Source organism: Miniopterus natalensis, chromosome 7 (genome assembly GCF_054644295.1).
Source record: "Miniopterus natalensis isolate mMinNat1 chromosome 7, mMinNat1.hap1, whole genome shotgun sequence".
Taxonomy (NCBI): domain Eukaryota; kingdom Metazoa; phylum Chordata; class Mammalia; order Chiroptera; family Miniopteridae; genus Miniopterus; species Miniopterus natalensis.
The window spans coordinates 15,450,791-15,522,513 of NC_142087.1; the positions used below are offsets into that span (position 1 = coordinate 15,450,791).

Consider the following 71,723-nt stretch of genomic DNA (forward strand, 5'->3'; position numbering starts at 1 on the left):
GAGCGAGCAGAGGCCAGGGTGGATCACAAGCCAGGCTTCAGACTCCCGGTGCAGTGCTCAGGTTGGGCAGGGAGCGCTGTGAGTGGAGGGTGGGGGGGGGCAGCCCATCGCTCCCTCCCCAGGCTCCAGGCTGCACTGTGGGGATGATAACGGAAGGTTTCATGCTTGACTGGCGCCTGGCCCATTGTAAGCACTCGATAAATCCCCCGAAGACTTAGGCCTCAGACTCCCACTGTCCCCTCGTCTCGGCTTTCCTATCCCTCTCCTGCCACCTCCATGAAACTGCTCTCAATTAGGCACTTGCCACACTCTGGGGAAGGGCCGCCTGGCTGCCCCCTTCAGAGCTCTACCCTGGCACCAAGCAGTCACCGGGGGCTCAAAGCGCCTTCATCAGTTTTGGGTGAGCCCCCTCCATGTGCTGGGCACAGTGCTGCATGCTGTTCGCTCTTTTCTTATTCTAGTAAAACAATGAGAGAAGATCTAGATGGATATAAAGCAAAGATTTAAAATTGTGTCTGGGTCCCCTCCACGCCCCTCCCCAGCTCTTTACGCACAGAAAGCTCTAGAGGGACGCGCCCTGCACACCCAGCCGTGCAGCTCCCTTTGTCCTCTGCACAATGGGGTCTGGCCGGCACGTCAGCTCCCGAGCCCTGCGTCAGGCTTTTTCATCACTGCATAGTTTGCCACCAAGTGGCGGGGCCACCCTGTCAGTGGAGTCAGAGCCCCGATGGACCTCTGGGCTGTGGTTCCTTCTGTTTCTAAGAGGGCCACAGGGAAAGCCCTCATTCACGCCTCCCGGTCCACATGGACACTGGCTCTCTAAGGCAGATCCCTGGACGTGAGGCTGATGGACAGCTCATGCTCTTTCTGGTGGGGGGTACCTTCAAGCTCCACCTCCCCAGGCTGTTCTGGGCCTGCCGAGTGGCTGCCCCAGCCTGTGAATGAGGCCGCTGGCAGCCCCGCTCTTCCTCCCGGCAGTCTCCTTGCCTCTGCTGTGTTCTTGTTCCATTCAAGGTGGCTAGAGGGTTGAGCATTGATTCATGGCCATGCTGTTGGTGCTCGCCTCTCGGTCGAACAACACTGGTTGAGAGCAGTGTTCATCTCTGTCGCAGGGGACACTGTCACACGCTCTGGCAGGAATCAGGGATCAGTGAGGAAGAGGTCTGGATCCACGAAGGCAGTGCAGGGAGAGCTTTGGAGTCGGGGTTCTGGAGCAAGGTGGAGGGGTTTGGATCCTGACTATGCCCTTGCTGGCTGTGTGACCTTGGACAAGTTACTCAACACTGCTGAGCCTCAGCTGGGTCATCAGAAAAGCCAATCTACTGGGAGCATCTAGCTGTTGTGAAGTTTGAAAGAGTGAAGGCTTCAAACAGTGCTGGGCACTTTCCCCGTTGGCATTATTTGGGCACCTACAGTACAGTAATGAGAGTGGGAGGATATCAGGGCAGAGACGCTAACAGCTATTGTTCACATTGAATGCTGACTGTGCTGGGTGCTTTGCATGAACTGGCTTATTTAATCCTTACAACTAGGGGAACCTGAAGCTCGAGAGGTAAAGGGGCGTGCTGGCCCGGGTCTCAGGGCTGCTCCCCATCTATGTGCATTGTTCAGGTCCCAGTGGGGAAGGTGACTGGCGTGAGGGCTGGAGCCTGGTCCAGAGCATGAGTGTTGATGAGGAACAGATGTACATAGAGTTGGGGCTCCCACCCATCTCTCCTCCGCAGCCTGGGGTGGGGGCTGGCAATAGCTTCCAGATGCTCTCGTCTCTGAGCTGTACCTTAAGTGACTGTCTGGGTCCCCACAGGGTGGGACTGCAGGCCTCTTCCCTGGCTTTTAACCCCGCTGGCCCTGGTAGATACCTGACGGTACCTGGGTTTGGGCCAGGAGCCCTCAGGAATGCCGGCCTTTCTTAGAGCCTCAGTTGCTCCATCTGAGACAGGCATTCTCCATCAAGCTGGCCTGGCAGAACTGCTGTGTGCCAGGAAACCTGAGGAACAAGAGAGAATCTCCCAAACTGTGGAGGACTGTGCACACTGGGCAGATTCTCCCTGACCAGGTGCCCTTGCAGAAGTAGAGTGTTTTTGTTTGGTTTTAATTTTCTCTTTGTATTTGTTTTCTGAATGTATACTACATATCCACAGCACAAAATCTCAAAGGTAAGAAAAGGTGCTTAGTGAAAGTGAGTGTCTCTCCCACTTCTGGCCTCCGGTCACCCAGCACCCCTTCCCCCAGGCAGCCCCTGTCACCCATTTCTTGTGAATCTTCCCAGAGATATTTTATGAACATGCAAGGAAATCCACATAGGAGTGTTTTACCCATGATGGCCAACTTCACCCACTATTTTGCTCTGTCCTTTTGTTATTTAACCGCACACTGGATAGAGACCTCTCTCCATCACTCCATAAAGAGGTCTGGTCCTTTCTGAGGCCTGAATAAGACGACATTCAAAGCATCATGTAACTGTTCAGCATGGACACTGACCCGTCTGAATGGATCCCGGCAGCGCACAGCCCTCCGGCTGCTTGGTGCTGGTGGCCGGCGCCAGCTCTGCGTCTGCGCAGTGTTTTCATGGCAGGATGTGCCAATGTGACTGAACCGGTCTTCAAGTGGGGCCACAAAGGCTGTTGTCAATGTTCCTCTTTTTCAATCAAGGTTGCAATGATCATTTTGTACATTTGTGGGAGGACATAAGTAGGGTTATTTTCTAGGGTTCAATTTGCATTCTACATTAACATGTAAAAAAAAAATTATTTCAACTTATACCTCGTACCACATACAAAGATTAACTTGAAATGGACCACAAATCTAAATGTCAAACCTAAACCTGTAAAACATCCAGACAAAAACATAGGAGAAAAATCTTTGTGATCTTGGGTCAGGCAAAGATTTTTTTTTTTTAGACAAGATACAAAAGCATGAACCATAAAAGAAAAAGAAAGAGGATTATGCTAAGTGAAATAAGCCCAGCGGACAAAGACAAGTATCACATGATCTCACTCATATGTGGAATCTAATGGACAAAATAAACTGATGAACAAAATAGATTCAGAGACATAGAAGCATGGAGCAGACTGAGGGATCTCAGAGGGAAGGTGGGGATGGGGGTGGGGATGGGGAGAGATTAACCTAAGAACTTCTATGCTTATATGCAAAACCCATGGACACTGACAATAGTGCGGTGAAGGCCTGGGGAGTGTGGGTGCAGGGTGGAGGGGGTCATTGAGGGGGAAAAAGGGGGGGATACCTGTAATACTTTCAACAATAAAGATAAATTTTAAAAAAAGAAAAAAAGATGAATTTGACTTAATCAAAATTAAAAACTTCTCTTCTAATGTCGCAGTTAAGAAAATGAAAACCACAGATTGGAAAAAATATTTGCAAAAGTAATATATGATTTTAAAAACTTGTATCCAGAATATACTTAAAGAGAAATATAATTCAATAATAAGAAAACAAATAATCCAATAAAAATGGGCGAAAGATTTAAAGACACTTCTCTACAACATAGATATTGATAGCAAATAAACACATGGAAAGCTACTCAACATTATCTGCAAATGCAAATTAAAGCCGCCGTGAGATACCACTGCACTTACTAGAATGGCTGAAATGAAAAATAACGGATAATACCAAGTACTGGTGAGAGGACATAGCAGCCGGAACTGGAAAAAACAATTTGGCAATTTTTATAAAATTAAATATATGATTACCATAGGACCTAGCAATCCTACTCCTAGGTATTTACCTCAGAGAAGTGAAAATTGTGATAAAACTGTACACAAATGTTTATAGCAGCTTTTCTCACAATCATCAAAAACAATCGCCCTCCAACAGGTGATTGGATAAACAATAAACTACTATTCAGCAATAAAAAGGCATGAACTATTGATTTATACACCCAAAAATGTAGAGGAATCTCAAAGGCATGATGTGGAGAAAAGAGACCAGACTCAAAAGGTACCTACTGTGTGATCCCATTGACACGACCTCTGGGAGAGGCAAAGCCACATGGCAGGCAGCAGTCCGGTTAGTGTTTGTCAGAGGTGGGGAGGGGCGGGGAGACGAGATTAACTACCAAGCAGCCTGTAAACTTCTGGGGCGTTGCAACCATTCCAGATCATGGCTGCGGTGGTAGTTATATGACTGTACATGTTTGTCAAAATGGAATGAACTTTACCCCTCAAAGGGATGGATTTTATTTACTGCAGTTAATATATTGCAATAAACCTGATATTTAAGAAAACCATACACATGTTGATAAATTTGATAACTATTTCCAAATGCCCGCAGAGACAGAGGCTGCATCGATTTATTTGTTCATGCTCATATTGCAAGAGTGAGGGCAGGGCTTCGAAGGGTGAGTAGGGAGTAGGGAGTGGAGGTTCAATGACCAGCTTGGAGGCTGTTTGCTGGGGCCTTAGGGTGGAAGCTGGATGCTTACCCGCTGCAGCATGTGGATGTCACGAGCAGTGGCTGCTGCTTGACAGGTTAACACCAGATCTCACTCCTGCCCAGAGCCACTTTGGTGTCATTCATTCATTCATTCATTCATTCATCCATGTAGCTATGTCCCACCCTTGTGCCAGATTGGGACTGGGCACTGGGATGCAGAGATGAGTAAGGTCCAGGTCTTACCCTCATGGGGCTCCCAGTCTAGGGGCAAGACAGACACAGATTCGGGACAACATAGGCATATCAGTGCAGAGCTAATGAGAGAGGCACCTGGGTTGTCAGGGAAGGCTTCCAGGAGGAAGCAGAGTTAGAGCTGAAACCTGTAAGATGATCGCGGTAACCACATCTCCTATAGACATTTAGGGTGTTTTCAGATGTTCGTGATCATGTGTAGGCTGCAGAGAACAGCTGTGTACAATGCACACCGGTCATTTTGCATGTGGGTGAGACTAATTAGATGATAAATCCCGAGAATGGATTGCTGGGTTAGGGGACACGTGCAATCTTGATAGATGTTGTCAATTTACCTTCCATAGAGGTTGGACCCTGTCCGTTCCCCTAGGAAGGTAGGAGAGAGCACCAGCTCACCTACAGCGGGCCCAAGGCCCCGTGGTTTCAAATTTTGGTTCCTTGCCAATCAGATAGGTAAAAAAATGGTACTTCTGTGTGACTTTATTGTCATTTAACTTGAATGAGGCTGACAATCTTTCCAGTGTGTGAGTCATTTGGAGTTTCTTTTCCAGATGCTGAGTTGAAGACAACAGTGGAGCTGTGGATGCCTTTCCTCCACGCCATGCACATCTCCCTGGGCTGAGTGGGATGCGCCCCCTGGGAGCCTGTGCATGGAGCGCCCCCTGGTGGAGGGTAAGGTTTTGAGTTCTCACTTCACTACTTACTACTTTCTGAGCCTCAGGTTCTTCACCTGCAAAAAGTAGGAATAATAATAAAATCCTCTTCAGAGGGCTCTGGGGAGGATGGATTTAAGTTTCCAATGTTAAGTGCCTGGCACAGTTCCTGGTCACACTTAGTGCTTAAGAAATGTTTGTTAAATGAATAAATGAAATATATGTAATAATAAAAACTTTTATTATTTAAACCTCACAGTGACACCATGAGGGACACTCTTACTTTCTCCTTTCACAGATGAGGAAACTGAGATTGTCCTTACAATCAGGATCCAAGTGCAGGACCTTACCTAAGAGCTCATAGCTGGTGAGTGGTGGAGATGGGGTTTGTGGCCTTGCTGTCTGGCTCTTACCTGCCCCAGTTCCCTGCCCCTCCACCCTAGGAGAGCAGTGCTGTTCTTAACCCCTATTAAACTCTGTTTCAGTTGTCTACGGCTGTGAAACAAACCTCTCCAACCTTAGAGGCATGAAACAACCACCATTTTATTATGCTCATGAGTTCTGGGGATCAGGAGTTCAGACACGACAGAGTGGGGCCAGTGTCTCTCTGCTGGGGCCTTAGTCGAGAAGACTACACCTGGGGGCTGGAACAGCCGGGACTGGAGGACCCCCTTCCGAGATGGCTTCTTCAGTCGCAGGTCTGGCTGGATGACCTATTGCACATTGTGGATGAATTTTGCGTGACGCTAGCCTGAGCCTCACTGTCCTCTCCTGTGAGCTAGCTTGCAGGGTTTCTGTGCGGGTGGCACGAATAAGAATGTGAAAACACCTGCACAGTAAAGCAGGTCCGCCAGTGGGAGTTGTGATCATTATTGAGGAGAGGAAAGCAAAGGAAAGGAAATACTGCCCGAAAGCACTTCACATAGTAGGTGCTCAATACATATAAGGCATTGCTATTCTTAAACATTATCATGGTTACTATTTTTTTCAAGTATTTTAAATTGATTTTTAGAGAGAGTAAGGGAAAGGGAAGGAGAAACATCTATCGACTGCCTCCAGGGGCCGGGCCTGCAACCCGGGCATGTGCCCTGACCAGGAATTGAACCAGCAGCCTTTGGCTATATGAGACGATGCTCAACCAACTGAGCCACACCGACCAGGGCATCGTGATTACTATTATTTTTGTAATTATAAGAGTGTATATTTCCTGAGTCAGAATGACCACATAGGATAGTTTGAAATTTTCCTCTAGTAGTAGAAAATGGAGAAATATCATGCTGTTCCCCATCCCTGGATGTCTTAGCCGGCGGTCAGGAACTGCCACAGTCATGGTTACTGGCTGTTGAGATGTCAGGCTTGGGTCCTCCTCTGAATGCCACTCAGCCTGGTCACCGCTGCCACTCTAGATGTTCAGCCTGAGGCGGGTGGCAGCCTGCCCGCCCCTTCCCTGGTCTTGCAAGGAGAGAAAAGCAACACATCCTCCCTATTTCAGCAAAATGTCTTTACAATCAGGGCTGATGCCCTGTTTCTGGTTGGGCGGCGCCCTCTAGTGACAGGAGGTGGAACGAGAGGCAGGGCCGTGGTGCGGCGTCCGCGGGCGTGGGGACCGAGTGAGCGCGGCAGGGTGCGGAGTCGGTGCGGAGAGGGCCCAGGTGCGCCCGCTGGAGCCGGGCGATCCCTATCTCCTAAGTTGAAATGTAAAAAATAACCTTGGCCCTTTGGGGACGGAAAACCAGTTCCCCTGAGGGAAAGAATATGGCCAGGGGGCTGCAGGAAGGGAAACTTCCACTCCTACCTTGGTCTCTTAAAATTGTGGATTTTAGAAATTCAGCATCTTAGCATTTGAATCTTATCAGAAAACTCTGTATTTAGACCCCAGCACTCTGGGGCTGGAGGTCACCTAAGAGCTGCCCTCCCCACTGAGCTGGTCCTGGAACACTCGTTCCAGAGCTTGCTCTCGCTTCTGCTCCTAAACTCGTTCACATAGTGAGTCTGGGCGGGACCCTGAAATTGGTGGTTCTGAAAAGCACACAGAGGATGCCTTTGGGACACCTAGATTTGGGCACTGGATTAAATCCAGTCATACCTTTCCTTCATCTATCTCATGCTTGAAACAGGTCCAGAAAGAGGGAAATGATTTGGTCTTGAACCCATAGGCTGCTGATGACAGGCTGGGACTTGAACCCATGTCTCCAGATGCTGAGGCCACCGTTATCAGAAGTGTAGGTGTTTTGGTGGCTCTGTGGGATTGTCACACCTCCTAGGTGTTCCTGGCCCCTCAGGTCATACAGAGAACAGATTGTTTCCTGGGGCTACTTCTGTGACCATGGGGCTAAAAGGCACTGTGTGTGTGTGTGTGGGGGGGGGGTGCACAGTGTTGCTCTCTTCTGTCTCAGGCAAAGCCCCCTTCTTGGGAGGGGCCTGGAGGGTCTGAGGGCCAACGCCCAACCCCAGGCACTGACACACCCTGGCTCCCTCAGCCCTGAGCATTCCAGTGCAATCAACACAGATGGTTTCCATTCAGCTACTCCAAACTCATCAGCAGGAAGCCCAAGAAGCATTTGCAAGGTCCTTTTTTGTTTTCCCTTTATTAAAAAAAATGTTGGGATCTTGAAACAACAACAGAGCATTTCAGAGGCATGAACTTTTTCAGAATAGAAGCTGGTTGTTTGGCCAGGTGAGGAGTGGAGGGCTCTAGCTGTCCTTAGGGAGGTGAGAGAGGGAAGTGAGAGTGAGGGTGGGCCTTGGGGGCCAGGAGTTCCCCTTGTGCCAAGTGGAGGGAGGCCTGAGGCTGGGCACTCTTGGGCTGGTGGAGTGATGATATTTCCTCACCTGCAGACTGCCCCAGCCTGCTGGCACTCCCTTTCCTGGGTTCCCCATCCCACCCCGACTCCTGGGGTCTCAGATTCTTCTTTTAGCTGCTGAACCCTCTGAGTTCAGACCAGCCAGTAATGTGAATGCAAATCAGGAGTGCCCCTTCCTGGGGATTCAGGGAACAAAGGAGAAAGGACTACTATGGTGGTGGAGTGACAAGCAGTGAGAAAAAACCTACTTCTAAGCTGGGTCTAGCCTGAGACTCCTCCCACTGCGCTTCCTGCCCGGAGTAGGGGGTATCACAGTGAAACAAAATGCTCAGTGGTGGGGTGGGTGGTGGGGAGTCTTCTCTCGCTCTCACCCAACAATGTCTTTTATCGTCCCCACCGAAGGTCCCCTAAGTCCTCTCAGCTGTGGACGTGCTGAGCAGGGCAACCAACAGGTGGAAGGAAGGCACAGCACCTGGGTTCCCTGTGTGAGCTTAGGCAAGTCCCTGCCTTCTCAGGCCTCAGTTTCCCCATGGGTACAATGGGTAGAGGCTCCAGGGTGGGGAACAGAGTGGCCTGGATATGCTCCAAGTTCCTTTCAGCTTCGATGGCCTCCTGTGGGCCGAGCCGGTACCTCAGGCAGGGCGGCTCACCTGAGGCAGAGCTTGGATCCCTGAAGGACGTGGGACAGCAGCCCCGTGGGAAGAGGGAGGGCACTGAAGGAGCCCTGGGGGGGCGCAGCAGGCAGCTTCCAGGAGGGCGGGCTGTGTTGCCACAGCTGGGCACAGGGCTGGCTGTCCGGCCAGAGGCCCTATCCTGGCTCCTCCAGGCCAGCTGGGCGTTGGGAGGCCCCGAGCCTCTTCCGGAGGCTTCCAGGGGGAGCTGTGGCCCAAAAGGCCTCCAGGGATTGGCCAGAGCAGGAGGCGCAGGCAGCCCTGGGGCCTGGGGTCCCTGCTGGAGCAGAAGCAGGGCTCTCAGGACTCAAGGAGCCTGCCTGTGCTGTGGCCCTGGCCCCACCCTTGGAAACCCCTTCTCTGCAAAGGTGAGGTCAGGACAGGGTCAGGGAAAGGCCTAGAAGAAGAGATTCACTTTCTTTAAGGAGCAGATAGAAAGAGTGGGGGGCGGGAGGGGCGCACAGGCAGGGCACAGGCATTTGGTCTCTCAAAGTGGGGGCGGGGGAGGGAGAGAGGGAGAGGAGACAGTAAAGACAGAGAACTGGAAGGAAACCGGGAGGAAAGGAAGAGACGGCCGGCAGGGAAGGACCGGGAGGGAGGGAGGCCAGGAAGGAGGGCGGAGAGGGAGAGGCAGGAAGCAGAAAGGAAATGACGGCGAGAGGGGACCCGGGGCCGACTGACCGAGGGGAGGTGGGGCAGAAAGGAGAGAGAAGAAGGAATAAAAGCAGCAGCGGTGGCTGGTGGGGACTCCGACGAGCCGGCTTGGAGGAGGCGGTGGCCGCGCCCTCAGGCCTGGTGCCGGCGGGGCCTCACGTCCAGCCTGCGGCCCATCTTCCTGTCCTTGCGCGGGCGCCGGTCTCTCCGGCCCTTCTTCTGGCCGGCGTTTCTCTCTGCAGCGGGAGCACAGGGCGTTGTTTCTGAGGCCAGCTGGGCCCTGGAAGGCCCCTCAATCCTGGGAGAGGAGGGTGCCCCCCTCACCTCCCAGCAGGGCCCAGAGTAACACTTGGGGGCTGGCCTGACAACCACTCCTTTTTGGAGTCTGGACGGTAGGATAACTTACCCCAAACTGAACACTTCTCTCAGTTCCTTAAGGAGCCCGGGGGGTGCTAACTTGCGGAGCTCCCCCAGGCCTAGAGATTCACACGGCCCCCCAGGACTAAAGGTGGCCTCATGGGGGCACCCGTGACCCTCCCACATACATTCACGTCATGGTTTGCAAGGATCTTTGCTGGGGACAACACATTTCACTCAGGTCCCGCAGCAGCTTCCCCACTCACCTCTGGGCCCCAGGTCTGCCCCTCGATATAACAACAACAGTCAAAACAGCGACAATACAGGAGCATTTAGCTAGCGGTCCCACATGGCAGCCACGTTCCAAATGTCTGTCTGTCAAACTCCTGAGAGCTGTGGGAGGCGGGCACTGTGGCAGGCATCGCGGGGTCTGTCCTCACTCTGTACTGCGGGAGGGGTGGGCTGCAGAGCAAACCCAGACCTAACTCAGAATCTTGACCCCACTGTGCCCTGACTGCGGAGCTGGAGTGAGTTTCCGATACAAACATCTGATTAGTCCCGTATCTCAGATGAGATGACTGAGACCCAGCGAGGGGCCTCGCTTGCTCAGTGGCACAGCCTGGGCTGCCGTTCCTGGTGTCACTTTCAAATGGCTCCCAGCTCATGTGGAGCAAAAGACCACACCCCCTCCCTGGCCTGCCTGCCGGCCCCTCTCACCCTCCTCCTTGCTCACTTGGCCCCAGTCACTGGCCTCCACACATTTGCACCTGCTGTGCCCTCCACCTGAATGCTCTTCTTATTGGTTATTATATGACCATTATTATGATCAACAGGTGAGGAGACGGAGGGGCGTGGGTGGGAGAGCAAGGCCAGCCCTACATTCGTGGTTTACAAAGTGTCTACATCCAGACTATTTTCATATATTGTTTGACTCATATACTATTCTCTGAAGGGAGCTGTGTGCCCACTTAAACATAAAGAAACTGGGGCTCAGGGAGTCACTTCCCATGGTCACACAGCAAGGAATGAAAGCGCTGGGAGAGGCAAGAGGAAGGCCATTTAATTTCTTGAGTGTCAACTGTGTGCCTGTCTCCCCAGGGGTTGGGGCTCCTCCCTTCTCAGGGCAGATTCAGGGTCATCACCTCAGACCAGGCTGCCAACTTCTGGGGCTCCCTATCCCCACTCCTGAGCCCTCAGGAGTCTGAAGATAGACACCCACACAGCTCCAGGGCCAACTGTGCCAGTCCGCAGGTGAGGGCAGCACCAGGGGGACAGGGTAAAGGGCTGCCCGAGTGGCCTTTGTCGCTTTGAAGGTGAGAGGATGGGGTGAGTGGCTTTGGGTCCCCATCTCTTTCCTATGCCTGCCTGGTGCCTGCCCATCTACCCACCCACCTACCTACCCTCCCATCCACCCACCCACCCACTCATACAACAAAAAGTTAACTGAGCACCTACTGTGTGCCAGGGCCTGTCCTAGGCACTAGAGAAGCATCTGTGAACAAGGCAGATGAAGAGTCTGCTCTCACAGGAGATCACAGACAATGAACCAACGCAAGAATGAGCGCCATCGCTGCAGGAAGGTAGAAGTGCTATGATGTGATGTCATGAAAAGGGACTCTTGGTAGGGGAAGCTCATGGAAGGCCTCTCTGAGAAAGACATTTGAACTGAGACCTAGATGATGCAAGGAGCCCATAGTAGGGTTGTTGTGAGAATTAAAGGAGTCATATTTACAAAGCACTTAGCATAATACCCAGGACACGGTAAGTGCTTCATGAATGTTTGCAGCTGGGGTTGTTGTTATCATCATCATCACCACCACCACCACCACCACCACCATCACCATCACCATCACCATCATCATCATCTGGGGGAAGAGCTTTCTTCCTTTGAGCCCTCCAATCAGCCACCAGCACTCAGATGCCATGAGAGGTGTGATTACAGTAACAAGTGCTATGGACTGTCTGTGGTGCTTCTCTGGGCCGAGTCTCTTAGTTTCTCTGGTCTCAGTTGCCCACCATGACTCCTCAAGACCCCATTTCTGTTATCTACACTCCCAATCCAGATACCACAAGTTCTTCTGAAAACAGGGGTGTCCCTGGGTTCGAGTCCTGGCTCCACCATGTCCCAGCTGTGTGCCCAGGTAGCCTGGCTCCGGGTCCCTCACCTTTAAGCATGACTTTAAATTCCTCTTTGCACGTATGAATTCCAGGTCCACACTTCCCTAGCTGTGTGAGCCTTAGGCAAATGACTTAACCTCTCTGGGCCTTAGCCTTCTCACCTGTAAAATGGGAATAATAGCAATACCTACCTCGTAACACAATTGTGCAGATTAAATGACTTAATGAGTATAGAGAATTAGCATAGTGCCCGGCATATGAGTAGGTGCACAGTTAACATTAGCTAGCTAATTCCATGTTATTACTACTCACCATTCACATCTTATCTACCATACTCCGCAGCCCCTCTTTTTTACATCAGTGGTACTTAAGAGCCCCCAGGGGGTAATTTGGATATCTGTGTGGTGATCTTGATTGTCACATAGAAGGGGGTCTCAGAGGCATTCAGTGGACAGGGATCAGAGATGCTGTGTGCAACAGTCCCTCACAAAGAAGAGTTTTCCCCATCCCACCCAGCTCTCTCGCAGCTGAGAAATTTGCTTGCTCAGAGCCTAGCTCCATCTTGCATGTGAATGCCAAGGGTGTTTGAACATTTGCCCCACTCACTGACTAGTCTAAGGAGGCCAGTATGGTGTCAATCAAGAGGTAAGAGAGTTTTGTTGATTTTATTAAGAGCTGGTCACCATTAGGGAAATTGCATCTCTAATGGCAACACAAATGTGCACTTGAGCCCTGACCTCGGCTGTCACCTTTGCCATGATTCTGCTCCACTGAGCATTCTCGTGCTTTGGGTCCAAGCACAGCCATAATGACACTTTTTTTGTTTTTCTTTTATATTGCAATTTGGGCACTATGCTGTTGTTTTTTTTAATGACCTGTGCAAGTGGGTTACAGTATCCATGAATTTCATTTCAGAATAGTAAAAAGAGTGTTCCCAAACCCTGTGTTTTAAAGGGAGGTGGTCAGTCTGAAAGTGTTGAGAACCCTTGATGTAAAGGACAAGCTGGATCTTCCTAACGATCTGGGACTGACCCCCAGCAAGGAAGACCCTCCTTTGAAAGGACACCAGGAAGGCAATGCTTAACCCACATGAAGTCATGGCTAATGGTAGCCTTCCAGGAAGCCTTACATGTACTCACTGTGAGACCAGTGTCCCAAGGCCACTCAGCATAATCCATGGGCCCTTCCCATGGTAGCCCTGAGTGCCTGGCCTGGTGCTCACCTCCTGGGCAGGGCCTCTGGATAGGACATTTCCTCGACTCGGACAGCACCTGGCAGGTTGCTTCTTCCTCTTGCCCAAGACGCCCCGCCTCTCGTACCCGGGTCTCCAGGCCCCAAGATGAGCCGCAGGTCTTCCCGTGGTGTGTGCAGGGGCTCCAGCTGCCCCAGGGGCTCAGCTCACATTCCTCTGTGGGGTGGAGGGAAAGACAGACAGATAACCAGATGGAGTCAGCTGGCAGGGAGTGTCCTTCAGATCCAAGGTCAGGATCTGAGGGGTTCAGTTGCCTAAAGGCCCCATCTCTACATGCAAGGGACTCAGGCTGTACAAGGAGAAGAGGGGAGACATTTGAATTGCTACTTATGAGAGCCTGGGATGAGGCTGCTGTGGGCCAGCAGCCAGAGTGACCAACTGTCTGGCTTTAAAGGGGAAGGCTTCCCTGAGGAGGCGACACAGAGCTAAGGGGATAGAGAGTAGTTCATTGGGTAGAGATGGACGGGAGCACATTCCAAGCATGCATAGTCCTGGGGCCTGGAAAACCTTGTTTGAGGGACAGAGCAGCTAGAGTAGGGGAGGAGTGAGAGCCTGGGAGGAAAGGGGCAGGCGAAGGGACCAGAAGGTTGACTGAATGGCCCTCAGGGCCAGGACATGGGTTTTAAACTTGATCATGTGTCTTTGATAGCTATAGAAAGCAGAAGCTATGCAGTGCCGTTATGAGGAAAAATGAGGTCATGGGCATAAAAGTTCTCAGTAGGGAGTAATTTTAAAATATATATAAGGAGATATAGTCTTTCCCATTTGATGTTTTTATGAGTCCCTGAGAGGTAAAAGAGAATGGGAGAGCTATTAACATCCCATTTTGCAGATTAGGACACTGAGGCTTAGTGTAGGGAAGGAGCTGGCTAAGGGAACAGAGAAGGGGCTCGCACAACACAATGCAGCAGGTTTAAGATCCTGTTGGGTCCAGAACCTATTCCCCAGACCTTAAAACAATGTCCTTCTGCTAGATGTATTCATTTGACAAGCAAAGACTGAGCACCTACTGCATGCCAGGTGCTGTGCTGGGTACTGAGGTGCAGCAGGAACGAGGCGCACCTGTGTCTGCCTCTCGGGGTTCACTGTCTGGAGAAGTCAGGGTGCTCGCGCAGTACTGGGAGGAGCCCAGGCAGCTGTGGGAGCACAGAGGAGGCTCCAGCCCCAGCCTGGGGGACTGGGGAGGCTTCCTGGAGGAGGAGGTTCCTGACCTGAGTGGGGGTGGGGAGGTTAGCCAGGCTCAGGGAGGGGCAGGAAAAGGAAGCGCTCCAGGTGGAAGGAATATCCCCCCCCCCCCCCGAAGTCTTCTGGAGGACTCAGGCTTGACACTGGCCTACAGCTGGGGAGGCTGGAGTATAAGCCCCAATAGAGAGAAAAAGAATGGTAGGGCAGAGAGGCTGGCAGACGGGGGCCACACTGCACGGGGCCCGGAGGGCTCTCCCTGGGGACAGTGGGAGCCACCGAGCAGAGGAGAGACCTGATCACGTTGTCATTTTGAAATAATGACTCTGGCTGCTCCCATGAGAGGCAGCAGCGGCCGGAGGGAGTGAGACCCGAGGCAGGTAGGCGGGCGGGAGGCTGTTGCAGTCAGCGATCCTGGTGATGGGCAGAGTGTGGGGAGAAAGAGATGTGCGGGGTGGAGTGGGGAGAAGGGGGGGAGGGTGTTGAGAGCTTTATTCTGCTTCATTTCCCCCCAAAGTCCTGTGTGCTTTTGCCACCTGACATCTGTATTTATTCTTATGTGACTCTTCTGTCTCCCCAGCAAAATGTTACATTCGTAAGGGCAGAGGCTCTCCCTGTTTGGTTCACTAATGTGTCCCCAGCACCTCGGAAAGTGCCGGCACATAGCAGATGCCCTAGTAAACACCCCTTGGAGAATTAAAGAGCAGATTGGATTGGATGTAGGAGGAGAGAGGAGTCACCAGTGATGCTCGTACCTCCAGCATGGCCAGCATGGGGCTGGCTATTGACAGAGGAGGCACCAGGTTGGGGATGCAGGCGGGGGGGGGGGGGGGGGACATCCAGAGGGCAGGTGCGGATGTGGTCCGATGCTCAGGGAGATGTGTGACCCAAGGCAGTGCGTTAGGAGCCACCAACTTTTGGAATGACCGTGAACACGAGCCTAGAGGGAATGTGTGATTCAGGTGAGAACACTGGGGAACAGCCAGCCTCACGTGAGGACAGATTACAGAAGAGCTCACACAGGAGTCTGAAAAGGAGCAGTGGGGAAAAGAGAGCAGTGATAATAATGACATGTGTTGAGCACTTACTGTATACTAGTCACTGTATTAAGTACTTCAAATTTCATTAAATAATTTAATCCTTATAAACCGTCTCCAATGAAGTAGGCTCTATGTTCTATGGTAATTTTTTTTAATGTTTGAAGAAATTGAAGGACAGAGGGCTTGGGTAGCTGGCTCGAGATCACAACTGGGTAAATTTTAGAGCCAGGATTTAAACCCAGACCTGCCTTATTCCAAAATCAGGGCTCTAGCTTCAGCTGACACTCAGCCACCTCCCTTGGTACTAATGATGTCGTCGTTGGTAGTAATAGTGATCATAATGACAGTTTTAGCACACTGAAGGATTCCTATGTATACCTGACATGGTGGTGTTGGGCCTGCCATCCATGTGATATTCTACTATGATTTCTTCTAGGCCTCCTGACACCCTCAACAGCCCTGCCCCAGGGAGGAGGGGGAATGAGCAACATGAGGAGGCCCCCACTCACCCTGGCACTCCCGTGTGCTCTGCTGGGCCGCAGTGCCCAGTGGGCAGGTGGGCAGACACTTTCCCTTGTACAGGTAAAACCGCCTTTTGCACTGGATGCAGAAGTCCTGGCTGAAGCAGCTCTCGCATGTGGCCCCACATTCTGTAATAGAGCCAGGGCCACCCCTGGTGAGGGCGGCTGCCCAGGAAGAGGGCTTTCTGGGACTGCTTGAGGTGGGAGAACCTCTGAGCAGCGCCAGGCCCTGTAGCACTGGGGTCAGGATTCAGTGTCTCCTTTGAAGCCCAGACTTGTCTGAGGTCAAACTGGGTTGCATTCAAGGAGAACTCCCTTTCTCATTTGAACTGAGGCTCTGCAGGGGCAGGTTACATGTCCAAGGTAACATGGTTATTTGTATTTAAAGCTCAAGGTTCCCTTTCTCATTTGAGCTGAGGTTCAGAAAGGGCAAGTGACTTGACTAAAGTCACACAACAAATCTGGGCTAGGAGTGAGGACTCCCTGCTCCATTTCCATTAAGGCTCAGAGATGGTCATGATTGTCCCAGGTCACAGCAAAAATAGTTAGGAGCTAGGACTCCTTTTCTCACTTGAGCTAGGCTCAGAAGGGTGAGTAACATGCCCAAGGCCACACAGCAAACCAGGGTAAAGGTGAAGGTTCCCTGCTTACACCAGAGAAAGCACTGACTTGCCTAGGGCTTTAGAGCCAGCCTGAAACCCAGCAAGTATCCGAGTCTGGGTTCAGGCATATACCCACTTCCCCTGTGGCTGCGTTGAGGTCAGAGATGGGATGTGGGCCAGAGGTGCCCAGGAGCCCAACACTAGCACAGGACAAGGGAGGAGCCACGTACTTTTGCACCTGTTGACTTCCTGGCCGCGGACGCCGAAATAGCCGGGGGGACAGTCGTGCACACACTTGCCATACTGGCGGATACCTTCGCGGCGGATGAACAGGAAGAGCCTCTGCTGGCAGGTGGAGCAGCCGTTCTCCTCCGAGCAGGTGACACAGCCTGTGCAGTTGCCCCCCAGACCAGTGCCCACTGCCAGCCAGGCCAGGGTTGGAGGGTGGGCGAAAGGGAGAGAGAGATGGTCAAACCATATGTGTGAGCAAGTCAGATGGTCTCACTGGGGTAGTAACTAAGCACCACCGCCATAAACCACACTATGAGCCAGCCGTGCTGAGCGACGGAGGCAGAGGTCCAGTTGTCTTCGTGGCTGCATCCCAAACACAGTGCTGAGAGCAAAAAAGCAAATTGCACAACGAATCATTCAGTAAGAAGCTATTTATGTCAAGTTCAAAAACCTGCAAAACAATATTTTGTAACATTTATTACACATCAGTTTGTTTTAAGAGTAAAAGACATGTAAGGGGCTGATAAACACTGAATTCAGGATCTAATAGCCCTGAGGAAAGAAGTGAGTAAAGAGATTGGGGAAGAAAACTGGGGACTTCACTTGTATCTGTGATATTTAATATCTTAAAATCTAAAGCAAATATGAAAATGGCAAGATTTGATAAAAGTGGCTGCCCGGGACACAAATCTTCATTATATTGTTTTTTATTCTTGATTGTAAGTTGTAAATATTTTATCATGAAGTGTATATTTTTAAAAAGGGTTTAGCCTCTCTTGCGTCCTGGGAGTGGGGAAGGGGCAGAGAACAACGTTCTTTTTACTCCTTCCACCTCCCTTCCCCAAGCACTGGCCCATTCTCAAGCTGAGATATAGAGCAGGGAGGTGACAGAAATTCTGAGAGCACTGGAGGCCTGCACCTCTGAGCACTATGTCACCTGTCCCATGTCCATTCTCCGCCTCCTTCTCAGTGATGGAACCCTGATTTTTAGTGGAATTTATGTCTTCCAAGAATAAAGACTACATTTCCCTGGCTTCTTTGCAGATGTGTGTGGTCATGTGTCTAAGTTCTGCCCAGTGGGCTTTAAGTGTCCTGTGCCACAGCCAGGAAATGCCCTTCAAATGAGGACAGAGCTCTTCTTCCCTTCCTCCTTCCTCCTGCGAGACTGAGACCTAGGTAGCTGGAACCATGGCAGCTGCAGGTGGCAGAGGGACCTGACAGAGAGACAGCTTGGCACAGCCATACCAACCAAGGACTATCTGCCTCAGGTTCTTTTAGAGGAGAGGAAGGAAAGTGTTGTCCCTCCAGTTTGGGTCATTGGCCTTTCTGACCGATCTTGAGGACCACATGGTAATGAGTGATGACGCTGGGTTGCCAGCCACACAGGTGGGCACAGAGCGATGTCCATGGAAACCAGGGTGCCTCTCCTCAGTGCCTCAGCGCTGTGCAAGCCCCCTGGACCTGAGATGCCACCCCACCAACAAAGGGCAAAGGGACCCTCAAACTCGCTTGAGGTTATCTCTGCCATTTGTCAGGAAGGGAGTTCAAATTAGAAATTATGTTCAATTACAGAAAAACAAAATGGTATTTCCCGCAAACTGAGTGTGTGGACTGAGCTCGTACCACAACAGGGGTGTTGTTACCCATTTTGCAGCTGAGAAAACAGGGACAAAGAAGTGCAACGACGTGCTAGGGTCCCGCAGAATCAGTTGGGGCAGGGACCATGTCAGCAGGCCCTACTCTGCCCTCTTGGAGTGTTCGTTCAGGGCCTCCTCTGCGTCAGGCAGAGCCTGGGACCTCAGGGATGAACCGCACACACTTGGCCCTCCCATCGCAGGACCTCAGGGCAGAACTGAAGCCTGCAGGAGGGACTGGCAGCAACACCAATGGGGACAAAGCAAAACTCTGAATAACCACTGCCCCTCAGGAGAGGGTAGGGATCACTCAGCCCAACCTCTGCAGTTTCACTGAGGACCCTGAGGCCAGAGGGATGGAATCTTCCCCAAAGTCAGGCGGCCAGCAGCAAAGAAGCCCCAATTAGAGCTACAGCACTAATATTTGTAGACTGATTATTTTCTGAAGACAAAAGACCCTGACAAGGACACTCCCCTTGACCTCAGACAGTGTCAGGGGGTGTGTGTGTGTGAGTGCGTGTGTGTGCGTGTGTGTAAGAGTGCATAGTGGATCTCAACTAGTACCTCTCAACCCCAGGCGTTTGAACAGAGGTGGCTCCGCCTTGGCCCTGGCAGTTGGCTCGGGTGCCCTCTAGTGCCTCTATATTGTAACGGCACCTCTGAGTTTGAATTCTTAGAGTCTCACTTTGGGTTTTCATCGCATCTCCATAGCTAAAAACAGCAGTGCTATTTTCCTCCATCTCTGAGGTCTCAGGTGTAGAGAGTTGAACACCAATTTTATGAATAATAAGTGATGACAACTAGAATTTGTATAATGCTGTTTCAGAAAGATCCAAATTTGATGGTTCTTAAATTTGTGCATAAGAATTCCCGGGGAGGCTTGTAAAGTGTTTGGTGTGGATCCAGGAATGTATATTTAACAAGTCCACAATAAGTGTCATAGGCATCCCTGGCGGATGACTGAACTAGGGACAAACAGCTCGTGTAGGCTGGGCTGTATCTCTTGAGAATTTTGACTGTGGGTTGACAGACAATGGTCTGGGCTGGCATCTTAGCCTAAACATTTGCAGGAGGGCAGGGTGGCCCATTCTGGTGCACATGCGTGACAAGCTTTGGTGGGCATTAGCATCTGTGGCCCTTCTCTGTGCTAACAGAGGCCCCATCCCTCTGCACTCTGAGTCTGAGCTTCACATGGAAACATTGTCACCCCGATGCACTTAACCTGGGCTTTGCCAGTCAGAGCCTCAGGTCTCCTTGACCACACGGTGGGTTCAGACATAGGCAGAGGGGGGGAGGGCTCTTTTCTACTCTATCTGGATCTGGGAAGATGTAGATCAGAGCTGGCAGGCACCACATGAGGGCAGTGTCCCAAGAACAGGGGCCACACAGCAGCAGCAGAGCCATGAGATGGGCTGTGCACTTGGATTCACCCCTGGGGGTGAGGGTCATAAATTCTCTTCTTTTCTCAAGCCACTTTGATTCAGGTTTTCTGTCACTTTCAACCCAAATACTCCTGACCAATACAGAAGCAGAGAGAGAAATAAACAAATCAGATGCAGAGAGAGAACAGCCACCAGAAACTTCATGGGCTCTGAGTGTCTGACCATCTTCCATGCCCAGCTTCCAGTCCCCCTGAGGCTTGGTTCGCCCCATAGATTAAAAATGGTCACTTTTTCACTTGAGTTAGCTCCCTTCCTGTCAACTTACAATCAAAATGATGTAGCTTGCCAGATAGGAAACAGATATGACGGAGCAGCTGTGTTTCAGCAAGGACAGGGGCCTGGAGCACCACCACCATGGCATCCCAAGGGGCTCTGGGGTTCTAGGGAGCACACTTTGAAAACCCCTAGGTCCTTCTACACCTATTCTGGATCTGGCCTTCATCGCTGCCCTCTCCCAGCTCAGATGCAGGTTTCTAAATGAAGGCATTATAGTTCTAATTGCAAACTCCCCAACTTTTCTTGGGCACTAGAAGGGATGGCACAGCTTGTGATTTCCCTTAACAACTGTTTCCCATAAGCAAGACCATCCTTCCCCAGTCAAAATGCCAGTTGGACCAAAAAGTATGGCCCTGTGTTACTCTAGCAGCTGGGGAGGGGGGGGGGGTGGCATGGTCTTGGAATGACATCTGAGTCACTTTGCCTTTCTGGCTACCCAGGGGCTGCACTGAGATTTGGATGTCCACTTTAGGGACAATGAAAATGGAACTCATCATGTCAGACTTGGCAGTTTACAAAGGGATGCAGGCTTAAAATAACTCTGAATGCATGCATTAGCCCAGGATTGAGCCATCCATCCATCCATCCATCCATCCATCCATCCATCCATCCATCCAACAGTAGTTACTGAGCCCCTACTCTGTGTCAGGTCCAGGGGGTAGCTGTGTGAGCATGGGCAAAATACTTTAACTTTTTGAGCCTCAGTTATTCTAGCTGTTAAAAAGGGGTAATAATGCTTATCTTGCAGGGTTGTTGTGATTGAAAGATGATGCATGGAAAACTTTCAGCATATAGCCCTGCACACAGCAGGCCCTTGATAAACTGGAGCTATTGCTATTTTATTAAAGCAGATGACATGTTTTCCTGCCCTCAGAAATCTAAAGATATGTGTTATGTGCAGGTGCCCAGATTCAAATCTAGGCTCCACCACTCACTGAGTGACCTTGGACAACTACCCTATTCTACCCTCATGGGCCTTGTTATAAACTGTGTGCAGACAAACCAGCAAGTGCCTGGCACATAATTGGTGCTTCTCTGTAAATGTAAGTTCCTTTCCTGTTCCCACATTATCACAACACATGGTGGGATTGTAAACCCACATTTGGACCCTCCTCCCCTTTCATAGGAAAGCAAACAGAGGCCAGAGGCATTGGTGGACAGCAACTACCAGCTACCATCTGCAGGAAGATGGTCTTTCATCCTTGGGATAGTGAAGAGCTCAGGGCAGAGACATGAGGAGGTAACTTTGGGCTTGGGTGAAAGGCAGTTTATTCTTTCTGCTGGGATCTAGGAATGATCTGTGCTTTTCAAATGAGGGTTCCCAACCTCAGGGGTACCCACGTCCTGAGTAAAGGAGTCAGTGGCTCAATGTTTGCAAGTGATTTCTATATTTTCCATTTAGAGATTTGGAGTGGATTCAGGATCATCTCTGCAGTACCATGCCTCCCACCCACCTTTATTGGAGAGCTTTCCTGGGAGGGGTGGGTGGATAGAATCAAAAGGCACAGGGTGACAGCCAAGACCTTGAAAAGTATAAGTTCTCCCAGACAGGTTCATCTCCTCAGCAGCTCACAGCGAGTCTGAAAAAAGCCTCAGTACCCAGTGAAGAACTGCAGCCCCACACTTCAAAACAAAACAAAACAAGAAACAACCCCCACCCAACAATTTGGATAAATTCCCAACACTTAAAAATCAAGTTTCATACAAAAAGCTGGAATTTGGGCTTCTCTGAAAAAAGTCAGAATATCTGCCAATGCTGGGCCTGCTTTCCTGCAAGGCAGTAGTTGGTTGGAGTTACGTAGATGGGGCGTATGCTCTCCAGTTTGCTGCAGTCCCCACCACTCCCTATTATCCCTGACACTGAGGGTGGAGGTCAGCTGCTATGTATTATCATCCCTGAGCTGCTGTTTCTCTTACATCCACTTCACTCCCTCACATTAGAAGACCAGGAAAGCAGGGGCTCTCACACTAGGGCATGCGTGAGACTCACCTGGAGGGCTTGTTAACACAGATGGCTGGGCCTCCCTGGAGAGCTGTTGATTCAGTAAGTCTGGGCTGGGTGTGAGAACGTCTACTGCTAACAGATTTCCAGGTGATGCTGCTGCTGCTGGTCCTGGGACCACACTTTAAGAGCGGAGTAGGGTTAAGAGCCAGACTTCTTGGGTTTAAACCTCAGTGCTGCCCCTCATCTTTGCCCATGTGACCTTGAACTAGTACCTTAACCTCTTGTGCTTCAGTTTTCCCATCTATAAAACAGGAACCCTACTGGCTGACCTATGTAGGGTTCCTGTTTTGGGGACCTGTGCAGGCCTGGCACTTACGAGGGTCTCAGTAGTATTACCATCTGCACCTGCCGTGCCTCCATGAGTGTTTGCAGCCCTGGGCTTGCTTTGGCAGTCAGTGCAGAGCTTGTTATTTTGATGTCAACATTTTTGGGGATAGTTTCTTCATAATTGGGGTGTGCCCAGGGAAGTGTGTCTTGCATGAGAACATCATGTGTCATGGTGGACTGAGGATTTAACACAGCTGTCTCGAAGGACCCCCTGGGGGGTGAGAAGGATGGAGAAGGAGAGAGAGACCACTGCCCCCTGCCCCAAGGCCATGCAACCTGGGGAGGGACAGGCCCTGCTCTGGGTCCTGCTCTGTCCTTGGGAAGGATCCAGAACCATGTAGGGGGGCCATACGCAGGGAGTGCTGGGCAGTGCATCCTCTAATCCCTGCCTGGCACTGTGGGATGCTGTCATTGATGGACCAGAGGAAATAAACAACATCTGGGCTCCCTCCTGCCTACTCAGCTGCCACATATGGAAGGCAGTCACTGCCACTGGAGGATGGTGCTTTCCTGCCTGGGGGGCAGATTGCATCATCCCCAGCAAGGGATGGGTCCTGGAGATGACTCCTGGCTTTGGGACTCCCAGGGGATGTGGGGCTAGAGGTGTAGCCCACCGGACTCTTCTGAATACTTAGGAGGGAACCTAGAGGGTCTCATGTTCAGCAGAATGTTTAGGTGGTCTTGACTTTGGGGCCTGAAAAAACAGCACTTCCACGCTGCGTGATCCAAGGCAAGTGCCTTCACTACTCTGAACCTTAGTCTTCTCTTCTGCAGAATGGGGATAATAGTAGCAGTCACCTCCCAGGCACTTGTGAAGATGATGTGGACTCATCCATGCAGAGAGACAGCTCATGGCAGATGAATAGCACTATTTTATTTTATTTCATTCATAGGAGATAAATGGGAGGCTCCCCAAGGTGCTCCCTCGAGGGCTGGGGCCCAGCTTGGCTTGCTCTCCTTCAGATATCCATAGCCTTGCACATTGTAGGTACCTACTATTTCTTAAATGAATGAATGAATGACGGCTTAATAAATGTTCTCAAAAACTGTTCTCAGGGAGCCTGCGGTGCAGTTGGGAGGGCCAAGATCATACAGTGCAAAGAAAGCTGATGATGTCTGCCCAGCGGAGCTCCGGGCCGAGTGAGGGAGCCAGGGTTGGGCTCAGAGACGGGAGTAGCAGGGATGGTTTTCCGGGGAGGCAGACGTGGAGACGGAAGCAGACTTGCTCGTGTAGGAGGAGGAAAGGTTTTTAAGAGAGGTGAGTACAAGACGGTATGTGCGTTGGTGGCAGGGAGGGCGCTTGGGCAAGAAGCAGATAGGAAATGCCCGCTAAGGTGACAGTACATGACCCCGAAGGGGTGAACGGGTAAGGCCTGGGAATATAATAGTAACAGGCGCACATCCAAGAGGCAGACCTTTCGTCCCTCGCCCTCCACACTTGTATGTCCTGCCTATCCCAGTCAACGGCGACTCTGCTCAGCCAAAAACCTTGGAGTCATCTCGCCTCTTCTCTTCCCCTCATATCCTACATGCAATCTGTCAGAAATCAGTCAGTTCCACCTCTGACATACGTCCAGGGTCTGACCAATTCTCTCCACTTCCGCTGCCGTCACCTCCCCCTGCCCATGCCACCATCACCTGCAAAGACCCGGAGGCCCGAGGCCCCCAGCCCTGCTCCTGCACTGACACGCTCTCCCCCTCCGTCCCGATCACTGTCCCCGCTCCAGCCATGCTGGCCTTGCCCTTGCTGTTCCTCGAACACGCCAAGGCCGCGCTTAGCAAGGGCCTTTGCACTTGCTCTTCCCTCGGCTTGGAATGCCCTTCCCACATTCATCCCCAAGGCTCGTCCCCTCAGGTCTCTGCTGGAATGTCCCCATCGCTGTGCGACCTCCCTGACCACTGTACCTGAGGTAGCACCCTCCCAGCCCCCGATCCTTCCCTCAACCTGCTTTGTTCTCCATTTATCCCACCTGACGCGTGATGTGTTTGTTTGGGCTTTTGGTGTCCCTTTCCCGCCACTGAATGGTGAAGTCCGGGAGGGATGACCCAAGCACCCTGCACAGACTCTGCAGCACCTGGTTTTGCTCCTTCAGCTGTCCAGGCAAACCCTGCCTATCGCTCTCGTTAATTCTTGTAGGTGCTTGCCATTCCATACAGAGGCGTGGCAAAATTTATGGCAATTGTCCTATAGTGAAGCTGTCATGAAACTGTGGCGTATGTGCACTTGCCATTCTTTTGAAAAAATATTGAGAGGACAGTTCCTTTTCTTTTCATGTTATAGGGATGTTTGCTGTGTGCGTGGCCTTGAAACACCTTGTGCCTCGGTTTCTTCCTCTGTACTGAGCTCAAAGGGCTATTTTGAGGATCAAATGCATTATGCTCAAAACAGTCAGTGCCTGGCACATAGTGGGTGCTCAAGAGATCTCACTACCTTCCTCCCCTCCGAATGTAGTCTCCCTGAGGCAGGCCTCTTTCTGTTTGTCCATGGCTGTGGTCCCAGTACCTGGCAGAGTAAGTGCCTGGTACACAGCAGGTGCTCAGTGAGGACTTGTGGGCTGGGGAGTGGACTAGGACAGGTTCTTGCTCCTTCCAGTCCTGGCTCTGTCCACAGTGGGATGGTCTGGCTCTGTGACCTCGGGCAGGTCTCTTGCTTGTCTTATCTTCTCTGAGCCTCCTTTGGTTGCTGTGAAATGCTCTGTGAGCTGTGTACAAGGTGCCTGGCAAGACTGGGGGGGCAATAAACGCTGGCTGCTCATCCTTTCCCTCCCCTGGGGAACTTAAAATTCTTCGTGAGGGGTTCATTGCCTCTCGTGGCCCCTCGGGAAGCTGTAAACTCTTCAGGTTTGGCAGCAGTTAGGACCAGGGAAGGACACATCCAGGCAACCTGGAGACCCCTGCCCTCCTCTGCTTTTCTTTTCTTTGATTTATTAAATGAAGCTAAAAGACAAATCACAGAGCTACAGAAACATTTCAGAAAGATGAGCAAAATGATACTAGATTGTGAAGGTCAATTCCCCAGCCGTTTGCGCCATGCACAGTGCCAGGGTACACCGGGTGCTCTGCAGATGTTTGTTGACTGACTGAATGAACAGGACTTCAGTTACTGCTCCAAAACTTGTGACTAAGGGCGGAAACAGAGCCTGTGTTCTGCCTACCCCCAACCACCATGTTCTAAAGAGCTGACTCATGAGTATGGAACTGGGGCCAGACACCCCTGTAGGACTTAGTGAGTGGGGCCAACTGTCCTTGTGCCCTCCACCGTCTCCCCTTCCACTGCCTCCCCAGCCCATGTAAACAGATGTCTGAAGAAAATCCAAGAACACTGCCCTCAGCCGCAGGGGCTGAGGCAGAGCAGAGCACTTCCCTGCCTCCCCAGACCCAGATGTGGTGGCAAGAGAATCGCTCGTAGCTTGGAGGGAATGTGACGGCCACGGATGTGGGCATTTCATGCCCCGATTGGACACACGCTCGCTGATCCTCCCCATGTTTCCTGGGGAGAGGGGAGAATAGATGAGAGCTGCAGAGGGGCAGGGGCAGTCCTGGGAGCCCTGCACTGCCACCATTTGGCCAATTCTGTCAGGGTCAAGAGGACACTGAAGGAGGCAGTTGAGTTTGAACCAAGCTGCAGACCCCCAACCCAAAAGAGTCTGGGGGGGGGCATAGGGAGGGAACCAGGGAGATCAGGAGAGGTCAAGCCCTTGCTCCCGCCACATCACACCCGTGCCTCAGTGAGGGCACCTGCCACGCGCGGAGGGCATGGAGGGAGGCAGAGGAACCTTTGGACCTGCCCCTGCTGCTCGTGGTGGTGGGGCTTGGAGTTTTCTCTGTGTTCGAGTTGCGAGGTCACAGCAGAACCAGAGAAGTAAGAGACAGCTGTCCCTGTCCCATCCTTTCTTCATCTCCCGATAACAGGGGACGGAGGGAGGGAGCAGATAAATGGAGTCAGTGGCAGGGAAGGAGAAGGTTTTGAATTAGACACATGTTTTTAAAACATAGCACTTAACTGGGCTTTTTGGTACCAGAAAGCTCTGAGATCTACCCAAACTTATTAAGGATTGAGTTTTAGAGATATAATAGGGAATTAGAGAAAGAAGTACACATGTCATGCTTATAACCTTCTGTTATGTGTTCAATCTAATTATTAAGCCAGTAACACACAAACTAGGCCAAGGATTACCATCCTTAATACACAAAGAGCTCCTAGAAATCAATAAGAAAAATAGGAACAACCCAAGGTGGGGAAATGGGCAAAGATATTAATTCAAAGAAGTAATTCAAACAAAAAAAGGCAAATGGGCCAGTGACCACGTGAAGAGCTGTCCCACCTCACTAATAATTTTCAAAATAATGACTAAAACAAGAATGAATTATTACTTGTGACCTTTACCAGAGAGGCAAACTGTAAAAGACTGACAGCATGCAGCACTCCCTTTTGAGAAAAGAATTTGGTCAGTGTCTACTAAAGTTTAAAATCTATAGTGATACCATTTTAGAGATGGTGCCCTGAGGCTCAGAGAGGGGCCAACATTTGTTTAGAGCCACACAGTGGGTCACTGCAGGGCAGGGCTGGAACCCTGGTCTTGAATGGGGCCTTTGGTCCTTCCCATCTGGCCTTGTGCACAGTCTAGCCCTTGGCCCCTGACTGGGGAAGCCTGGCCTGTGATACTTTTTCTGCATCTGCTTTGAGGCTGAGGATGGCTGGGACTGATTTAGGTGACATGTCTCCAATTGTCACCCAGTCCCCACCACAGATGAGGCTTCCAATCAACCCTGTTAAGCAGCAAGATGTAGAGTGTAGAGGTGTCATCTGCAAAATGGGAACCATATCCTTCTTGCCCAGTTAAAACCAAGACTGAGGGCTGGAACCAAGATGGGCTGCTGCAGCCAGACATGTGGGTCTCTGAGTTCTGGTAGATCCTCAAAGGGACCAGGGCTGCAAATGGACAGAACCAGGCTGATGTTGGCTGAGCATCTGCCACTTGCAGGACCCTGTGCTACTCGGGTCCTTGTGTGAAATCACTTCACATCCACCACAACCCCACAAAGCTGGGGCTACACTTACCCCAGTTTCATGGATGAGAAAACTGAGGCTCAGAGAGGTGAAGTGGTTGATCTAAGAACTCACAGCGAGGAGTCCGGTGGGAGGCAAACCAGAGCCCAAGCTCCTAACTGCTGGGGGCTGTGCCTCCCTTGTGGCCTGTCAGCTCCTCCCTACTGACTCCTGCCCAGTGTCTCTCCAAAAACAGAGAAATGACATGGAAAGCCATATGTCTCTCAGGGCCCAAGGCTCATCAGAGAGGGGGCCCAGAGTGGTTTGTGGGGACAGACAGAAGGAGAAGGAGTTACTCCAGACAGGAGGAGAGAGGAGGCTATGAGAACTCAGTCGTTGTCCATCTGGAACAGTCTGCGCCCTGGGATGAGCCCTTAGCAACACTCCCCAGACCTTCAGTAAAGTCTGCTTGATGCGCAAGTGTCCTGAGAGCCTGCTTTCTTTTTCTTGGGGGTGGGGGGTGGGGAGGTGGAGGTGGGCTGTTCGGGCCAACAACACGATCCGCAAGTGAAGCCATTCAGCCAAAGCAGCCCTGGGACAATGTCTGCCCTTGGTGGGGGGTGCTCAGCTTCAGGGAGGGCGTCCAGCCAACCCCACCTGTCCCAGGGCAGGGGCTCCAGCTGACGTCTCTCCTGCTCTTACACTAAGACTCGCTCTCCCACCAGCCTGCGCCCCCGAGGACAGGGTCCAGTGACAGCAAGTGTTCAACAGATGGGTGCTGACTGCAATGCAGCGACTCAGGACACTCAGGAACGACAGTGAACCGAGAAGTGTCACCTGCACTTGAGACTTCCAGTAGCGCCCTTGGGAGGGCCAAGGGCTGCAGTGTCAGGACTAGCAGCACTTGTCAGGGAAGAATTGCTCATGGGAGGGTGGTGCCTGAAGGTGGGGTCAGGGGTCTGCTCCGGGTGGAGGACTGAGGGCTCACACCTTCTTACGAGACCTTCCAATAGGACGTTTTGTAAAATCAAAAGGCCAGAGCACAAGGCGAGAAGGACCCCCTCCTTCAAGAGCCTGGAGCACATAGCTCCAGCGGACGCATGTGGAGCTAACAGGGAAGGGTCAGGCTGAGGAGAGGAGCGCCCGTGTCCAAACCATCGGGGACATTCGCGTAGGGAATACGAGGAAGTCTTACAAATGGACCAAAAAAATCCCGGAACCCCAATAAAAAAGTGGGAAAAATAAAGATACAAAGTAATAAAAACGCGAAAAACAAAACAAAAAGTAAAATAAAAACTGTACAATAAGGGGAATACAATTGAATAAAATAATTTAAAGTCATTTAAAATTTTGAAATAAAATAGCATTTTAAAACTAAATTAAATGATAACATTAAAATAAAATGAAAAACTTAAAAAATAAAATGGAAGAATAAAATTAAAAATTGTAAATTAAAGTACATTAAAATAAAAAATTTAAAAGTGAACTAAAAATGTTTAGATAAAATTAAAAAAATTTGAAACGGAAATAAAATTTAAGAGTAAAACAGAAGAGCAGCAATTTGTAACAACTGAAAAAGAAAAAATACAAACAAGCAGAGTCTTGCATGACTGATGCTGACAATGTGCCACGAATGAAGGAGTCCGATGCCCTCAACTGCTGGCCAGCAGTGGGGTAAGAAGAGAGGAGGAAGGAACCATGTCTGCGAGGCACCGTCTGCCTGGGTTTTTCCAGCCTGCTGTGGGCAGGAGGTAGGCTGAAGGCCCCACCATGGCTTCATCCACAAATAGCCATCACATAATTTAAACATTTATAATGTGCCAGCACCACACACACACACACACACACACACACTTCCATCCTTGCTGCTGTCCCCTGAGGTCCAATTTCATAAAGGAGTGAACAGAAACTCAGAGAGGGTGAGTCACTATGCCACAGACACATAGCACTGAGGACCACCCTATCCTCTGAATCTGGGTTCCTTGAAGTAACCTTCCTGCGATGAGCTAGGTCTGCTGAAGACTTTCAAATAGAGGCAGAAGCATGTCTGACATCAGGCTGGAACATTCTGAACACTAGAAAGAGCCACGCCGGGAATCATGACCGTTACCACCTCTTATTGAGCATCTACTGTTTCCCAGGTGGGTTACATGCACAACCTTCTTGATCTTTGAGACAACCGTATGATGTAGATGCTATTATTGTTTCCATTATATGGATAGAGACACTGAGACTCAGGAGGGAAATATTTTCACCCAAGCATAGCAGTAGCAGAGCTGGGAGTTGAGCCCAGGCCTGTATGCCCAAATCCCACCCTCCATGCCTGGCACTAGACACTCCTCCTAGTCACTAACTGAGCACTCCTTATGTGCAAGGAATGCATTTCATGCCCCATTTTCCAAATTAGCCAACGGAGGAACAGAGGAGAGAGATGACCTGCCCAAGGCCACTCAGGTAGTGAGTGGCAGAGCCCATGGCCTTTGTCACAGCCTGCCGGCCTCCGCTGCTCATCTGGGACTTGCTAGAGACAGCTGTGCCCATTTGCCAAATCCAGAGCAGGCTCCGGAAGGGCAGTTGTGACATTCTTTCTCTGTGGGTCTCCACCCCTGCGGATGTGGGCACTGCTGTCAGGATTCAGGGAAAGTGGAGGCTTCTGGCTAAAGGGAGTGGTTTCTCCATGTGGTCTAGGTCCCCCAGGCTTGGGAATACCTTTCTTTTGAGCTGGTGAAACATAACCCCACACCCGCAGTGGCACAATGGAGCCCCCACCATGGGCCGCAAAGTGGGCCCTATGAATCATGTGGCATTACTATGAGAAATCATCCCATAGCAGGCCGCGGTGGCCCTGCCTGAGGCAGCAGTGCCTGAGAGGGGTTGGCTTCACCCATCCAAGGGAATCAGGCCATTCTCTGTGGGACCTGGAGGAGTCCCCAAGGGTGGAGCTGAGGGCCCGTGTATCCTAGAATGGCGCTGACTGTTGCACAGGGCAGAGAATGGAGGCTCTGGCCATGGAGACCTGGGGGCACATCCCAACCTCTCCCCATCCTGGCTGTGTGCTCTTGACAAGTTGATTGCCCCCTCTGAGCTTGCAGGGCCTTCTCTGGAGAATAATAAGATCAAATGAACTCACGAGCTATTATGTGGATGAACTGGGAGAAGGCCTGGCAGAGTGGTTATGCACCCGAGCTTTGGAATCAATCACCTAGGTTTAAATTCTGGTTTTGCCACATGGACTTGCCAAGCTATTGGCCTCAACCATATGAAATTGCTAATATGTGGCTGTTTTCTACCAACAAGATGGCAATTTCATATACTTCAACTAACGCTCCTCTGTCTTAACGTAGCCTCCTCCTCTGTGAGATGTGGGTAACAGTCCTCCTACAAGTTGCTGTGAGGATTAAATAAGGCTGGGAGGCTACTGAGCTCAGTACTTAGAGCTTGGGGTCTGGGACAGGCAGGATTTGAACCTTGGCTGTGTGATGTTAGGCAGGTTACTTAACCTCTCTGTGCCTCCGTTTTGTCATCTGTAAAACAGGGATAACAGTGCCCACCTCATAGGTTTATTAGGAGAACATAATCAGTTCACATGTACGACGTTGTTGAATATAAACCATACACGTAACATCTGGCACAGTGTAAATGCTCAGCCGTAAAACCAAATCCAAAAGAGACTTTTCTAAACCTTTGATGCCACTGAAAATTAAGTATTTTAAAAGAAAAACTATGTTCTAAGGAACATATATGGGTGTAGATATACAGATGAGGAGCATGCTCCCGGGTGTCCAACAAGCCCAAGGTCATTCTGTGTCCTGACAATGTCCACAGCCTGAGGCCCTGAGGCCATGGTGGCTCTTGTCTGGCCCAGACCTCCACCAGGTCCCTTTCAAGCCACAGACTAGATGTGGCACTCAGGCAACTCTAGAGGCCCTTATGAGGCTCCTGACCTCAGACTGGCCTCTGCTTATTAAGAAACCTCTGCAGACAGCCCTCAAGCTGTGAATGGCCTCTTTCTTGGTTCTCTCCGCTCATCTGACATTTATCCTTAGACCAGGGAGAAAGGCAAAGCAGATGGGGCATGCCCAAGTCACACGGAGGGAAACTGAAGCTCTGAGAAGCTCTAAACCAGACTACCCAGCTCTGGGGCAAGCTGCTTTCCTCTACCTAACCAAAGCCACCCTCACCTCATCTCTCCTGAACCCTCACTTTCATCCCCAGCTTCGGGGCTTTGGCTGAGCAGCTTCCCCACTTGAGGCTTCATTTTTATAAGTGTTGGTCTCAAAGGTCTCAATTGGCCTTTTCAGTCCTAACATTCCATTATTCACGGCCCTCCAGAGAGAAAATAAAGGTTGACTGCTCTGCTAACTGTGAAGTACTGTGCAAATGAGAGGGTGGTTAACGGCAGCATTAAATGGGTTTTCTGGAAAAGGCAGGGTTTGCTCCTGTGGTTCAGGAATCAGGAAGACCCAGGTGACACATGTGCCAGGTGACCTTGGACAAGCCAGCCCCCTCTCTGAGCCAGCCTTCCTCCTCCATAGGTTAGCATGAGGAGCAAGCAATGGCTGGTGCTCGCTGGTGGCTCAGGGTGTCTGATGCAGAAGGACGTTTAGGGCCCCGATGGATCATTCTACCTTCCACGGCTAAAATCCACACACTCTGGGAAGGACCATTGGAAACCAGGTTCAGGGCCATTAGAAACAAGCATGTGAACTAAGGACCTGCAAAACGTGTCAGGGGCAGTCATTGCTTATTAAGGCAATTCAGTGTCACAGCTGGAGCTCTGGAGCTGGACTCCCTGGGTTCACATGCTTATTGCATGTGACCCACTGGGCCTTCATCTCCCATCTGCAATACAGGGATCTTCCTAGATCCTGCTTCCTAGAGATGCCACGAGGCCCATGTTGACTCAGCTGACCCGTGCTTCTCAACAGTGGTGAAAATAATATTTTTATATCAGTTCACACAGTACATACACTCATTCACACATGCCCACACCCATGTGCACACACATCCACACTTGCACACACATGTGCACACACACTCACCATTCGCACACACATTCACATGTATATGAGAACTCTAATACATTCTCCAAATAATAATTCATCTTAACACTTGCAATGCACTCTGATACCTTCTAAAATGGAAGCTGGCAAACTATGGCCCATGGGCCAAATCTGGTCTCCAGCCTGTTTTTTGGTATGGCCTGTGAGCTAAGAACGGTTTAATATTTTTAAAGTATTGTAAAAAAACAAACACAAACCAGTAACAACAAAGAAGAGAATATGGGAGATCACATGTGGCTGCAAAGCTGACAATATTAAGTATCTGGCCCTTTACAAACACATTTACCTACCCCACTCTGTTTTGTTCTGTTCTCCACCCATTTTATTAAAAATGCTGCCTGTGTTGCACTAAACGTATCTGCCTGATTTGCCGATGGGTTGCAAACCTCAGTTTGAAAACCTTTGAGTTAATGTGAACTTGAGCTTTTTCATTAGAAGGAAAGGTGAAAAGGTGGATGCATCAACAGTGGGCTGATCGACAAGACGAGGGAGGGGAACAAAATGAGTAAGGTTACCATGTGACAGCTAAGGCAAGCAATGTTCCATCTTGGGGCCTCAGATTCCTCAGCTGAGACCGGGACCACCTTGGCCCTGTCTCTCAAGGCTGGGCTGAGGAGAGTGGGAGCCTGTCTATGCCACTCCTTCCGGTGGATCTGTGCCGGGCATCCCAAGGAGATGTAGGGCCCTCTGGCAGCAGAGACAGTAGAGCGCATCTCTGCTGTCCTTGTCAACACCTAGTCCAGGGCCTGGCCCAGAGGAAGGGCTCAATAAATATTTCTCTGTGACTATGGTGACAGGCGAGTGGCATCTGAGGCCCTCCATGACTGACTCTGGCCCTGTCTGCAATCTGACTTTCACTTCCTCTGGTGACAGTTCCTTGGACCCTTCCCACCTAGACACAGCCATCCCTATTCTTGCCAGAGTCCCCAGCCCCTAACCAGCTGCCACCCCACCTGACAAAATCCTAAACCCTACCCCTCTAACGAGGCTCCTCTCAGAGCCTCTGCCGTGTAGTCCTTGGCAAGTCACTAACAGGATTCACTTCTATTTCTAGGCACAGGCTTCGGAGCCTCCAAAACTCTGGGTCTGTATCCCAGCTCAGCTGTTGGAAGTTCCTAGACAGGTCACTGCCCCTTTCTGAGCCTCAGTTCCCTTGTCTGAGAGATGGGTGTAACACAAGGCAGAGCCATAATGAGGATTCACAGCCCATATACACAGCTCCTGCACGTGGCCAGCCCTCACTAAGTGGTCTCAAGGGTCTCCTCTGAAGGCTGGGTGGGGTTGGGTGGTTTCCATCCACTGGAGAGGGAAGTGGGTTCCCCTGGGAGGTGAGAGCCAAGTGAGATGAAAACAGTATCTCCTTTGAGCCACAAGTTTGGCTTCAGAACTGACTTTAGAGGAAGAGGGTGGGTGAGCAAAGCTTAGTTTATTGAGCACCTACTATGTACCAAATATTCTTCCCTTTTCTCAACCAGCCCCTATTTTATAAAGTTTCTTTTCTCAACTAGCCCTATTTTATGAAGAAAACCATGTCCAGAGGGGCAGAAGGACTTGCTCAAGACAGCATTGTACTGACGCACAGCGCCATTCCCTGAGTGCTCCCCAGGCAGGTATCACCCCTCACTCTGCCCTTTAGGAGTCCTGTTTCCCCTCCCAGCACTGCCCCTGACCTGCATCTTCACCCGGCTTCACCCGGATGCCAGTGTTTAGGGTGCTGCCACTTGTTCTGTGCCTAGCCATGGCCGTGACCCGGAGACAAGAAATCCGGATCTTCCCCCATCACTGCCACTGCCTCGGGCACCTGCTTGCCAGGTCTCAGCTTCTCTGTGCTGCCTGCCTGGCTGCCCACACAGGGCTTTGCTGTTCACAGAGAATTATTATATTCAGTCCACTTAACAAGTCTTTGGAGTGGGCAATGGCACAGTCCTTATACAAGCAAAGGAATAGAGGCTCATAGAGGGAGGGGGCAAAGGGGAGAGTCAACCCATGGGAGCTTCCCCTCCTGCCAGTCCCGGGAATATTCCACTCTGCTGTAAAATGGGAGGAGGGAGTTGTTGAATTCTTATGAAGTACCTACTGCATGCCTTTGGACACCTTCCCTCTGGCACAGTGGTGAATCTTTCCAGCCTCTGAAGAGGTAGGTACAATTGTTCCCATTTCACAGATGTGAAGCCCTGGATCAGAGAAGGGACGTGGCCTGCCTGAGATGTCACATTAGGGCAGAAGAAGGCTTAGGATTTAAACCCAGAGCTATACGAATTCTAGAGCTCCTCCCTCTGCCCCTTTCCGCCTCAGGTCTAGAAGGGTCGAAAAATACCATAAGAATGTGGGAGACTCTCGCCTCCACCAAGCCCCTTCCCCAGCAGCCTTGGACGGCAGGGAAAGGCAGTCACAGCCTGTCTTCTCACTGACTAATGAATCTCTGTGTCGGGGTGGGAGTGCGGACCAGAGCTACCTCACTTTGTCCAAGTGTCCCATGGCCAGGATACCCCAGCATGTTTTAAGAGAACTGTTCCCATCTGGTTCTGATTCATTTATATTTAATTAATCAAAATGTTTTGTAATAGACACGAGATCCAAGAACCTTTCTCAAGCCTTTTCTTTCATTCTTTCTTGTCTTAGAAACAGAAAAATTAAGTTTCATCAAGAAACAGTGACGCCCGAGCCTGAGGAAGCACGGGTCTGCGGGAGCGAGGCCCCAAGGGTGAAGGCTCAGTCTGGGCAGCTGCTGGGCCCAGAGTCATCCCTCCTGATCTTGCAGAGAAGGCGAAGCCTGGGGCCATGGATTGGGCATGGAGGGGAGGCTGGGGCAGGCAGGGGAGGGGCATCCCTACACACTGGCAGTTCCCCAAGGGCAGGCCCCAGGTCTGTTCACCTTGGCACCCTCGAGGTTCCAAACACAGAGCCTGGCATAGAGGCTGCCCTGTAACATTTGCTGAATGAACACGCAAATGAGTGAGTGAATGAATGAATGAATGAATGAAGCACTGCTAATACCCAGGTGCCTTCAGGACACATTCTCCTACCAAAGTTAGACCAGAATGTCAAAGCTGGTAAGATCCTGAGGGATCTCACATGGAATTTCCAAGCAGCTGTCTTATGAATAAATGGTCTCTGAGGTGTAACTGGTTTGGGGAAAGCCCCACCCTCTGTCCTCACCTCTTCACCATGAACACTCTGGTAAGTCACACAGTCAAGAAATCTATCAAACCCAACATTTCCCAAACCTGTCAGGCCAGGGCTCCTACGACTACGTTGCAGAATATGCCACAGGAAGAGTTTTTCTGTGCCCCCCACACCCACCCCAGTGCCAATGGGGAAAAAGAAACTGGGTGGGAAGAGAGGGAAATCCACTTGCCCAAAGTCACCCAGTACAAAGGTGTTGGGGGTGGGACTGAAATCCAAGGTGATTGCCATTGCACCTGGCTGATGAGTGAAGCCACAGCCTTTCTCTGAAGATGCTGGGCTGGGAATGTATGTGCCCCAGATGCAAGAAATCAACTACCATGGGGAGGGGTGCTGAGAGCCCCTCACCAAACCAGGGCAGTGTCAGGAGCAGCCATGCCAGACCTCACTGAGCAACTGGGAATGGGGGAGGGATTGGAATTTTTCTTCTTTCTTCTTTTGTGTGTGTGTGTGTGTCTTTTTAGAACTTAGAAACATCTTAAACATCTTCTAAGCCAGCCCCTCCTCAGATGGGGAAACTGAAGCTCTGAGCAGGGAAGACCAGCATAGCTCAGCAGATAACTGTCCTGTCAGATGGATGGGGCTTCCAGCTTGCTTTGCCACTCACATGCTGTGCAACCTTGGACAACCAGTTTCCCTCTCTGAACTCCGTCTCCTCCTGCAGATAATAAGCATCCCCCTTCCTCTGCTGGGCTGTTGTGAGCAGCCAAGAACACAACAGGAAATGAGAATGACTAACACAAGTGCCCACTGGGAGCGTGTGCACTCAGTCACTCACTTGACATAGCCATTAACTCATTCAGTCTTATTCTTACCTACGATTAGTATTCTTATTTTATAGCGGAGTCAATGAGGAGAAAGTTTTAGTCTTTTCTGGAACTGATAAAGATTTTAGAGATCCTCTCAAAGATCCCTAGAAGGGTAAACCAAGGCTCAGAGAAGCAAACTGACTTCCCCAAGGTCACTCAGCTAGTAACTGGGGAAGACAGGGTTTGAACCCAGGCAGGCTGACTCCAGAGCCCATGCACTTAACCACTATATCGGGGCCATTCACAGAGGAGTGTCCCCAGGAGGTCCCTAACTCCCCCTACTCACTGGAAGCCCACCCACCTCTCGACTGCCTGCGTCCTTCTGTCAGGTCACACCAGGGGTTGGAGCCCTGGGCCAGTTTCCCTGCCCCACCCAATCCCACCTCCCAGTTCTCCCACAGCCCCTTCTGCTTCCTGCTCAACTGCAGCAGTGATTGGGTCCATGCGTAGTGCTGTTCACGCAAATGGACTAGCAGCCCCCAGAGGGCAGACTCCGGCTCTCATTCCCATGTAGCCTTGCTCAGACCTAAGACCACAGCTGGAAAGAAAGAAGCCACTGGTCTTCCATTCACCTGCTGGACAACTTAGCAAAGTTACTTAACCTGTCTGAAACTTGGCCTCAGCTATATCGTGAGGATGTAGTGGGGATTCCCTTACTGTGTGGAAAACCCTTGGCACAGTGGCAGGCATTCGACTGTTGATTCTCAGACTGGCACCCAGAGGTTGAAGGGCTGCCTGGCTCAGGAGGAACCTTGCTCGCCCCCTTCTGCCCATGGGCTCTGCCAACTCTAGTTCTGTAGGGACAGCCTCAAACCCACCTCCTGAGGATGTTCTGACTCCAGTAGCGAGGGGCAGTGGCATAGGACCTTGAGGTGAGGGTGCAAGGGGCCCCTGGTTTTGTGCACCAGGTATACGCTTATAGTCTGAACCTTGGTTCATCTTCCTAGAGGCCCTATGAGGTCAAGATGAAAAAATAGAGAGGCTCTTGGAGGGGCTGGACTTCTTCCAGGTCATTCTCAGAAAACAGAGACTCAGACTCAGGTCTCCCTGAGGTTATGTAGCTCATGCTCTCGCCCCAAGGGAGGGCCCATCAAAGATCACTTACTTCTGGGAAGTGACACAGTGAGTCAGGGCCGGTGATGGGAGTGGGGCAGTCCACGGCTCTCTATGTCACCTCCTGGCTTATCGAGGGTGTTTAGGGTGACTTCTAAGCCACTAACTCCATCCCCTAGTCCCAGGGCCCTCCAGCCTGGCACTCGAGCCTTCCTGTCTGTGCAGAGCCACCCTCCTTGCTCCAAGCAATGATGCCACTATAGGGAGTGGGGGCAGTGAGAGAGCCCTGCCAGTCCCTTCCTCTCCTCCCAGAGCCTCCTTGGTCCAGCTTGCCAAAGGTGCCACGGGGCCTCCGTCTCTTCATCCGTAAAGTGGGATTGAGACCTACCTGGAGGAGTCAATAGCCCAGGGCAGGGGGCACCTGGCAGATGCCTCGAGGGCCGTCCCCGCCTGCCTGCCTGCCTGCCTGGCCACCCTGCCCCTGCCCCGCTACCTTGCTTTCTCCTCCGGTTCAGGGGGAGCATGTCCGCGGCGTGGGCGACGAGCAGCAACAGGCAGAGTGGCGCCCGCATCTGGGCAGCCTGGTCCGGGCGGGCGCGCGGGCTCCTGGCACCCGGGCGGCGCCAGCGGCGGCTCCCAGGGAGGCTGACACCGGCGGCGGCGGGCGCGGGCTGCTCCGGGCTCTCCGACCCCCGCCAGGCGAGCGCGGCGGCGAGCGGACGGCGCCGCGGGGAGGAGCCGGGGGCGGCGCGTTCCCCGCTCTGGGCGGCGCCGTCGGAGGGGGCGAGGGGTCGCCCCGCGGCCAGGTGGCCGGGCTGTCCCGGCTGCGCTGTGGTTTCCACCCCCTACGGTGCCCGACGGACGGGTCTACTGTCAGCCAGACGCAGGCACACACACGGACACAGACACACACAGACACACAGACACAGACACAGACACACAGACACAGACACAGACACAGACACACAGACACAGACACAGACACAGACACACACAGACACAGACACACGGACACAGACACACACAGACACAGACACACGGACACAGACACACACAGACACAGACACACAGACACAGACACACACACGGACACACACAGACACAGACACAGACACAGACACACAGACACAGACACACAGACACAGACACAGACACAGACACACACAGACACAGACACACGGACACAGACACACACAGACACAGACACACAGACACAGACACACACACGGACACACACGGACACAGACACACAGACACAGACACAGACACAGACACACAGACACAGACACACAGACACACAGACACACACAGACACACACACACAGACACAGACACACACACACAGACACAGACACACAGACACAGACACACAGACACACACACAGACACACACACAGACACACACAGACACAGACACACACACAGACACAGACACACACAGACACAGACACACACAGACACAGACACACAGACACAGACACACACACGGACACACACGGACACAGACACACAGACACAGACACAGACACAGACACACAGACACAGACACACAGACACACAGACACACACAGACACAGACACACACACACAGACACAGACACACACACACAGACACAGACACACAGACACACAGACACACACACAGACACACACAGACACAGACACACACACAGACACACACACACACAGACACAGACACACACACAGACACAGACACACACACACAGACACAGACACACACACAGACACACACACACAGACACAGACACACACACAGACACAGACACACACACACACAGACACACACACAGACACACACACAGACACAGACAGACACACACACAGACACACAGACACACACACACACACACGCACTCGCACAGACACAGACAGACAGACACACACACACACACACAGACACACACACAGACACAGACACACGCACACTCGCACAGACACAGACAGACAGACACACACACACCCGCACACACACACACTCGCACGCACCAGCCGCCCAGCGACGCCCGTCCCTGTGTTCCCAGCCCCCTGCTGGCCCGCTCCCACCTCTGCTTTTCTTTGCGTTCTTTCTCCCGCGCCTCCCTGTTTTCTGCCTGTGTTCGCCTCCTCTGCTGCCTCTTCCCTCGACACCCCGGTGGCCTTCCTAGTGTCCTTCTGGCCAGTGCTCTCACGGGGCTCAGGGTTCCTGGTCTCCCCCTGGCTGGCCCTCCAGCTCTGCCTTCGCTCCCTTCCTTGGTGCCCACCTCTCTGCCCTCCACCTGCGGGGTGGGGTGTATGCCCGAAGCCTGCTGCCTGGCTCTGTTTCTCTCTGCTCGGCCTTTTTCAAGAGTCCTGAGTCCTTTCTGACCACTGACCCTGAATTTTTCCTGCACAGCCTGGTGGAAGCCCCTAATCTTTAACTCAAAGTAACCAGCACCTCATAAATTCTATAGTGAAGGGGCTGGGGACCTGGACTGTGTTTTCTCCAACCTTATCTATGGGACTGGAAATAGCTGGTCCGATTTTAACCTTTTCAGAGCCAAAACCCTTCTCCCACCCAACAAACAGCACACTCCTGCCCACTGTTGCCTTACCCACTAATAACAACAATAATAATGCTAACTATCACTTTTGAGTCCGTTGTGCTAAACACTCTACACATAATATAATCTTCAAAACAACCCAGTGAAGTATTCTGATTAGCCCCATTTTACAAGGGAGGACAGGGAAGTTCAGAGAGGCCCAGTGACTTGCCTAAAGCCACACAGCAGGTCCGCGGTCTGTCTGGGTACAGTGCCTGCCTTCTTAGCTACTACTTGGGACACAGAGGAACTTACCCTTGACATGCTCTTGCTAAACAATTGTCCTTCTTTTTTCTTATGTATGTGGTTTGATCTGAAAGAAAAGCAAGGTAAATGCTGATATCTCCTCTGCAGTCCCTTTTCCCCATCCTTAGGGAGTCTCTCAGTGCAATGAGGACATTTGAGGACATGCCAGGAGGAGGGAAACACACAGATAATAAGGCAGCTCTGGCCTGGCCATCCTTCTGTGGGACTCCACAAACACTGGCAGACAAAATTCTAAGGATCTTGGTGGACTGTCAAAGCCATCACACCCAAATGGCTCCATTTCACAGATGGGGCCACTAAGGCCTCTGGATGGGGGTGCCTATCTCAGTCAGTCCAGTGATTCTAGAACAGAGCTGAGATGTGCAACCAGGTGTCCCAGCAGGGTCCCCTCCACCATGCCCTACAAGGCTCTCATGTTCTGACTTCTCTGATCTCACTTCTCCCCACTACCCCCACCCCTCACCCTTTAATTCCACAGAACTTAACTCTTGTTGTATTTTACAAACATCTCCAGGCCTCTCATACCTCTGAGCCTTTCATGTGTGGCTCTCCATGGAATGCTGGTCTGCATCCCATCCCCCTTCTCCACTGACTCATTCAGGACCCAGCCCTGGATATGCCCTCATCCAGGAAGCCTTCCCTGATTCTCATTTCAGGCTCAGTGCCTCTTTATCATGGCTTTGATCACACCAGGTGGTAACTAGGGGTGAGTCTGTCCTTTTCTCTAAATTCTCAACTCTCTGAGATCAGAGATGAGGTCTTATCTGGGTCCCTGGAGCCCAGCACACACCAGACACAGGTTCTCGGCATGTTTGTAGAATGAACGAATGAATGAATGAATTTTTCAGATGCAGGAGTCTCCCAGCTTATACATGAAATTCAGGAGAAATGAGGTGACCCTAGAAGGTCAAGTATTAGAAAGTTGGAAAGTCAGTTTCTACCCAACCACCCCCAGTCCTGAAGTCTCCAAAGTCCAGAACAGGATAGCCCCAGGTAAGCAGGGCTAGGGAGGAGCAATGTGCATCGGGAGTCACGCAGAAGCCAGGGCTGCTCGACAGCCCCAGCTCTACAGGCTGGAGCCTCTCACCCCTTAGCCTCCCATTTCCTCAGTCCTTCTGTTTCTCAAACTCTGTCTGCCACGTGTCCTTGGAAGGGCTTTTGCTGTTCCCTCTGCCTGGAAAAGTCTTTGTCAGATATCCTCGGGGCCTGTCTTCGCTCAAGGTCACCTTCTCAGAGGGCCCTCTCTGACCACCCAAATAAAGGAGAACATCCATCCAGTGTCCCCATACTGCTCCCTGGTACCAAGCATCACCTGGCCCGTTCGTGCTTGTAACCTGCTTGTTTATGAGCTCCGTGAGGGCAGAAATCTTCTATTTTATCCCTGTGTCGACACATAAAGTGCTTAATAAGCATTTGTGGAATGAATAAATGAATGGATGAATGAGCACTAGCTCATTCCTTGATTCTTTGTGGCACCTCAAGTACCTCCTGCTCTTGTGGACTCAGTTTCCCCATTTGTTCAATGGCTCAGCTGGAATTTTGTGTTCTCTGAGAGCCCTTACAGACCTTTCACAGTTTGATATTTCTAGGGTTTTATTACCCAGAACTCCAGACCCCACATCACCCTGAGATGCTCAGAGGGTCTTGGGTTCTCTGTAGCTTACAGGGGGCAGTCTGCGAATCCCAGTTTGTTCCAATTCCCCTCCCTCAATATAGGCACCAAGGGAGGACACTGAGGCCAGTGGTGCTAATGACATCTCCAGGAGGTGTGCACACTAGGGGCGTCAGTTAAGGAACCCCTGGAAACTGTAATAAATAGATGAGAATGGGTATAATGGCTGAAACACATTTTGCTCACAGTGCACGTTCCTGATCAGCAAACCCTTCTCCTCTGCGGGACAGCGGGGACTTAGATCCCTTGCAGCTTGTATTCTGCATTCCTCAGTGCATCCCCGTGGATGGGGCAGGACACAGAGGACCACCTACGTATAGAAGGGGCAAAGCATGTTCCCCACATCCCATTGGTCAGAATGCAGTCACGTGGCCACACCTGTCTGAAAGGGTTGCTGAGGAATGTAGGCTAGCCCTGTGCTCCGGAGGAAAACCAGAGTTTGGTGAACATCTGGCCAGGCTGCCACATTGGGCCACTCTTCTTGCCCCAGCGATGCAGTAGCTCCTGCCTGTGTTGGCTCTGACTCCTATAAGCTTTCTTCCTAAGTAGACAGAGGACCTACATTTTTTCTAGGTGAACCCCAAACTCCTCAGAGTTGTAAGTGTTGCAAGATGGTCCCTGCTAGAGAGACCAACAGTCCTGGTTTGTCAGGGATTGAAGAATTTTCTGGGATGCAATTTTTATCTCATGCATAACTTTGTGTAACCAACACCACATTAAAATAATTAACTGGACCATCACAAGACTCCTTTATGCTACCCCTTTATGATTTCACCTACACCTTCTCCACCCTAACCCCTGGCAAGCACTAATCTGTTCTCCATCTCTATAATTATGTTGTTACACAAATATTACGGAATGGAATCCTGTATTATGTATCCTTTTGAGATTCTCTTTCTTTACTCAACATAATTTCCTTGAGATTCATCCAGGTTGTTGCATATATTAATAGTTGCTTTCCACTGCTGAGTAGTAGTATATTCCATGGTATGGATGTGCAATAGTTTGTTTAGCGATTCATCCATTGAAAGACATTTGGATAACTTCTAGCTTTGAGCTATTAAGAATAAAGCTACTATGGACATTCATGTACAAATTTCTGTATATCCTGTTGGGAAAAGTGTCTGCACGTCTTTTGCACATTTTCAATTGGATACTTTTGTCTTACTGTTGCATTTTAAGAGTTCTTTATTTTATTCAGAAGTCTTTTATTGAATATGTTATTTTCTAATATTTTCTTCTAGTCCATAATTTATACTTTCACCCTCTTATCGGCAGCATTCACAGAGCAAATGGATTTGATTTTGTTGATTTCCACTTTATAAATTTTTCCCTTTATGGATCATGTTTTTGGTGTCAAGTCTAAGAACATTTGCCTAGACAGAAGTCTCTGATTTTCTCTTATTTTTTTTCTTTCTGGAAGTTATGTAGATTTATATTCAAGTTCATAATCCATCTTTGTATTAATTTTTGTATAAAGGCTCAGGTTTAGGTTAAGGTTCATTTTTTTTGCCTATGGATGTCCAATTGCTTCAGTATGATTTGTTGAAAGTCTATGGAATTGTTTTTGTTCTTCTGTCAAATATTAATTGATCATATTTGTGTGCATCTATTTCTGGGTTACCTATTCTGCTCCACAGACTATGTGTTAGGTTCTGACTGCCAATACCACATGGTCTTGATTACTGTAGCTTTATAATCAATCTTGAAAATGGGTAGACTTATCCTACTCACTTTTTTTCAAACTTGTTTTAGCTATTCTAGTTTCTTTGCCTTTTAAAACAAATTTTGTAATAAGTTTGTCTATATCTAAACAAACTGTGCTGGGAATTTGACTAGAATTACATTAAATGTGTATACAAATTTTGGGAAAATTAACATCTTAATTGTAGGGTGTCCCAAAAAGTGTATGCACACAATGAATAATTGTAAAAGCAGCGTTTATTAAAATACATTTCATTTTCAAAATCGAGCTATCAGCTGTTAAGATGTGTATACATTTTTTGGGACACACTGTACATTGAGCCTTCCAATCCATGAACATGATATGCCTCTCCATTTATTTAGATCTTTTTTGATTTTTAAAAATCAGTGTTTTGTTATTTTTCAGCATACAAGTCCTTCATGTGTCTTATCAGATTTACACCAAAGTACTTTTTTCTTAAGAAATTGTAAATGGTATTGTATTTTTAATTTTGCTGCCCATATGTTTATTCTTAGTATATAGGAATATAACTGATTTTTATGTGTTGACCTTATATCCTGCCACCTTGCTGAAATCACTTATTAGTTCAAGGAGTATTTTTATAGATTTCTAGTTTGTTTGTTTTTTAAACCTAGCCAATCATATTATCTCTGAAAATAGGGACAGTTTATTTCTTTCTTTCTGATTTATGTGTTTGATTTCCTTTTCCTGCCTTATTGCATTGGTTAGAACTTCCATCACTATGTTTGGTAAGAGTGATGAGAGCAGATATCCTTACCTTGTTCTCAATCTTAGTGGGAAAGCATTCAGTCTTTTGTCATTAAGTAGAATATTAGGTGTAGGTGTTTTGCCCTTTATCAAGTGGAGGGAATTCCTCTCTAGTTTGATTTTTCTGAGTTTTTTTTTTTTTTAAATCATGAATATATTTTTTTTGCATCTATTGATACCATCATGTGATTTTTCTTCTTTAGCATGTTGATATAATGCATTCCATTGATTGATTTTCAAATATTGAACTAGAGTTCGCTCCATGCAATAAGCCCCATTGGGCCATGGTATATATTTCTTTTTGTATATTGTGCACTTTACTTGCTAATATTTTGTTAAGTATTTTGCATCTACATTCATGAAATATATTGATGTCTATATATATTTTTGTACTGCCTTTGTCTGGTTTAGGTATCAGGAGAAAAATAGCCCCAGTAGCACCAGAAGAACAAAGGAGACCAAAATAGCATTGCAGGGACTCTGGAAACTAAACTGTCATTGCAACTATGGCCACCCAAAGTAGGTGAGAACCTACATGCTACACTTAAACAGTAAGACTACCTGCTAAAATACAAGATTTAAATAGAATCTGGAGTTTCCTAATGTAATAGCCCAAATGTAGAGGATATATAGAAAATTACCTGTCATACCAAGAACCAGAAAATTACCTGTCATACCAAAACTGGAGAGAAGAGTCAATCAACTGATGCTAATATCAAGATGATTCAAATGTTGAAATTATCTGACAAGGCTTTTAAAGCAGCCATCATAAAAACACTTTGAGAAGAAATCATAAATTCTCTTAAAACAAATGGAAATGTAGACAATCTCAGCAAAGAAATACAAGTTATAAAAACCCAAATAGAATTATAAAATGGAATAATACAATACTTAAGAGAATAACTCACTGATGGACTCAATAGTAGAGTGAAAATATCCAGTGATGGACAAATACCCCAACTCCCTCCTTCAAGCAGTGGGAGAGCCTGAGGTGTGTTCCACTCTGTCTCCCAGAACTCCCAGCAGGGCCGAGCTTTAGCTGGCCCCCGTGGTGACTGTCCCAGTGACCCACCCTCTATGGGCTGCCTTCCCATCCTGCTTCACTCCATATTCTCAGCCCCATGTTTCCCAGGATCAACTCTAAAATAGCCTCCTTGAACTTAAACCTTTGTCTCAGGGTCTGCTTCTCGGCAACCTCAAACCAAGATAGTATTTTATCAGTGCTCATGACCCCCTACGAGGTTGTGCAGGTGAAAAACGATGCCTAATCCAGAGTAAATTCTCATGATAACATTCATCACCTGTGCTACAGTCTCATCACCGATAAAAGGGCGGCGCTGAACCCCCCTTCTCCTCTTCATTGTACTCTCCTCTTAAATCACAACCTCTGCCACCCTCTCTATTCTTTGCTTCTCCTGGTTTTTCCCAAGGGAAGGCAGCAGCCTTGTCCCTGGGCTCAGGCAAACAAAGAAACTGCTTCAAGCCAGCCCCCCCCCCCCCAATCAACCGCAGCGGAATCACAGTCTGCATGGTGGGTTGGGTTATTGTTTTTAATACCAGTGTGAAATAAATTGAAAAATTACCCATAAAATACAGGTTTTCAGCAGCTGGCCTGAAATTTCTTTCCATAAACAAACAAGTTTAAAGAGATGCCTTAATGCCACCGCCAACTCCTCCCCCAGCCTTTTATGCCCATCCCCGGGTGGGAGTGGGGTTTGCTGAGAGACTCAGCCTCCTGGGCAAAGGCAGGCTGCTGGGCCCATTGCTGACTGGCACCTCTCACCCCGTTTGCTCTGCCCCATGAAGGATTCTCGAGACTCACCCCCCACCCCATCTCTACACTCAGCATAGACTTGGGAGCCAAACCGCCTGGATTTGAATCAGAGATTTCCTATGTATCGAGTGTGACTTTCAGCAAATTAGTTAACCAATCTGTGCCTCAGTTTCCCCCTCTGGAAACAGGGATAATATTAGTACCTACTTCCTAAGGTTGTTCGGGGATTAAATTAAATTTACGTGAAGCTCTTAGAACAGTGCCTGGCATGGCCGTGCTGTGTAACTGTCAGCTACCATTAGCCTTACAGAGGGAGAGAAGCTAGGGTAGAAGATGGAGTAGGAGCTTAGGGACATGGGGACTTTTCCACAGCAAGCCTTCTTTGGGGTTTTCGTGGAGAGTTTATATAAACATGTGTCTAACACCCTGCAGTCTGCAAAGCTTGCTGACATGCTTTATTTCTCTCGCCTGACATTTAACCATGGAAGGATACAGGACAGGGGCCATCCCCAGCTCCCAGAAGAGGAAACTGAGGCCTAGTGGAGCAATGGACTCCCCCATGGTCTCAGGAAGTGGTAGACTTCTTTGTAGTCATTTGAAGATCCAGAGTGAATCCTGATCCTGGTAACAAAGTGAACCCTGACTCATCATAGACGGAACCCTGCTCCCTCATCACACACTGGAACTTGACCCTGACCCTAGACCAAATCATAATCCTGGTCCCAGGTGGGGTCCCATCCTTTTTGTTTTTTTAAAAATATATCTTTATTGATTTCAGAGAGAGGAAGGGAGAAGGAGAGAGAGAGAGAAACATCAATGATGAGAGAGAGTCATTGATCGGCTGCCTCCTGCACGCCCCCGACTGGGGATCGAGCCCGCAACCCGGGCATATGCCCTGACCGGGAATCGAACTGCGATCTCCTGGATCCAAGGTTGATGCTCAACTGCTGAGCCACACCAGCTGGGCTAGAGTGGAGGAAGTGAGGGGGGCTGTGGGAAGGGGAGCAGAGCTGTAAAGGGGGTCGTGTGGGTGGGGCACACATGGCCTTGTCATGAGAGCTACCTTTTCTCTGCAACCTCCCTGTGGCCCTCTGCCCTGCTGGACGCCCTTCGTGATGTCCTGTGTGACACTTCACCACCTGTTGGAAATAAGGAACATGGGCTTTGCAGTCAGGCAGAACAGGAGCAAGGTTGCTTCACCTCTCTGAGCCTCAATGACTTCATCTGTAAAATGGGCATTAACTCATTAAACAAATTTTTATTTGCAGTCACAATATGTCAGACATTGAATTAAACCCATATAAATGCATTTGAAAGGCTGGTAATAAAGCCAATAATATTGCCAGCAAGCTTGCTGAGCTCTTCACACTTTCAGCTCAGAAACGCTGCCCCTTCCACTGCCCCCCGCACTCCTCCCTCTTGGAGGGCGCCTCTTGTTCTTTCTCCTTCTGTCCTGCAGTCTGTGCTGCGTCCTGAGTAAGGGTTCAGCTATCCCCCCCCCCCCCCCCCCCCCCCCCGCAGCTCTCCAAACCGCTTCCCTGCTCATCTACCTGGCTGGACAGCTCCGCTTGACACCCAGCGGGCATCTCAAACTCGGGGTGTCTGGAACGGAACTCAGCCTCTTCCCCTCCCGGCTTCTGACCTTGGGAAGGACCCATCCACCTACTCCCTGGGGCTGCGGAGCCAGGCTGGCCCTCAGTACCCCTTCTCCATCCCCCGGCCCCAGCCAAGTCCAGCCTCAGGGTCTGCAGCAGCCACTTCCCTGGGCTTAGACCCTGACTTCTCTTCCTCCTGTCCATGTCCATCCTGCCCCCACAGCTGCTCAATTTCTCTTTCAAACACACTCCTTTGTTTGTATTACCCCCACTTACAGCACACATTGTCACTGTCCTGCCTATGTCACCTCAGCACTCATCTTTCCCCCCAAACACCTGCAACTCTCTGCTTGAGGCTGGAGGTGCTGGAGAATTACGAAGTAAGCAACCCTTGGCCAATGACGTGGGCGTTGGTGGGTAATCTCAGCTCCCTGCCCTCAGCTGGGAGACCTCTGAGCTGTGCTCTTCACTGTCCCCTAGAAGTGGCCCGTTGAGATCCAGTTGGGCCTGAGCTCTGCTCTCCCACATCAGCAGCTTGCCTGATTACACGTCATTTTGACAGCCTTTCCGTCCAGGCTCACTTTCCCCTCATCATAGTGTTTCCTGGAACCACCTCCCAAATTAACCACTTGCTTGATTCCCCATCTCAGTGACTACTTTATGGGGAACCCAAACCAAGACACCCCCTCTTCTGTTTAAAATAAAACACACATCTGCAGTGGTGTCAGAGCAGTGTCTTCATTGTCTCTCGGTCACAGAATTTTATGAAAGTCACAGCCTCTCTCCCAAGAGCTCATCTGTGAACCCCCTTTGCCTCTGTTTGAGAAGCCCTTGTTCCCAAGATGACATCCAAGCCCCTTACCTGACATTCAAGGCTCTTAGCATGCTGACTCCATCACCATGGATCTGCCCTTCCTCACTTTGGTCATGCTGTTCCCTCTGGTCTGGAATGATTGCCCTTTTGCTTAATGCTCATCTGAGTTGCACTTACCTCTCAAGATTCAGCTCAAGTTCATTTCCTCCAGGAAGCCTTCCAGACCACATTAATCCTTGTCTTGTTCCCACAGCCCTAAGAATCTGCGCCCCACTTGGGACACAGACAGTATCTTGAGTTTTACTTGGTTTATTCCTCTGGCACACAGGTTAGAATTTTCTCTGTGCCTGGCTCTGAGAGCTGGGAGAGCTAAGGCATGGAGGCGCATCAGCACAGACACTGCCCTGAGGTCTGAGCCCCTCAATGGGGAAGCTGCAGAGCAGATGGGGTCAGCATTCCAGGCAAGACCATCAACTCCATGAGTAAAGAGACCATATTTATACACTGCGAGAAATGCATGAATCATTTATTTTAGTGGCTTAAAACAGGGTTGGCAAACCAGAGACCAAATCAGGCCTGTCATTTGTTTTTATAAATAAAAGTTTTACTGGAACACAGCCACCTTTACTTACGTATTGTCTTTGACTGATCTGCATTACAATGCCAGAGCAGTTGTGACAGGGACCACATGACCTGCAAAGATGACAATGTTCACTATCTCAACTTTCACAGAAAAAGTTCACTGACCTCAGGCTAAAATCACAAATAATTATTTATTATTTCGTGCAGTTTCTGAGGGATTTGGGAATGACATAGCTGGGCGGTTCTGGCTTGGGGTCTCTCAGGACATTGCAGTGCAGATGTCAGGTGTCAGGGACTGTACACGCCCAAAGTTTTGGCTGGGACTGGAGGATATGCCTCCAAGGTGGCTCACTCACATGACCAGCAAGTTGGTGCTGGCTGCTGGCTGGGGATCTCAGTTGTTTTCCACGTGGGCCTCTTCACTGGGCTCCTTGAGTCTCCTCACAACATGGCAGCTGGTTCCTAAGTGAGAGTACCATGCTAATCACTTTATATAGAGCTTCATGTAATCCTTACAACACCCTTAAGGGACATGAATGATTATTATTTACATTTCTCAGCTAAGGAAACCAGAGCTCAGAGTAAAGGAAGCAACTTGCCCAGTCAGGGACGAGCTAGGGCTCGACTTCAGGTCGATCTGGAAAAAGCCTAGGTCTATCTGATTCTAAATCCAGTGCTCTTCCTACTCTACCCATTGATCTGTCGGCCCATTGACTCATCAACACATGGACCCATCCTCCCATCCATTCACTGACCCCTCAACCCATCCACCCACCCATCATCTTCCCATCCATCATCCTTTCATCCACCATCTACCCATCAACCCACTGACCCACTGACCACCATCCTTCCATCCACCAACCTATAATCACCCATCCTCCTGCACTCTCATCCACCCATTCTTTGATCCATCTATCCTCCCATCCACCTATCCACCCATCCACTCACCTACCCATTTTTTCAATAGTTCCAAGAGTCTACCATCTACCAATGACTATTCCAGGGGACTGAGATGTGACTTTGAGCTGGACAAAGTCCTGCCCTCATAGAGCTCATGTTCTGGTTGTGGAAGGCAGACAACAAATATATAAATACTTACATGAGGCATAAATGCTGCAAAGAAAAATAAAGCAGAGGAGCAATGTCAGAAGTAACTAAGGCAAGATGATAGGGAATTCCTCTTTGACAAGGCAACATTTGAGCAGAATCCTAAAGGAAGGAAGTAAACCCCGTGACAACATGGGAAAAGAGCATCCCAGGCAGAGAGCACAGCTGTGCAAAGGCCCTGAGGCGCAGCATGGAGGCTGGTGTGAATGAAGCAGAATGAGGGAAGTAACAATAGAAGATGAGGAGTCCGGTTAGGGACCGATGAGGTTTTATTTCAAGTGAGTTGGTCAATGGTCTCCTGAACAGTTGAGTTTTTTCTCATCTGCCAGGGAAGGAGCCACTGAGCTCTGGGCATTAGAACTTCCTGATCTCTCCTTTTTTCAGCTGCCCAGCCTAGTGGCTTTCACAACTGCAATTGAAGCTGGGGCCAGGGATGGGGGCTCAGGAGTCAGACCTGTGCATTGGCTTCCATGGGAGACAAGTCTGCCATTTGCTGGGCAAAGAAGGGGAGGAGACAACCACTACCAAGCACTGTTTACATACCTTAGCACATGCCATCCATCTTCACCAGTTTCTAAAGCTGGCATCGTTAACTCCATTTTACAGAAGAGGAAGTCGAGGCTCAGAGGTAATGAGGTGGCGCAAGTTTCACCCATATTCTAGCTTTTCACTCTACTCAATTAAATCTTTCAAAAAATTGTTTGTTTGAGTTCCTACTGGGTGCTGGACTCAGAATGAGAGACACTTGTAGACTCATGGCACATTTTGGAGGGGATCTTTGGAATCACCACGCACAACCCAGCATTCTACTGGTGGGTGAACAGAGGCTCTGAGGTTAGTCTTCAGGCCACACAGTTTAGGATATTCAAACCCAGCTTATTTTACTCCAACTCTGCATGATAGGAAAGGGAAAGAGCCCATATTTTTCCTCACAGTTTTAGTGGCTTGACTTGGAGCTTGACAACAGATGTGTTCTCAGACTGCTGGCTGTAAAGCAAACCAACTTTCTCCACTGATTGTCGTTGTGTTTTGGGGATGGAGCCCAGGACTTCACTGTGTCCAATTTGGGTCAATAACTGCCCCAAATAAGCATATCTGGTAAAAGTAAAAATTAATTAATTCATCAATAGGTTTCTTACTTAATTTGATCAATTGAATTCTATGTCCATACTGTATGAAGGGTTTGAGGCAGCCTAGGAAGGAAGTGAAGGGTGGAAACTGGTTCTCTTCACTTCTTACATTCCACTCATTGGGAACATAAAGAAATGAAAAAAAAAAAGTACCCAGCTGCTACATAGCTGGGGAACAAATTCTCAGTATGGAAGTAATTCTTCTAAGGCTAGCCTCCTCAGAGTTCATTCCAAATGCTTTTCTTATTTTCAAATTTAATTAGGAGACATTTTTTGTGGTGTGAGTCATCATATAATAATGGGGGGGGCATTTATTAGGGAATTGGTAGAGGGAATGGGACAGGACAGCTGGACAATTCCGATCTGAGTTCTGCAAGTCATTCACTGGCTGCGGGCTTTGGAGTGAGGCACTTTCCTTGTCTGTAAATTCACATTTACCTGACAGAGATTTGGGGAGACCTAAACTAGGTCGTATACATAAAAAACTAGCCATATTCACTGTCTTCTCCCATTTCTCTTTTCAGTTTCCTAAACAACCTTGGGGGCCATGGGAGGAGTGCTGTTTGCTTTCTCCAGCGTGAACTATAGCCTTCCAAAAGCCATTCAGCCCCCTCTCTGAAATGGCATTTCAGGTCAAATCTGAGGCACCTTCCTACTCTGGCAGGTCTTTGTCTCTCCCCATTGAATTAAATACATAGTCATTGCTATAACAAAATGTCTTTGGGTGGGGTGGGAAGTTCAGAAGAAGGAGACATCTCCTGGGTTAGGGTCTTCAAGGAAGGATCCCTAGAAAAGAAGCACTAGAATTTGGTTAGGTGATAAGAGGCGGCATTCAGGAGGTGGAAACAGCAAAAGCCAGTGTGTAAGGTCAGGGCCGACCTAAAAGATACTTGGTTGGAGGTGATGATGGTAGATCAGACCCCAAAGCCACAAGAGCTCAAGAGCGAGGGGGGGAGTGAATTTCCATTAAGGAAAGACCAAAGCCACTCATTGGCTGATTTGTTCTTGGGGTGAGCATCTCTTTCCTCTCCTACTAGTTTCCCTGGGACAATTACCATTGGCCAGCCCAGAGTCTGTTTGCCCAGCACAATTCCTTTTCCCCTTCCTCTGGCTCTGGGGGACTCCAACCTGATTCCGGAGCCTGGATGGGGCTGTTAGTCAAGATGCCTGTCACTCTGGCTACAGGAGGAAGGCTTTCCAGGTGGGGCTCCTCTTCTCTTTCTTTTGGGGCTATAGAGGAGGGTCTCCCTCTTCAGGCTATCAAGATGTAGTCCTGGGGCACTGGGGCCATATTTATGCCATATGGAATGAAGTCATCTAATGCAGGAAAGAATGATGCTACCAAGCAGAGAGACAGAGAGAAACAAAGCTGAGTATGGAGGGAAGCCTGCCAAAGGTGCCTCTGTGCCTGGATCCAGCCATACCTGCTGCCCATTAGATATGCCCTTTATGCAAATCTATAAATTTCCTTTGCTTGTTTAACAGGGTTTCTGTCACAGTCAACTGAAAGAACTATGATTAATATAGTCAGCAAGTCAGAAACAGGCTTCTTTAGGAACAGATAGGGCAGGGAAGGAGCACAGCAGACGTGAACAGGCTGCTTGCGAGTCTGGTCTTCTCTGCTGGTTCACACACTGCAGCCCTGGCTCAAGCTATCGCCTCTCTGTGGGCCTCGGTTTCATCCTCTGTGAAATGGGCTGCTAGGAGCAGGAAATAAGGTCATTTATGTTTGTTCACATTGTTGAAAAATGGTTTGAGGCAGCTCAGAGATGTTATAAAACTGGAGAAGAGGGAAAGAAGTGGATGATGAAATTGTGAAAAAGGGAAAGAAAGTGAACTCACGGATGAGGGTCAAGTTCCTGGATGCCCGCTGGGGTCCTGGGCCATTGCTAGAGGGGAAAGAAAAGTTTGTCCTGAGCTTCCTTGCAGCCAAAGCAAGAAGAGAGAATCGGTTACATGGAGTCACAGGGGGGAAACCCCCAAACCAGTTTCTGAGCAGAAGCCCAAGTTCTCCTGGAATAAAAGTGTGAAATAAATTTCCTGTGGCCTCCATCTAGGACTTTGTGGGACACTATGAGCAAAGATAACAGACCAGTTTACAGGGCAGAGGAAATAGTTACAACGTATATAAGTCAGAGGGTTAAAATCCGTGGACACAGACGGCGCGTGTGGACCAACAAGCTGCCTCACCAAGCACACCCGGAGCCTCAGGAGGTGAGAGGAAAGGCTGCCGGCAGGTCGCAGGCGGCTTTTCACACCCCTCCCCGCAGAGCAGGCGGCGGGAGCCCTGGGACCTGTTTTACGGGGTTTCTTCGCTCTTTGGCCGAGTGTTTTATGGGAGCTGGGGGTTTGGCAGACGGTGCTCATTTTCCATGATAACGCAGCTTCCACGGTGTGAGTCCCCCTCGCCAAGCATCTGCAGGCTGACGCGCCGGCTGGTACGACCCGAGAGGAGACGCGAACCGGTGCAGCAGGGGCTGAGCTCAGGTCCGCGTGCTTCGGCACCGAAACAGGATCCGACGGCGTGGTGGCCAAACGGGAGCCAGGAAATGACGCAAACGCGCTGACCCAGCCCCGCGGGCTGCGCAGGGATGCGCTCCGCGGGGGCGCGCCCGCGGGCGGAGAGGGGGGCGGGGCCCGGGCCGGGGGCGGGGGCCGCGGGAGGCCGGGCGCTCCTCTCGAACAGGGTTCACCTGCGGTCGGTGGCGGGCGGATAAACCGCCCTCTCGTCTACCGCCTATGATTCTTTTTGTGCCTTTCCAACAGGGCTCCAGGACAGCAGCTATAAGGTCACAATAATTAAAAATATATATTTTTAAAGAATTCTTTCTTCCTGCCTCCTTTGCCTCCCCCCCCCCCCGCCCCTTCCTTCCGTCTGTCTTTCCTTCTGTCCTTCCTCCCCTTCTCACGCCCGCTCCTCTTCCTTTCTCCTTCCTTCCACTTGGAACAGCTAACAGCCGTGTGGGACGGGCGCCGACGGCACAAACCGTGCGCCGGGGACGCAGCGCCCGCTCGCACCGCGCCCGGCACGCCCGTGGCCCCGGGAAGCAGCCGCGCGCCCGCCCGCCGGCGCCTCCACTCGGAGCCGCTCCCGCCCCGCCCGGCGCGTGCGCGGACGGCGGCCCTTCCGGTCTCCTTCGCGCGACGACGGCCCAGCACGCGGCGCCCGCCTTGGCTTCCGCCCCCGGCGTGGCCGCGGCTCTCCGGCGGGGTCGGGGAGCCGCCCCTTCCTTTCCCTCAGCTGCGGAACCCCTGATTTAGGTGTGGCAGCACTTGCTTCGTCGGGGATGCTGAGGTCGTCTCCTGCCTTCTGCTGTCACCGCGAGGCTGCAACGCCCGTCCTTACGCAGATGTCGTTTTGCAACTACGCGCATGTGCAGAATAAGCTGCGGGACGTGGGATCGGCGGGCAAGGGGACGTGCGTTTGAACCTGGTGGATGTCACCGCGTGGCCTGACTCTCGGCGCGGTGCCGCAGAGGCCTGCTCCCCGGGGCCAGCCGCTCAGCCCTTCCCGTCCAGTGCATCTGGACCCCAGGTGTTCGGCTGCTCCAGGAACGCCCCTTATAGAATTGCCCCAGCGCGGAATGCAGTCCAGGGTCACATTGCGTTAGGTGTTGTGTCTCTAGTCTCCTTTAATCTGGAACAGTTCCTGACCTTTCTTTGTCTTTCATGACATTGGTATTTTTTAAGAATATAAATACATTGTTTTATAAAATGTCACATCCTTCAGTTTGGGTTTGTGCTATGTTCCCTCATGATTAGGCTCCGGTTATGCCTTTTTGACAGAAATGCCTTAGAAGCGATGCTGTGTCCTCCCACTGTGTTGGGTCGGGAGGCGCACGATGTGACTTTGTCCCTTTGTTAGTATTAACTTTGATCGTTTGGTTAGAGTGGCGCCCAGTTTCTCCACTATAAAGTTATTACTTCCCTTTTTGTAATTAATGTTTAGGGATATGCTTGAGTATCTTCATTGTGTAAGTATCATCCTTGACAAACCCATTGTACATTTAAAATTTCTTACTTGGGAGCAATGCAAGTGTTTCTTGCTGTGTTTAAGAGCCATTGTTTTCTTTTTAATGAATTTTGATGATTTTCTTTTCTTAAGCAAATTTGGAAGTTTAGTTTTTTAAACAGCTGAATGGCTTAACCTTAGCCCTAATAGCTCTTGATCCATGGTGATAAAATGATTTTTAAGTCCATATTTCTCTAGCACCTCCAAGTAGGATTGCTTTCCAAAACCCCTTTGGGTCTCACGCCCAGGGATGGGCCTGGTCTGCCTTACCTGGTGGCAGCCAGAGGCCTCCCCCCACGTTCTTTGCTGCAGGAGAAGGCAGAGAAATGCCTCCTGCTGCTCCCAGGGGACTGTAGCTGTTGTCATAGGCTGCAGGTGGGAAGTGGCCCAGGCCAAGATTGCAGCCTGCCTCGAGAGCCAGCCCTAATCCTACAGTTATCACTCCCTAACAATCCCCCCATCCTCAGGCCAGGGGAGCCCCCTCTGCCCATTGCATCTGCTGGATGCTAAAGCTTGCTCCAGAACCAGGCACCACCTCACGAGTCATGCTGGCCTCAGGCTTCCCCTACCACGCTCCTACCACGTGCTGCCCCTACCACGCTCGACTGTCCCACCTCTTCTCCCAAGCACTAGGGCAACCCTGGCCCTGGCTGGAGGCGGGCAACTGGAGGGGAGTGGAGCTGAGTTGAAATGTTCCACTGGTACTTAGTAGCCATGTGACCTTGGGCAGGGGACTCCTCCTCTCTGGGTGGGTCTCGGTTTCCTCCTCTATAAAATGAGAACAGTCACCCTTGCAGCCCTGCACCCACATAAAGCCGCTGCGAAGGTCAAATAAGTGGGAGTGAAAGGGCTTTCCGAAAGCTCTGCACACATGGCATGGCCATTCTTTTTAAGGGGAAAAGAAATTTTTATTAAGGGAAAAATAAAAACTGCAAGAAGGAACTGCCCAGCATGGTAAAAGAGGACCAGGGAAAGGACAGCATTCATGCCTGGGGTGACGTCTGCATTCGTCTTCTACCTCCCCGAGCAGGCAGTGCCTCCCCTAGAAGACCCAGCCGGACTTCACTGTCCCCCCTCAGCCTCCTCCAGCACAGCCTAATTTATGACTTTACTTCACAGGCTCTCCCACTGGCCTGGCGGTTACTCTGGGCAGGAACTGTGTCTGATCCACCTCAGAGTTGCCAGCACTTAGCACAGGGCCTGGTGCATCAGAGGCCCTCAGAAATGTTTATAGCAGAGTGACTGGCTCGAGTGCAGATAATGATGGAATGTCAGGGGCTAGAGACCAAGGCTGCAGGAAATTTAAAGTGGCAAGCTTCACACCCTTCCTAGCACCTTATCTGGATGACTCTCTCCATCCAGGTTGGAGACAAGGTCTAGTCTACCCCTGACTTCAGACCAAGTGAAAGCTCCATGAGGTAGGGCGACCGATGTGTCTGTTTGCTCAGGACTTTCTCAGATTTAGCTCTAAAATCCCATTTCCAGGGCGAACCAAGGCAATTGGTCATCCTACTTTGAGTGAAAAATCTGGGTTCTGTTTGCCACTCTCTGTAGCAGATATTGTGATTGCTCATCAATCAGACACTCTCCTCCTCCCCCTTCTCCCATGCTGGTAAAGCTTATCTTTCAAGACAGAGGCAGATGTTTCCCCAGCCTCCCTGCGGTAGGGGTGGTCGTGTGACCCAGTTTGGGCCAATGAGACAAAAGGACCAGTCAAGCTGGGAAGGTTTCTTCTATTTACACTTATCTCACTCACTCCCTTCTTCATACTTTTGGATATTGTCATGTAAGGATGTGACACCTGAAGCTATGGTGGCCATGTTGTGACCATGTGGGAACATCATCACCACACATTGAGGGTGACAGAGTGAAGGATCGAAGGAGCCTGAGACTTCAGGGATGATACTGACCCTCTGAACCAACCCTGGGACCACAGATTTCTTATTATGCAATAATAGTAAATCCCCTTGGACCTAATGAACTTTTGTAAAAGAAAACATAGGAAAATATTTTCATAATCTTGGTGATTGTGATATATCTTACACAGAACAGGATCGTGAAGGAAAAATTGATAAATTAAATCACATTAAAATGAAGAATTCTGTTTATCAAAAGACATCATTAAGAGAACAAAATGCAACCCATGTGCTGGGAGAAGATATTTGACATAGCCCTCCAACAAAGAACTCATATATAGAACATGTCAATGATAGATAAAATCCCAATTTTTAAAAGTTGGGTCAAAACTTGAATAGGAGCCCCAGAAATGATTAGTAATTTTTAAATTTCATCTTTTTAAAATTTCTACTTTTGTGTATATGATATAAGGTAATAATATGTTGACACAGTGATCTATGTTTTTACTTTATAAATATATAAAATATATTGAGGGTGAATGTTCACTGATAAGATTAAGAGACCAGACCTCTGAAGACCCACTGAGTCAACTGATCCCATGATCCCATTTAAACCTCACAATAACCCCAAGGGCCAGATGTATTGCCCTATGTTACAGATGAAGAAACTGAGTCCCAGAGAGGCTAGGGGTTCAAGGCCACACAGCCAAGTAAGCAGCAAAGCAGAGACTAAAACTCAAGACTGGTGGGCCCAGCACTCCTCCCTGTCAGCTGTCCCCCACCAGGGCCTCACTGTTTCCTTGATCAAATCCCTTCTCAGAGCTCCAGTCCCTTGTGTATAATTGAAAGGTGGACTAGATTCAACTCAGTTTAGGTGGACCCCAAAATACAGTGATGAAGATGTAATTGTCCTTCAGAAAACCCATGTGGGAGCCATTGGGAACCCAGTAGATATCCCCAACCCTGCGGGGGGGGGGGCTTGATGTGGGGTGGTCAGAGACATTCCTTCCAGCACACCCCTTCTGCACACAGTGGCACAAGCAGGAATCTGGCATCTTTAGCACCCTTGAGCGATGATGTGAAATTTTAAATTTACCTCCCTTTTTGAGGATATAACCATTACCTCACCTGATCTAAAATGCACTTTAATATCTTTTAGCTGTGTCTTCTGGTTCTGAATTCCATATTTTTAGATCTTACAGCTATCTCTCAATGTATCCATTTTAGACATTATATGTTAACTGCTTGTTATAAAAGAGGAGGGATTTTAGCTCAATTAAACCCCTCTCTCCTCCTCCCAATATAATATCCATTTCTTGTTAATTTCTTATCAGTGTCTTTATTATTATGGCTATCAAATATTGTTTCTTGCTGAAAAAGTACTGTGATGTAATGACATTTGCTTTCTCTTAAACTTCCAGCACTTTCTCCTTGAATTAATAATTGCCTAATTTTAACTGGTTAGTTTTCTTTGAAAATTTGATCCCAAGCCTTCCCACACTCTGAAAACAGCTCTGTAAAACACTTATATGATTTCTGCGCAGACAAATCTCTTAAATAATGTGATGCTGCCATCTTTATTTCTGGGCTCTCCAACCTTTAGTGTCCACCTAAACTTGTCTTGTTCTGAGCCCGGGGTGCAGGTACCCAGGAGGAATTCCTTTGCCTCTCTTCACCATCTCCTGTATCTCATGATGTCTAGAGAATTTACCAAATACCAAAACATCCAATTTCCTCCTGTTCTGAGCCACTATCTAAGCCCCTCCCACCCTGATGGGCACAATCATATGACTTGCTTTGACCAACAGAATAACAGCAAACATGACACAAGCAAAGGATTGCAAAGTACTTGTGCATTTGGGGCTTTGCCTTCTGCAGCTCTGGGGAACCCTGCAAGCAGCACCAGCCGGTGGTGAACCTAGACTGGTTTGCTGGAGGTAAGAGACTGGCCAGATCATCTCCATCACTCCAGCTAATGTCAGCTGATATCAACCACGAGACACATGAGAGACCAGTGACCACCAGACACATGAGTGCAGACACATGAGGGGACCCAGCGTGTACTGCTGAACCATAGGTTCATGAGCAAATCAATGGTGGCTGTTTTAAACCACTAAGTTTTGAGGCAGTTTGTTACACAGGAAGAGCTACCTGATACATGTTTCCCTCTTCTTTGGTTTAGTCTCTTTTTTGAGAAAGCATGTACTCAGTAGCATGGCAGTTGTAAAACATGTCCACAAATTCTTTGATATTTGTCCCATCAGGATATGGGGTTTGTGATATACACTCTCCCCCAACTTGAGTCTGAACTGGCCTTAGTAATGCCACCAAAGTGAAACCGTATAATAACCTCTGAAGCTAGGTCAGAAAAGGCCATGTAGCCTCCACTTGGTTCTCTTGGGATGCTCACTCTGGGGGAAGCCAGCCACCAGAAGAGGTCTGACTATCTCAGACCGCCATGCTGGGAAGGCCACATGTAACCAGTCAACAGTGCCAGCTGAGCTCAGCCCTCCTCCAGACATCCCTGCCACAAGGACCAGATGTGAGTGCCACCACCTTGGACACCCCCAGCCTAGCCCATCCACCAGCTGAAAAACACTGAGTCACCTCTGTCAACACAAGGTGGAGCAGAATAATTACCCAGCCCAGCCCTCCCTGAGTTTCTAATCTACAAAATTAACCCACTAACTTTGAGGATAGTTTATTACACAGCAATAGTTAACCAGACTCCTCCTAAGGGGCAAAGGAGCAGGGGCTCTGGGATGGAAGGAACTTTGGCCATTTGTGCAATCTACCACATATATTTCTAATTCTACTTTCTTATTCTCTGTTCCTTTTTAGTGGCTTCCAGTTCATATTGTATGGATACAGTATCTTCATTTCTCAAAGGATATCACTTGTAAGATTTATTTTTAAGTTTTCTCCTGTTCTCTGCATTCTCTCTTTCTCTAAGTCTTTTTCCCTCCACCCCTATGGTTTCCTTCGGTCTCTCCTCCATGTTGGAAATCCCTTTAAATATATAGTGATCCTTGGCTTTCCGTATATTAGCAATCTGACTGGAAGCCAAGGGTGGGGCTGGTACCCTGGTGGGCTTCTGTGTAGGTTGGGTGATCAAGTAGCTGCTAGTCAGCCTATTCTGTGAAAATTTCTCCCTCTCCCCCAGATTGTCTTATCTGTAGGTCTTTGTCTTAGAAGTGGTTCTCTGGATAATTTTCTGCTCAGGGGTGAGGGAAGGGCATAAGCCCACTCAATGACATTCTGGAACTAGACAGATGAATGGAGCTGAGGATCTCAGCTTCTTGCCCAGGGGTCCATGATTTTAGAGCTCTTTGGTTCCCTTTCTCCAGATAATAACCATGCTTTGTTGGCCTGGATGGGAGAGGGGCTATTTGTTGGCTGAGAAGGGTGGGGGTCAGGACCCAGGGGTTCAATGCTCCTTGTACAGACTCACAAACCATCCCTCTGCTTTCAGTCCCTGCCTTACTAGCACTTTCTGTGATACTTGGCATCTCCAATGTTTGTGCCTTTCAGGCAAATCAGCTTGTTTCTCTTTGCAGCAACCCACTCACACAGGGGCCAGCCACCCCAGGCATTTGGGTTTGACTGTGTTCCTCTCTAAGTCACTGGCCATTTCTTTACTCACGTCTCTTCCTTCCATATTATGGATCAGGGTTACAGTGTTTCCCACTTTCTCAAAGACAGAGTTTGTGTTTCTTGTTTTGCAGAGATTTTTTTTTTAAATAAGGGAAGGGGAGTAAAAATGCCTATACTCTGCCATCTTAAAATTACCATTTCATTAGAGTTTTCAATGGTAAAATCACCATTATATTTGAGCAGAAGTGTGTCAGCAATGTGGGTTTCGTGAGTCTCACTGGACAGCATGCATTACAACCCAGATGGCTTTGTGTTCTGCTTTTACAAATGCATTTGACACAGTCAATAACATAGCAAATTACACATTAAGGAAAATCCAGATAAGTCATTGCTTGCCAGGCGGAGCAAAGAGAAGGGCAGTCCTGAAGCCATGGCAGGAGCCCAGAGGTGGAAAAGAAGGGAGGAGGGAGGAGGCCAGCCTGTCCTTGCTATGGCAGAATCGTCACTGTCCCCACAGCTCGCCCCCCCCTACCTGCAGGCCTCTGCTCAGATAGCGCCTCCGCAGACAGGACTCCTGCCCACCCACCACTTCCTACCTACTACCTCTGCTTTATTTGTCCTCCCTGACTGCCTGGCAATGGATCCGACATCAACTTACGCTTTTCAGTGTCTGTCTACCCACTAGAGTGTGACGAGAGGGAGTTTTTCTTTTTTGCTACTCTATGCCCAGTGCCTAGCACAGTGCCTGGTATATTAGCTGCTCAATAAAGAGGTGTTGAATGAACAAGTGAAGGAATGAACGATTGCAAGAACACACAGGTTTCTCTGAGAAGGCAGGAGCTTTGAGGACATAGACAGAGGCCAAGGGGCAGTAAGAGTCTTGCTGGTCCAGGTCGTGGGTCTCGAGCTGCCTATTATGGCAGCCCCTTCTCTTGGGGAACCACAGCTGTTTCCCCTCTAATAACTACCTACTTGGAGGCCAGGGGGCTATGAGAAAGGAAGAGTACACAAAGCCCCTCTATTCGGGGAAGTGGATTCCATCTCAAGACAAATTGTTACCTTTGAGGCCACCAGCTACCCAATCACCATGGCCTCCCTCTAAAGGATGTGGGCACAGGCCTGGCTGAAGCTGAAAATGCCCTGGAAAAGTGGTCTCCCCTTTAATTAACAGGGAGAGCCACCAAGCCTGTTAACGGGGTGGGGTATGGAGTGGGGGTAGGGTCAAGTTCGTAAAGTCCCCAAACGATCAAGGCCTCCTTGTTTATTTCCCCGAAAATGTTCCCCTTTACTCAGAATAGGGTGGGGACCCAGAGGGCCGCAGGCAGGGAAAAAGCTTTAACCTCCAGCCTTCTCAGCTCAGCACGTCACAATTGGACTTGCATTTTTTTAAATAATTGCAAACTTAATGAAAAAATAACCTAACCCCAAGACACAGCAGGGACTCATGGCCAGCAGTTGGCGGGAGGCCCTGACAGCTATGAGGACAAGATGCAAAGGGTACAGAGGAGCCACTGGAAGACAGAGGATGCTCTTCATCGGGGGAGTCCTCTCCAGAGCCAGCCTTGGCTCCCTATTGCCTTCTGTATCATGCCTAAAGGTGTCAGCTTATGCCTTAGGGCTGATTTTCCTCAGGCCTTATGTGGTGGACACTGGGACCGAGAGGGGAAAGGAAGTTGTCAGGTTGTGTGCTGTGTGAGAATCGATGTGGGCAGTGAGGTTGGTTGGGATGAGTTCTGAGAGAGCGCTGGTGGGAAGTGAGAATATGTTCTGAGCTCCAGCTGGGTATGCCCAACATGCCAGGCAGCTCATCCTGGGAAGCAGGCACTATGATTATACCTATTTTACATCCCAGGACTTGAGCCCAGGCCTGTCTGGCTTTTCACCCACACATTAAGTGCTCTAAAGGAGCTGGGGGTAGAAATAAAGTTACTGCAACAGCAGTGGCAGCAGCAGCTCCCGTGGACTGCAGACTTGCTGTGTGCCAGACGCTGTGCTGAACTCTACCATCACGCTCTCTAGTAATCGTCACAGTAACCCTATATGGTAGGTGGTGCTATGGGCCCATTTTACAAATGAGGCTCAGAGCATTGGTCTAAAGTCAGGAAATGGCCTGTGCTCTCCCCCTCTGAGCATATGCTCTACTGTGAGTGGGGCGTGAAATGAGTTTTGTGAGCTCCCAAGAGAAGAGATTTTGTCTGCCTGATTCACTTTTGTGTCCCTAGAGCCTAGGACAAGGCTTAGCATATAGTAGATGTTTAATAAGCATCTGTGGAGTAAATAAATGAATGAACGAAGATATAAGGACTTAGAAGTAGCTTCCAAAAGAACCATCCCAATTTCCCCTTCCCCGTTCCAGATGAATTCAACTTACCTTGAAGTGGACAAGTCATAAAGACTTGAGAAATAGAGCTTAATTTTAAGGACAGAAGGGAGCCACAGGAAGTTCTTCAGAAAGGGAGTTCCAAGCTATGGGGGTAACTGTGTTCCTGTGTCTCTGTGGGTTCCAGGAGTTAGTGAACATCAATGACCTTTTGGCCAGAAGGTCAAGTTATCTCCAGGTGCATGTGTGTGTTGAGGACAGAGAAGTGCACTTTCAGAGGTTGTGAGTCCCAAGCTTGTCATACTCTTTAGGTTGGTAGCTGAGAGTGCCAGGCTCCTCAGCTTGCCCTGGCAAATTCCCATGATCCTGGGACAAAGACACCAAAACATATATGTCCAAGGCCAGCTTCCAGAATCAGTGCATCACTGAATCTTTGAACAATGGGTTCTTTGAAACTGTTAACCCTGGAGCCTTGGAGGCCTAGAAACACCCATCTCAGACTGAGGCTGTAGAAACTTTCCAATCTATAAGAAAGGCTGGAGCAAAACATCTATTGAGTGCTTACTATGGTCCAGACATTGTTTATAAATATTAACTCATATAGCCCTCACAACCATTCCATGAGGTAGTAACTCTGATGCTCCTTAATTTACAGAAATGGAAATCAAGGCACCAGAAGGTCATGTAATTTGCCCAAGGTCACCTAGTTAGTGGGGGCGGGGCTGGCAGTAGACGAACCAGGCTACCTGGCTTTGGGGTACACTGCACTGCCTCAGACCCTTAAAAATAACTGAGACTCAGAACTTCAGAATCATAGAAATCACTGATCTATCAAATTCTGAAGTCATAAAATCCAGGCATTTTACAATCTTGGAATTCTAGACTCTTGGGGGCATTCAAACTAGAGAAGTTTGGATTCTGGGATATTAGACCTGCAGAAAGGACCTTGGGTTGCAGACCCAAGTTTAGCCCTCTCGTATGGCAGACAGGGGAACTGAGGCCCACAGAGAGGCAGAGCCTGGCAGACGTGGTGTTAGTGTTGGAGAGAGGGATTCCAGTGGACAAAGAAAGGCCCTGGGCATGAGGGATCTCTTAGCGATTAGAGCGGCTTTAATGCTGCCGAGGAATGTGGCTGTGTTACGGTTACCCCTGCAGGTTGCTGCCTCCTCTCTTCCCCATCAGCCGCTCTCCTCCAAGCCTGCCCCTGCCAGGCTTGATACCCTGTTTATATTGCCCACAAATTGAATTTTCAGGAGTTGGCCTCCTGGCAGCTAGCTTAACACGCTGGAGGTTTTCTGTGCCTTCACGCTGTCTCTTGGTGAGGTGCCTGCTCTCCAGGATTCCAGGAAGGAAACTGAGACAAGGGGAAATTGGAAGAAGGGGGAATGGATTCTGGGGAGGTAAGCAACCAACATTTAGTGTAAAGAGCCTACTTTACGCTAGGTAGCTCTTGTTCACTTTGCTAATTTACAGATGAGGAAATGGCCTCAGAGAGGCAAAATCATGCCTTCAGTTTTGAAGTGGGAAAAGCAGTCTCCAGCATCCTGCTTTTCAGGCAACATCTGCTAGAACCCTGGCTTGCTGCCGCATAATTAGGATGAGGTTGGCATTCCCAGGAGGCCTTCCTGGACACCCTCTCAGACAGCCTGACAGCTGACACTTGGCAGCTTTGGCTTTAAGTAAAACCACACTCTGAGCAAACTTGCCTGGGACTCTCTGGAGAGACAGAAGAGCTGGGAGGCAGCAGCCATGGCCTGCATATCTGACCTCAGACTAGCCAGGCCTGGAGAAAGAAAAGGCTCCATACTCACAGGGCTTCCTGGGTTTATCCCAAATCATGGTAAGTAACATTTATTGAACACTATCTTCATGGCAGGCACAGTTCTAGGTCCTTTGCGTGTTTTAACTACTTCAATCTTTTCACCGACCCTGTGAGGTTGGAGCTGTTATTAATCCCCAATGTTGGGTTGTGGAAACTGGGCACCATGTGGCCTGAGCTCAGAGGAAGTGCTCTGAGTATATCCTGCTGTTTATCATCATTATCATCAGAGGATCTTTAAGCCTTGGATTCTGTGGTTCTCTTCAGGACTCAATTTCCCCATCCACAGCTCTTGCCATCTCTCAAAGATTCAATTTCTAACACATCATGAAACCAGCACATTCTGTTCCCTTTCTTCTCTTTTCCCATTACTCCACTCAAAGAAACAAAGGCGAGAGTTTGGGAAAGGGGCATCCTGTACTTAAACTCATGGGCTCACATTCCAGTTACCAAGAGAAAAGTTCACTTAGGTGCCAAGGGACAGCCACATTCTAGAAAGATTGTTGACTTTGGAGCCAGCTAGGCCTGAATCCCAATTCTAGTACTGCTACCATGGATTATGATGTGAAAGATGCCTCCAAGAATTGTGCAGTGTGCAATTTTCATGATCTTATGCAGCAAAATGTCTGTGTCTATAAAATGAGCATGGGGGTTGTCTCAAAGAGCTGCGGAAGAACAGAATGAGCCAACATTTATAAAGTGTTCAGCATTAGGTGTGCATATAGTAGGTGCTCAAAAATAAAGATAATTATATTATGGGCATGAAATCATCTAAGGTCACAAAGTTAATGAAGGCAGAGCTCAGATTCAAACTCAAATCTCACAGCAACATAATACTTTCAATTATTCCTTTTTATCGTATAACATAACAAAGGTGGAAGGGAATGAAATAAATGATTTATTCATCTCTGTTTTAGTCTAAGGCACAAAATTGGTGCCAGATAGATCTTGGGTAATGCTGTAGAGGAAGGACAGATAGATGGGTGTGTGTGTGGGGGGGGGGGGTGAGTGTAAGGATGAATGAAGGGGTGAATGGGCAAGAGAGTGAAAGGATGGGACTAGGTGGATGGGTAGGTGGAAAGATGTATGGACAGGTGGAAGGCTGTCAAATGGATGGTGGATTATTGGTGGGGTGAAAGGGTAAATTGGTAGAGGTTAGGTAGAAGAATGGATGTGTGGGTAGGTGGGCAGATGCTTGAATGCTTGGGTGGGTAAGTGGAAGAGCAGACGGGAGGACAGACAAAATACTGTTGACAGGAGCACAGGCAAGTGTCTCTGGCCTCCTGGCTACCTCCTCCCAGCTGCCTTTTCCAGTGGAAAATTGAAAATCATGGGCCCTGGGAAGATATTTCCCTGTGTGGTCTGTTAATAGAGGCTCAGAAAGGCCAGCTGAGGCTGTCAGCTCACCCCCCACCAGGACCCTGTTATTAGCCATGCTCCCCCACCCCGCCCTTGGGTGGAAGTATGAGCTGGTGGCCACTGAGGAGCTGGGCCCACCCAGGCCCCTCATTAAGCCTTATTAAACCCACACAGGGGGAGAAAGAAAGGGAGGGGAACTTTCTCCCAAAGGTCAGCAGTTGGAAAAAAAGGTACATACTCGGGGGTGGTCGTCTATTCTCGCCACGAGGCATGTGGAAGTGAAGTTCATCTGGCCCAACCTGCTCCACCCGCATCCTGCAGACTGGGAAAGTGACGCCCATACAGGAGAGAACAGGGGGACACACAGAAGTCTGGGCAGAGTCAGACTCAAACCCAGGCCTCCCAACTCAGAGATCGAACCCTAGTCTGCAACCTCAAGATCTATACTGGAGAGAGAAATGAATTAGCACGAAGAGGGCTCCTACTATATGCCAAGCCATTAACCAAGCATGTCTGTTCATGAAATCACTGGTCTTCTCTGTGTCCCCATGGTTAAACTGGAAATTATTTGTCCTTCCATTTATTCCACATGTATTTATTAAATATCTGCTATAGGCCAAACACTGATCTAGGTGCTAGGAATATGGCACTAACTAGTTAAGAAGTGACACAAGGTTTCCACCTCCACAGAGCTTACCTTCTAGAAGGGCAAAGAGGCAATAAACAAGTGGACAAGTAAAATGTACTACGAACAGGAAAATGTAGATGAACAGGGATGGAAGGACCATTCTTTGGATAAGATGGTTGGGGGGGATCTATCTGAGGCGGTGATCATGACCAAGGTATTTATTTGTCCATCAAACCCATGCTCGCCTTACACGTATGTGTTTGGAACTCACAAGTGGCTGCCTAAGCAGGGGTGACGTTTCCCAGCCCTCTCTGCATCCAGGTGTGGCCATGCGACCAGCTCTTACCAATGGGATGGGAACAGAAGTGATGAGTGTCACTTCTGAACTTAGGCTTTCAGAAGTGAGTAAGTGTCCTCCATGTTGTCTTTCCTTTTCCCCTGGCTGAATGCAAGTGACAGCAAGGCCCCAGGATGGAAGAGCCTGGATCCCTGCATCACTACATGGAGGACAGCCACCCATTGCACCGGCACACCCATTACATAATAGAGAAATAAACTAGTATGCTTGAGCTATTGCACATTCCAGGGTCTTTTTGTTACAGCACTTTAGCCTAACCTAAGGCACATCGTGATGTTTGAACTGAGATCTGAACAACATATGACAAACTGGGTTAATGCATTGCAGGCAGATGAAATGGCAAGTGCAAAAGTCTCAAGGTAGGACTGAGCTTGGCAATGGGAGGAACAGAAAGGATACCTGTGTGGCCAGAATTAATGACACAAGAGGTGAGACATACAGACAGTGGCCTCAGTCAGGAGTCCAGATTTTAGGGGAAGCCACTGTGAGTGGGGCCGTAAGCAGGGAGAAATCCCATCTGGTTCACATTTTGAAATGACCCCTCTGGCTGCTGTGCAGAGATGAGATGGAGGGAGGCAAGAATGGACATGGGACCAGAGAGAGCTGGTGTAGTTATCCTGGCAGGTAACCATGGTGGCCTGGATGAAGCTGGGGAGCAACAGAGAGGAAGTGAAATGAATTAATTCAGGGTAAATTTTGAAAGGCTTGCTGATGGATTGGTTGTAGGGGGTAAGGGAAACTAAATAATCCACAAACCATTAAACAAAATCTAATGCAGGAGCCAATTAATATTAATATTAGTAGATGCGTTGGGAGAGTCTCTTCATGTCATGACCTCCCTTCCCTGAGAAGCTCCCACCCATGGCAACTGCTGAGCTCATAACCTGGTCCCTCCCCTGTGGCTGATTGGACCAGAGATGGGCCTCTGATTGGAATTCAGCCAATCAGATCATCCAGCTGTCAGAGGTGTGGCTGAGGCGGGGTAGGCCTCAGGGTTTTCTCCTTAACAGAGCTGGGGGAGGAGTCCAGGTGGGGGGGGGGGGGGAGGCGGAGGACAAGCCTAGAAGCTGAGAAGAAATGAGGTCCCCCAGGGGCATCCACCCACCCCTCCCAAAGGAAAAGAAGTAGGGCAGGAGTGGGTCTCTCGAGGCAAAGGATAGGAGAGGCGGCCAGACTTCTGGGCCCCAGGCTGGGAAGCATGACCACTGTGTCCTGTCCATGTGCAAACCTAGACAAGTCATTCCCCTGGGAGGGGGGCGGGCTCCATTTCCCCCATCTGTCAAGTGGCTGAGTGTGGCAGATGTTATTTTCCAAAAATGGCCGTAACAATATTTCCATTCCCACATGCTTTTCAAGAACACTGCCGCTCTTCCACCAAGATGGGGAGTCTGTTTCACCTCCCCTGGAACCTGCAGCAGAGGTGACACTGTGTGGCTTCCAAGGCTGGGTTAGAAACGATAATACAGCTTCTCTCTGGCTCTGTGTTGGGACACACTCTGGGAACCCAGTTGCCACGTTGTGAGGAAGCCCAGGCCCCATGGAAAAGCCCGATGTAGATGTTCCGGCCAACAACGTCACTGAGTTAAGTGTGCAGGTCTCAGAGCCTGCCTGTGCTCAAACCCATGGCCCTCAGTGAGTCTCTCACCCTGGTTTCTTTATCTGTAAAACAAGGATGGCAGTAACAATACTGCCTTCCTTGTGTTGTCAGGATCACATGGCTTCATCCATTTAAGCACTTAGAACAGCACGAAGCAAGTAAGTGATACGTCAACCTGAGCCGGTATTAAAGCAGGAGCAATAGCTAGAGGGTCCTTGACCAATGCATGGCTTGGCACGCAAGAGGTGCTCAGTGAACGGCAGGGAACCTTCTTCCCTTTCTCTTACGCGCATCACCACTTACCTGGTGTGGTATTTATTTGCTCATGTGATCATTGTCCCTGTCCTCCACCAGAACGTGAGCACCATGAAGGCAGGGATTACGTCTGTTTTATTCCCTGCTTTATCCCCAGAGCCCAGAACTGTGCCTTGCACATAGTAGGTGCTCATTCAATATTTGTTCAATGAATGCATTTCTATTCTAATTTTTAGTTCCATGCACACAGCAAGTGCCCAATCAATGTTGGTCCTCCTCATACCTTCCAGCCTCTTCTGCCAGCCCCATTTCCACCTGCTCTAGGAAGCCCTTCTGGGCCTCGCCACATCCACTGATGGCCCTGTGGCCCAAGGGTCTTAGCCATCCAAGGCCAAGTTCTCCACTGACCTCCTCAGCCCACCTCTCACCCTTCCTGTTGAGAAAATGCTCACCTTGTTCCCCCAGCCCTCCTGCCTGGCGTGTGTGTCATGCCAGGACTGGGGGACTAGACCCAGCTTAGAGAGGAACCTCTGCTTCCTTGCCCACTCCCAGCTCCAGACCAGACACACTCTTGCCTCCAGACAGACCATGGAGATTTCCCACATTGCTGAGGGCCACACAGTCAGATGCCACCAGCTCCGCTCCTCCGCCTTCCCCTTGGCTGCCAGGGCTGGAGTCCCACCGGGACCAGAGCCATCCTCGTGCGTGATTTCAACATCTGTAATACTTTCCCTTCTCCTTGTAGCCCTCCTCCTCCAAATTCCTCCTGCTTCATTATTAGTATATATAAAAAATAAGAAAATTAAGCTGTCTTAATCATTTTCCATATTAGCTGACAGCCGGCTCCCATATGCCTGGGAGTGAGACCATTTCTCCTATGCCTCCCTCCACTTTTCCAACATAACTAACCCCAAACAAGGCCCAGTTGTCAAAAAATCCCCAGTCTTGGAACCTCTACAGCCTTGTCTCCTCGGGGTCCCGTCTGGCTGGTGTGGCCTGAGTCATAGGCAAAGGATGGAGTTCTCTTATGTTCCCAATAAGCACAGGCATCAGGGTGGGGCCGATCAATTCCCGGCATTATCACTCACAAAAATGTCTCCATTTTTGCTTTGTCTGTTTTGTCCAGCCCAGAAAAAGAAAAGGGCACAAATTTTGGAGCAGACAGATCTGAGTTCAAACTCCAGCTCCACCATTTACCATCCGGGTAACCTGGAGCAAACCACTTTACCTCTCTGAACTGCAGTTTCCTCACCTGTGTAATGGCAGAGGCAATGGCACTGAGTTGTCAGGGTTGTGATAAGGAGTCAGGAGGACCACGATAACAGTTAACACCTGATGAACCTTGCTGCTTGCCAGGCACTGAGCCAGGCCCCTGCCTACATACCCCCATTTAATCTACACAACACCTGCTTAACAGATGAGGAATGGGGAGGCCGAGAGACTGGGAATCTCCCCTGAGGACAAGCAGCAGGGAGGTGGAGCAGGCGGGATTCTAACCCAGGCATCCTGATCCCAGCCCTTATATGTTCAGGACCCATCCTGGTTTTGGCCCGTTGCAGGTACTCCATTAGTGCTCACCCCCTCCCCACACAACTAGTCCTGGGTCTTTTTCTCTCTCTTCGCCTTGAACTTGGGCACCAGGGATTGGCGGCTCTGCTGTGTCATGCCCCACCCACCAACCCATCCCCACAGCTAGGCTGTGGGTACCAGAGGTGTAGGTAAGGGCCAATGGTCCATGCAAGGGTGACGCAGGTGGGCCCAACTCCACTCTGGCTGTTAATCAGAATTTCCTGAGAGCCCTTAAAAGTGTAGACACCTGCGACCCATCCCTGGCATTGAAAAGATAGAAGTCCTGAGTTGAACTTGAGCTGAACATGTGAAGTCCCAAGCCAGAGGAGATAAACTATTTTTTCCAGACCTAAAACTTGGAGACCATTTTTGTCTTTCCCTATTTGTAAACCAAACTGATTTTTTTTTAAGACACACAAAAATATATGAGTCAGTTAACAATAGAAGCCCCCAATATATGGCCTAGAATTTAATCAAAATATCTCAAATAGAACTTGCCTAAAATAGCCACCCCTCCTTAGAATATTGATATTGATATTGACAGGTCAGAAAGACTTCTGATATTTCCTCTAAACCCTTGATCCAAACCTTGGCCATTTTAGTTTCTCTATATTAAGTATTATTTCTGAGCCAGGCACTTTGCATTTATAATTTCTCATCATTTCTATACCCCTTTGAGGGAGGTATCATTTATCTCCATTTTACAGATGAGGAAATTGAGCCTCAGGGTGTTTAAATGATTTGTAAGAACCAGCACTTGATTTGAACCCAAGTCCCAGCTGCAGAGCCATGTTTTGCTAATGCAGCCTCCTCATGATTCTCCAGGAGGCCCCTGCCCCACAGTCCTGA

The 71,723-nt window shown here is 49.6% G+C and overlaps 1 protein-coding gene across 1 annotated transcript; it reads right to left on the minus strand.

The window, feature by feature from the left end:
• Window positions 1-9,558: 9,558 nt before the first annotated feature.
• RSPO4 (R-spondin 4) lies at window positions 9,559-38,086 on the minus strand. The gene is made up of 5 exons (XM_016200546.2): window positions 38,008-38,086; window positions 16,729-16,917; window positions 15,885-16,025; window positions 13,124-13,309; window positions 9,559-9,662 (listed from the first exon to the last, which is right to left on the minus strand). Exons 1-5 carry the CDS (start codon window positions 38,084-38,086, stop codon window positions 9,559-9,561), a joined length of 699 nt encoding a protein of 232 aa, XP_016056032.1.
• Window positions 38,087-71,723: the final 33,637 nt, after the last annotated feature.

Coding starts and splice junctions, on each gene's coding strand:
- RSPO4 (XM_016200546.2), bottom strand. CDS start 38,086: ATGCGGGCGCCACTCTGCCTGTTGCTGCTCGTCGCCCACGCCGCGGAC. Junction 13,310..15,884: donor GAGCACACGGGAGTGCCAGG/GTGAGTGGGGGC, acceptor TCCACCCCACAG/AGGAATGTGAGCTGAGCCCC. Junction 9,663..13,123: donor CCAGAGGCCCTGCCCAGGAG/GTGAGCACCAGG, acceptor CTCCCGCTGCAG/AGAGAAACGCCGGCCAGAAG.